Raw genomic sequence first — 72,089 nt, 5'->3', positions numbered from 1 at the left:
GCCGTCCCTGTGCTCTGCAGCGCAACACCAAGAGCACTAAGCAACCACGGCGGGTTAAACGTCGGACGCTATGTTCTGTCCCTTCTGTCATTCCGCTCATTGTATGGTCTAGAAACACGGTGGTGGCCAAAAGCCATTACTGGAGCTGAAATGACGTCATAATATATTTGATAGCTATATTTTGTGCATCGAATGTGAATACTCCACTCATCGACGGCTTCCTCTAACAGCTAAAACACATTTCGAAGGCCATACTTTTTCAGGTTAAATGGGCCAAAAGCGACTGCGGAAGCCCGGAACATGTCATGGCCAGAGTGGTGTTCAAATCCACGCAGCGACGATGACGCCTGCTGTTGTTACAGACACACGTCTTAAAGACCATGCTTTTGCCTATTGCCTGCGGCGAAAGTGATCTTGAGAGCCGCAAATACGTCAAAGGCGGCCAGTTTTATACACCACCTGTTCAAAACGTTATTTATTACATCACTATTGAGTGCCTAAGATGATGAAGTCCGTCGCTTCAGTATAATTCGCCGACATCTATGGCGGTGGCACGTGGTCGTAACATGTTTAGTCTTTCTTTTCGAAAAAAGGATATACGTCGTACCACGACCACCACCGCACCACCACCGAAAGTACCGGTAAGGCGAAAACGGGGAAATAATCGGTACAATCCTGCGATATTCATAATTTCTACAGGAACAATTGGCCCTGAAGGTGCGCATAAACTCTATATATTATCAGTATATGGCCCATCACCGTTTTTCGTTTAAACGCGGAAAGAAACACAACGAAATGCACAACATATTGGGCCATTTTGTAAGCGTTTCAAACGTGCTGCCGGCCAACTCTGGCAAGAAATCCCGATACCGTCCGCAACTGTTCATTGTTGGGGCTTCGCTGAATCCTCCGTCCCATGGATGTCCGCGGGACGTCTTTCATAGGATGTGTAATGTCAGGTTTTTTTCAGACGTGCACGGGATGTTGTGCGTTCCCAGCCTCCTCTTGGGAAACGAAACTGAAATTGGCTGTAGAAAAACGATAAAATTATTTACGGTGCTTAGAGACTTGTCACATTTTTTTTTCTAGAGCTAACGGCGTGGGGCCTTCGTTTCAGAGAAAATAATGAATAGTCGAAAATAAGACGTTAGTGTCCCTTCAACAGCGTTGTCGTGAGTGAGTTGCGAAACACGAAATTTTCCGCAGCTTTATCTTGCCATAAACTTTACAAGTCTCTTTTATGCTTCATTTATATTCGATAATGGGCTCTTTTCCTCTGCGTCCTACTCGCTGCAAAAGTGCTCGCAGCATTTCAAGCAATTCGTCGCGAAAATAAAATAATTGCGCAGCGAAGAACTGCTTGTTCGCGGAACATTATGTATATCTTTGTTTTGTTTGTAGTCTGTAAGAGATTTATTTTTTTTTCTCTTCCTTTATTTCTAAGCGGTGTGTCCATTTCGGTCGCGTTTGACGACGTGAGGCGTCTGCCGCGGACAAGGTGACCCACGCCTTAATTGACGCACACACTTTATGAGCCACGACCGTGACCTCAAAGCTGGCACTTTCTCGTGCTTAGCCGTCGTTCGCGATTTGAGTTACAGCGTGCCCCGAGCATGTGCCGCTCGAAAGGGCCATTGGTCCCCGAGCACAGGTTTTGTAATCTGTAATAATGGGACCTCCCGTAAAAAAGCACGTCGTATTGTCTGGCATTCGACCTGCAGTGGTCCGTCAGAGCTCAAGGTAGACTTTATATTTGGGTTATCTTGTATTATGAAGACGGCATGGTTCACAGAAAGCATCCAACCTCCATTAACCTTGCGCTCATGTATAAATATAGAATTTATTCTTATTATTATTATTATTATTATTATTATTATTATTATTATTATTATTATTATTATTATTATTATTATTATTATTATTATTATTATTATTATTATTCTATGGTTCACCAAATGCTTGGCGCAATATTTACGGATGGTTTTTATGCGTCATAAAAAATTATTTACGTCTTTTCCGTTGAGCTTTCGTCAGATACGTAAGACCATGATCGCAGCGCAAGCGATAACGGCTGCTGGCGTTTGAGAACACTTCAATCATGGCGCGCAATCGGGCATGTAACGTGGTATTTTTTTTTTCGCGGGCAAACTAATACTTAATAGATATGACGTTAGAAGCTGTTTAATCGGACAGTTTACAAGCCGCTCTACAACTTTCTTATTGGAATTTTTTGCCTAACTTAGTTGCTTCAGGAATTGATTAATTAATATTGAGTAATTATGCAATTAAACAAAATACAAAAATTTTATGTGACTTTCCCCACGCAATAGTCAGCAACATATATTTGGTCGCGTCGCCTTATAGTGCATCGGCATATCTTTAAACTTTGGCTAAAGTTAGCTGGGACACCCTGTATATGACTTCGGCCACACGTACATGTTTGACCCATGATATTCTTTCGCATACCCATGTGCCTATTTCGCGCCTCTCTGCTTACGTTCTCCGGCTGTAAGGGCTGATATATGGCTTCCTGTGGTCTGTGTCTGCGGCATCACATGTACGCAGCGTAAAAATCAGGCTAGTGATAATTTGCTGTTAGTCTGACGGACGTTAGATGTCGGGTTTTTAGCGGATCTGTCGAGACACTTTAATTATAATTATGGTAGTTTAGCGCAAAACAATACACGGACACAAAAGAACAAAGTGGTAAGGGACGGGCGCTATACGCTTCTAGCAACTGTTCACTCGCATGCGTCGAGAGTCGCCCACACGCCGGCACACACGCACAATTCGGCGCATTCTAAATAGCGCTGGTACACGCTGTACTATCACGCACAAACTGTTGAAGACGCGCGGGCGGAAGCAGTGGAAAATCGAACGAATGGTTCGAAAATACGACCCTCGAGATACAATGACGAGCAGCTGCGCACCCTGCACCCTATTGTAAAGTGATGCTCACGCGATCGAAACGCTACCCGGCGCTCAGCTGTTCGTCATCGTAGCGTTCGAACGAGTTTGACCGGTCGGAGAAGAAACGCAGCGATGTTTCTCGCTCGAGTGACACCACGTGAGTCATCTGCAGGACTTATAACGTGGTAGATATATCCCGGTCATCCCTTTGGCCACTTGCTTGGCCCGAGCGGTAGCGTTATCCCTAGGTGCTACAAAAAAAACCTGGGACCAAACTTGCAAAGCTTTTCGTTCGTAAGTGTTATTTGCCATTGGCTAGCCACCTTAATTGGCTTACATTGTATCCAGCATTTGCATAGGATGAAATTTTCTCTTATGAGGAATTCCAGCGTGAGCTTTTGGTGAAGTCTGTACTGACGTGCTTGTGGCAAGTGCCTGTAGGCCATAATTTTCAGCGCTGTGGCAGATCCTTACAGGGCGCTGCAGGAACAGGCGCAACAAAAGGCCGCGGTGGCATTCAGCCCTGTTCTTATCGCATGCTTGCCGCCACTGCTCATCAGCTCTCACGTCGTACAACCCCTGCCCGGGCTGCGCCGACAGACTGGGCTCGGATTCACCTGAACAAAAAAAAATAAAAAAAAATACGGGCCCTGGTTGACAAAGATTAATGCGTGAAACAATGTGTCCTGCTGCTGAGCACAAAGTTGAGGGTTCGAGTCCTGGACGCATTCCAATGTAGCGGAATGGAAAGCGTCGAAGCGCAGATTTTCGTGCATGTTAAAGGACCGAGCTGCATCGTCAAAATTATTGCAGAGCCGAGAACAAGAAAGAGATTAAAGGTACCGCCATCTGACTGCACATTATTCGTATTCCCAATTTCTCCAAAAAACCGTACTATATGGTGTGGGCAGAAATGTGTTGCAAGTTTTCTGATGACCATGCATGGAAGGTCATTCCCAATGATAGTGGCTGGTTATCCAAAGCATGTAGCTTTGTCCAAAGCCTCTTACGGTGAGTATAAAGGCGAAAGCCTTAAGAGGAAGCTTTAGCTCGGGTCCAACTCCGACGCGGCCTATTCAAATAGATGTAAAACGCAAAAACTTTTTCTGAGATAACCCCTGGACCGATTTTGATGAAATTTGTTGCATTTGAGAGAGAAAGTTAAATTCTAGTGTCTGTTGGAAGTGTACTATCGATTTAGAGTTTGAATTTTGTTACAAGAATTTTGAAATATTTGAAAGTCTGAAAGACATAGAAGCGCGAAGTTCAAAAATAAATAGCTCGGCACCAAGAACAGACATCACGGTTTTCTAAACGGCATTCATTAGGTCATTAAAAGCGGACAAATTTGATATGTCAGTTTATGCTTTACGTGAATCTGTTACGTCGTGTACCAGGGTTTTGCGAAAGCTGTATTTCAGTATTACTCAATTTTTCTAGATTCATGTGTAACATATCAATTTTGTCCGCTTTAGATGTACTTTTATATGTCATTCGCAGAATTGTGTTATCATTTTTTATTGCTAAGTTAGAGGGTTGTAAACTTGATGGTTTCGTTTCCTGAAAACTTTTCGATTTTTGCCAATTTCTAATAAAAAAAGCCACAACCTAAATGAAAAATTCCAAACCAACAGTCACTAGATTTTATTTTAAGTTTTTCTTTTAAATGCAACAAACCTCGTCAAATGTGGTTCAGTGGTTGGCGAGAAAAACGAATTCTCCTTTTACATGTATTTACATAGGAGCACCCGGGGCTTAAGCTTCCTCTTAAGTGGCTCGTTACAATGGCTCATACCCGAAAAAAAAAAAAAAGAAAAGCGGCGTCTGGTGCAGTGATAAAAAAAAAGTTGAGTTAGGAAGCCGCATGATTTGAGATGTTAAATTAGACAATATAACATCTCAAATCATGCGGCTTCTTAAACGAATAGCCAACAAACATAGTGGAATGAAAGAAGACAATCTGATTCAACTAGTCCAAGCGTTCGCAATAAGCAGAATAGTATACGTGGCACCGTACCTACGATGGTACTCGTCAGAAAAATACAAATTAGACTGCTTAATCAGAAAAATCTACAAGCAAGCAATCGGACTCTCCATCACCACCAGCAACGATAGACTACTGCAGCTAGGTCTCCACAATACACTGGATGAGCTAATCGAGGCACAACGAATAGCACAATACGAACGCCTGTCCAAAACTAAAACAGGTAGGCAAATATTGGATCGCCTAGGTATAAGGTATCATACCCAACATGGCGTCAAAGTAGATATGCCCAGACACATCAGAGACATGATAACCATCCCTCCAATACCCAAGAATATGCATCCTACCCACCATCAGGGTAGACGGGAAAGCAGAGCACGCAATATACAGAAGAAATTCGGTAACAGCAAGGATACCACATTTGTAGACGCAGCTAGATACAGACACAAGCGCGCCTACACAGCAGTGGTGATAAATTACTAGGGAAAATGCACGACGAGCGCTACAGTCAACAGGCTACATGCAGAAACCGCAGAGGAAATAGCTATTGCGCTAGCCATAGCACAAACACGAGCGGGTGTAATCATCAGTGATACCCGGACGGCCATACGAAACTTCGCCAACGGTCGAATCTCCCCAGAGGAACTACGACTCCTAAAATTAGCTAATAACCACGACAAAAGTGTCGATCTCATCTGGACACCCGCTCACACATTACCAGACGGTAGCAATGAGGTGGCGCACCGCATGGCTCAAGAACTTATATATATGGACCGAGCCTCGGTTAACCCCGCCTCTCCGACTACCGATGAGTGGGAGTGGGAAGATCGAATGACCAGATTTCACGAAATTAAACAACACCACAGATTGCAGAGGCGTACATTCCCGCCTCCGCACCCAAAATTAAGCAAAAACCAGTCTGTAGAATGGCGGCAGTTCCAGACCAGATGCTATCCGAGTCCAGCTATTATGCACCTAATGCATCAAGATTTATACCCAACGGACAAGTGCAGACATTGCAACGATAGAGCCTATCGGAGCATATGGAGCATATCCTATGGGAATGTGCGGCTGTAATCCAGGGTAACGGTGATGCAGCCTCAAACAGCGGCAGCCTCCGCGTGCGCTGGGAGTCTGCGTTGCTCAGCTCGGACCTGCAGCACCAACCCTGGGCCGTCCAGCGAGCCGAGGAAGCTGCCAAGGGCCAACAACCCTTGGCTGAAACCTAGGCGGGGTCCAGGCCCACCCCGCCAAATCGCAGGGCACTGAATAAAGTTATTTGAATGAATGAATGAGTGCTACAAAAAATATCATCAGCAGCAATGGCTCATACCAGAAAAAAAAAGACAGAAGAAAGTTTTACCATACTTTAATCTAGAATGGCTCATACGTAAGCAAGCAAATATACAATGGCGGAATATGAAAGAAGATAGGAAAGAAAGAACAAAAGAAAGAATGAAAGAAAGAAGAAAGAAAGAACAGAAGAACAAAGAGAGCACAAAGAAAGAAAAAAAACTAAGGAAAGGAAGAAGAGGAAAAGGAAGAAAGAACGAAAGAACTTTTAGATATTAAATTAGGTGCTCGCATATGTCATAGGGGAGATCGACCTGCAGCGCAATACGTTTACTTCACACTGAAGCTCGTTATGTCTTGCAAGTCTGACATCTCCTGTTGCATAACTTAATGCATTAGCACCTGTACAGCAGGCTTCCGCCTCCACGTGTTAAATGGGTGTAACATGCTACCGATCTTGTGTTTTTTTACATTGTAAAAGAATATGCTTAATGTCTTTCAGCCTCTTCACGGGATCATGCAGTGCTGTCAGTTGTTTTAAAAATATTACTGACATGTCACACTTGCGAGCTAGTCCGAAGATTGGAATTACGATTTCAGCCATGTGGGATAAGAGACTTCTACGGGTGACCAGACAGAAGGTTTACGCACTGTTTTCTAACCTAATCCAGATGTGCCGCGTTTCTATAGGCACGGAGGGCTGGATTATATTATTATTATTATTATTATTATTATTATTATTATTATTATTATTATTAATTTTTTATTTTTGTTATTATTGGCATCCCCTTTGAAACGGAATGGGCAAAAATAGTCACCTAGCCCGCTTTAGTTAATCAAATATGCTAGACATGCTTTCCATTCTAGCATCTTTATTTGCACCTGCTTAATCTTTTTTTCTTTTCCTCAAAACTTCTCTATCTACCTTGTATCACTGCCTATGCCTGTAACGGATCCGGTCGTGTCAATATTTTCCTTGCTTTTCTTTTCTCCAATAGTTCAAACGTCTCTTGCTTATCTCGACTGCTGATCCGCTGATGCTTCCGTCCACTTTAAGTACAAGCGCTTCCGGAAGGAGTTCGTTACCTGCAGGTCTCAGTGGGTGAATCCCCTCGCATTCCATTAGGATGTGCTGAGTGGTCTCCGGATTTTAGCTGCAGCATGCACATGCCTCATGTATTTGCGAATATTTGCTTCGTTATGTTTTGTCCTTAGACAACCAGCTCAAGCCTCAAATAGCAAGGCACTTTCCTTCGTGCAATCAAACAGATTCTCCTTCTAATTTCTTTCTTCTCATTCTTGTAAATCTCCATGGTCTTTTTTGTTTCCATTCTTTGCATCTCTGTTTCTCTGGATTTCTTTCTGTTAGCTCCTGGTTGTCTATTTACCCTTTCAATTACCCTGTACTTGGTTGCCAACTTTCTTGACCTCTTCCTCCATTCTGCGTTGCCGCTTTTCAGGTGGAGATACCTGTACACTTCAGCCGCCTATTTATTTTCGTCCATGTTCCCGAATCTTTCCTCAAAACTAATTCTGCTCTACGCTTGTCTCACTTCTAGCGAGGCCCAACCCATGTCAACCCGCACTGCCTCATTTGTGGTTTTACCGTGGGCCCCCAAAGCCTACCTATCTTTGGTTAACTTCCAACCCCGACAAGATATCGTAATTTAAGCACACAATGGCATTTGCGATCCTAAGCGCTGGTACCATTACTCCTTGCCAGATTCCACGCACCACCTCATATTTATTGCGTCCCCAAAGTTCTCTGTGTTCCATTATTGCTGCATTGCGCTTCCGCTTCCCCATAACATTTTCATGTTATCTTGGTGGGTGCTTGCCTAACTCTTTCCTTCGTTTATGTACACGCTGAAGTATTTACATCGGTTGAGTGCATAGGTTAAACGTTTATGATCGTTACCCAAGCTATCTTTTCCATGTTCATCTATCATCATTTGGTCTAGCCGTTCGTAAATCATTTCTGAGACTAAGGCGTAATCGATATATTACTGCTTATTTCCGTATTGCCACGTTACCTATCCATGACACTTATTCTCTCTGTTAACTACTATAAGGTTCTGTTCATCGCACATTTCCATAACTAGAGAAAAGTTGTAATCAGTATATCCGTCTAAATCCTCCATGTGCGCATTCATAGCTCCCACTGATATCACGTGGCCCGATTTCTTGAACTCTTTAATATCGCTTCTAAAGGAATCAATCAATTCTTTATATTTATCTCTGCTATCACTACCTCTTCATAGGTAAGCTACTCCAAGCCACGTCTTTTTGCCTTCCTATGTGCCGCTAATTCATAAATGCTCCTTACATGTCTCTTTTACCCTTTACCACTTCATACCTCGCCTGATTGGCATGCCTACGCCTCCACCTTTCCTTGACCCAGTCATGCCGTTCAACTGCTCCCATACGAAATTTTCAATAACAGGCGGTTGCTCCAAATCTCGTAGATGCGTTTTGGTCAAGACGCACATGCTTATAGCTTTGACATTCAGCTGCGCTACAATTTTCAGCCATTCTTCCTACTTGCGGCCAACCTGCATGTTTCTGTAACAAAGTTTTCCGTCTCTATTCTTATGCTTTGTGCATATTTTTGTTTCTAATTCTTCCCTTTGCTCGTGTGTCGGTTCATTCAATACTTAATATCCCTTGCCGATTGCCTGGGGCCCGCCTAAAGAAGCTACTGCCCGTGTCGCGAATCGACGTCCAACCGGTGTTGCTACACTATCGCTAAAAATGTATCCCGTCATGCACAAAAGCGCCTTCGCAGCCTGCTCGGTGCACTTCTCGGTTGATGTCAATGGCCGTAAAATTCATTGCCTTAGCTATAGGGTCCGAATTTCTCTGTTTACTACAAGCACGGCCCTTTCAATTGCATATCCCTGCCTTTAAACATCTGGCATCATGCACACTGTGGTTTATACTTCCTTTGAAAGATTCCGACGTCGGTAACACCTTTGGCTAGTTGCTTCGGATTAGTTTGGAATAGTGGCGCCTTCAAGCGGAGGCCGTGCGAATGAAATGGCATGTGACGGCCCGGCTGAGGCATGCAGGCGCAGCCGCCAGCTATACGTTGGTTCATTATATTGCGTCGTTTGTTCTGTCTTGCGTTGCCGAAATGCCACGTGGAACCAAATTCGAACAAACATGTGACGTTTTTGGTTTGCACGAACAGTTACTCAACATGACTGAAGCTGGTGAGGCCATTCAGTTCCATCGGTTTTCATCGCTTCCTCACCGGATGAAATGGCGGAAAGCCTGGGACATGCGCGGTCGGTAAGCAACGCATGTACCTACATTTCTGATGCTGCTTGGCTTTTTGTCTAGTTGTTCTGATATAAATAAAGGAGCTGTTCATTCGCAAAAGCTTCATGTTCTATGTAAACTGCGTGTCTTCGTCTCAGCAGATTGGGACGGCTCCGGAGCTTTGGCACCGCAGGCGAACATGCGGATTTCTAGTCGTCATTGTGCCGCCCTGTCACTAGATCAGTCTCTATTTTAGGGTAAATTTTCCTTCCTCGCGCTCCCCAGCTCTGGTTGCGTCTAGTAAACGACTCTGTACGCTCTGCATTGACGACGAACGCCAACGCAACGGCGCGTTCACACTCGCCGCCAACGCCGGCCTAGGGGCGCACCGGCCGCCGAAGACAGTTCTCGTGGCGTCAAGCTGCTTGAAATATAGGAAGACCGAAAATGGGGCTGGTTTCTAAGACTTTAACATCGGCGAAGCATCACAAAATAAAAATGAAAAGGAAGAAAACGGACAGAGAACTGCCGGGATCGTGCCGACACGTGCAATCGGCGAAGCAACGAAAATAAAAAATAAATAAAGGAAAGGGAAACGTACGTCTCCCTTTGTCCACGACAGTACGGCTCCTTAGCCGATCTACATGATTAAATATGCGACAATTTTAGCGTGCACATCCGAATGACATACAAAATAACTGCTCGAGTTTTGTCTTAGCTTTGTTTGCTGGGTGGACTGGCGTCGCAATTTGCACTCGTGTTCTGCTTTATATACTACCTGGCGCCATGAATGTGGCCCTCCTCGCACAAGCGGCACAAGAGCAGACGCACAAAAATGCGTTTTCGGGTTCATCGGGCCTTAAGAAACGCAGTGCACGATCCCTGGAAGCGGTTTGCGCGCCTGTGCCGCATCAGACGCCAGTGCTCCTGCCGTTCGCGGCGTTGTTCGCTAGCGCGCTGCTGGCGCCTTAATACGGCGGCTCGGTGCGAGATAAAACTGGTGTTGAATAAGAGTTGCGTGAATTATTGAGGGAAACGATTTGCAGTGCAAGAGGAAACTCAGTAATGTTGAAGATTGGACGAGTTGGTATAACTTACTTGGCCTATATAGATAAGGCAATAATCTGCACAACACAACAGTGCTTTGCGAGTGCGTGTGTTTGTGCATGTGTGTTTGTGCGTGTGTTTGTGCGTGTGTGCGTGTGTTTGTGCGTGCGTGCGTGTGTGTGTGTGTGCGTGCGTGTGTGCGTATGTGTGTGTGCGGGTGCGTGTGCGTGTGTGTGTGTGTGTGTGTGTGTGTGTGTGTGTGTGTGTGTGTGTGTGTGTGTGTGTGTGTGTGTGTGTGTGTGTGTGTGTGTGTGTGTGTGTGTGTGTGTGTGTGTGTGTGTGTGTGTGTGTGTGTCAACAATCTTCAGCGCTAGCAAGTTTCGTCACTACCAGCGGCTGACAGGGAAACTAGTCCCCGTGCCAAAATACCGATGACTGGACTCGTGTGTGTTTGTAGCCTTGGCAATGACACCTCGAAACATTGGCGTCGAATAAGGTTTTACGACAATCGCTTTTGGCCATTGTTACCAAGAGCGATAGACACAGAGGGGGGAGGGAGACAGAGAGAGAGGCATTCGAAGGAGGAAGGCAGACAAGTCGACTTCAACCTGCCTGCTGTAGCCTGCTAATCCCCGAAGTTGTTCCGCATATAACCAATTATAATGATTATGTGGAGACGAAGATAGGGCTGATAAGTTATGCTTTTTTTATTACTTTGTGCCATCGACAAATTCTTCGAATTAGCAAATGTGTTTTACCATGTTATTTTTTAAGAGTAGATGAAAACAGAGTAACCTAGATCATATAGAACATACTAATAATATACTATACTAACCCTACTAATAGAATAAAGTAGTTACAGCGTTTTGATGTACGGGCGTGGTACTTTGCCCTATTCGACAAGTAAGCTTCTTTTTTTTTAAAACCAGGACATGCAAAAGGCAAACATAACGTACATGACAATGCACAAAGCTTGACTTATGACTTGCTGCTGCAGAGTTTCCCTTCGCTCCTTTTCCTACTTCGTACATTCATTCCACGACATGGTTTTTCGCACGTTTGGACGGGATGAACAATACGTAAAACTTGCGGCAGCCTATCCGCGTGCTCGTCTCTAGACGCACAAAGACTCCTGCATTGAGCCGCCTGCCGATGACGAAGTAAAGGTGAATGCCTAACAGCGCTGTAAGTTTCTATTTTTGAAGGCTCGCAGGTGTACACTCACATGCCACCATGCATTGCAAAAGTAATACGATAGTCACGCCTCGTCGGTTGCGCGCGCAAATGTCGTAAAATAATCTTGCTCGAGTTTGCCAAACACAAGTTGCTCGTTAAGAATCAGAAGCTATTCAGAGCTCACCCAGTTTCTGCTCGGCCGAGCCAAGCGAGAATGGTGTAAACGGTTTGCTACCTCGTTCTGAAGACGCTGCTCCGTGCCCCCTGCAGACACGAGCTGTTTGTCGCTGCTGCACGGCGAACGCACTCTCGTGAGCTTTGCGTTTATCGGATGCACGCAAATCACAAATTTTCCCAAAGCAGGTAACACGTTTTCCAGTTGAGGTGCCCGCGGGAATGGTTAGGGCAATGGCAGAAACGCGCTAATTGGAATACTAACGTATAATTACAAGCACCTCGTTAATCGCGACAACACGTGGTAACCAATTAGGGGAATGAATAACGCGAAGAGAATATCAGTGCGAAGAACCGCGAAGAACGCGAGCCATCACTCGCACTTCATCACACGAAGCGATGTCGTACCATAGTTTACGAACTTAATCAATCGCCCCCTTTGCCGATTAAAAGAAAAGCTGCTGCAGCTTGGCGGAAGCGGCAGTCAATAAAGCTGCCGGTCGCATGGTGTTGCACATTGTTTTAGGGTGCGAGTGTTAGAACGCTGGCACCGCGTACTAAACTCCCATATACACAGCGCGTCGTATTAAAAGCTTGGAGAGATTCAATTTCTCCGTCCTCCTATGATGCGATCTACATATACAAAGGAGGTGCGTCGCCAAATCCTGCTGGCGTTTGCTTCACCTCTCTGTTGTGATGGTAATCGCTTTGGACACCGCAGAGCATTCTAGAGTGACAGCCCGTATGCCGCCACACAAGCAGCGCTTTCTGAAACAATCCGACGTCCTATCCGCAGGTATACAAAATGTGTAATTTTTACTTCACGGGCATACCGCATTCGCGTAAAGTATACACAACGATGAACTGGGTAATGTGCTTAAAATCCAAGGGCTTCAGTAAGACGCACTTAAAAAAAAAACTATCATGAAAAGACGACGTCGCAGGGGGCGCTCTATAGTTCCCTTTACTACGGTTCATTTGGTTTGCTCGGTAAAAAGCGGGCCTCAATGGCATCATGCGTAAGTGCACCCTTTTACTGTGCCACTACACTCGAAGACTCCTTCGGGAGCACAGCCTGAATGCTACCAATTAACAATCTTATTTCGCTAGGGGAGATTAATACATTATACTACCCCCGAGGTTTATATATACGTTCCTTACACTTGAAACAGTTGTAGTTCTTGTTTTTCTTTTTTTTTTGCAGCGGGACTCTTGAACGAATAAATTGCAACAAAAAATAATCAACAACTTGCCGCTTATACTGTCTGCATGTTGTACACACTCGCAGTGGTGGCAGCTCAGTGGTTGTAGGGCGTTCCGCTGCTGAATACGAGGTCGCCGGTTCGATTACCGCCCACTGAAACCGCGTTTCGATGAGGTGTAGCGCAACATGCCCGTGCACGCAGGTTTGGTTGCACATTAGAAAAACTTGGGAGGTCAAAATTAATCCGGAGCCCGCCACTAGGGCGCCTCTCATAAACCCACCGTTGCCTTGGAAGGCTGACCACATGAATCAGACAACAACCAAAACATCACATACAACAAATGTCAATCAACAAAAGGCAGTCGTCAAGAACAAAAATCTCCTTAAATGAACGGAGTCGGAGACATGGTAGGGAAAAAAAAGGAATTTATGGTCATACATGTTCTGGCCGCGCTTTTGGAGCGCGTTTATACCATTGTGTCCGTGTGAAGACTATAGACCATGGCCTTCTTTGGGCCCATGATATGAGGCAAGGTTACAGTCACCCTCCTCAAGTATCCAAGTACAGTGTTATAGGTTGTCCGACTAGTTATGTTACTCAAAACCTATACAGAAGAGCGTGGACACGCGTAGCGCTTTGCTCACTGCGAGCGCTCGCCGGTCGTCTTATCACTTGAATAGTATATTTTTCACGCATACGCAAAATAGTATTCATGCAACAAATGGCTTGGCCGGGACTTAATAAAGGATGCCTGAAGCCAACAGTGTCGTGTGTTGCCATAATTCTGTTGAGTGGAAGCAGCGTCGTAATGCCCTCTCACCCCTTCGTGGCTGTATAAAAGCGTGTGACCTTGACTATTGCAAGGACATCTGCCTCAGTCGTTCAAAAAGCGTTGAGATTCCTTGTTAAGTAATCCTGAAACGAGGGATATTGTAGACTGTTGTAATGACTATTTGAATTAGTAAACTCTGAAAATTACATTCCTCTTGTTGCACCCGACGGGCGCACGCAGTGGTGGCTCAGCATTCCCTCTCCGAGGTGTGCTATCGCTGCCTCAAAAAGCGCCTCGGCCAGATCAGCTTGTGTTGAAACGAATGTTTATTTCTCCTTCTGACCAACATATACGCCATTTTCAAGAACGCAAGGTGCTCTTGTCGGTACTTTGGGCGTACAGCGCAAGTGTAGTTAATTTACGTGAGTCAAAGGCGAATACATTTTCGTTTGTCAAACCTACACCTGATTTCCATTATGCTAATGTCACCTAGATGATATTTTCTTTCCTTTTCTTTAATGTGTTTCTTCTTGCAAGCTTTTTTTTTTGAAAGGTTTAAAGTCTCTCACACGCAGGAACAGCCTGAGCACCCCTTGCTTCGATGTTCGGTGCCACATTTCCTTTGAATGCTATGCAACACTAATATTGATGGTACGAAGAAGTCTATTTGGTGTCCATGTTGTGCGTCAGTATTGCAGTATTGTCACGGATTTTGCAATATCAAACAAGCGCAGACGGCCGCTCTCGTTACTGGGGCCGTATTTCGAGTACAACCCTAGGTACAGGTCATGATTGCCCCCGGCCCCGTGAGCCTTTCTCCTGGGAGATCGTGGACGGTGCAGCAGTGCAAGCGGCGCTTGCGGGAGACGAATTACGCTGCAGAAGTTCGCGCAGCGGCGAAACACACACATGAACGCACGCACGCGCGCGCGCCCAGGATACGCGCAGTTCCGCGGCGTTCACCAAGACTTAATCGCCGTGGCGGAGGCCGGCTTGTGGCCCACCATGGTGGGGTACAGAAGTGCGTCCGGCGGATGGCTGGACGGCTGCGGCGGAGGCGGCGCCGGCGGCGGCGCCGGGCCCAGGGTAGCGGTGCCGGCAAAGTATGGGTGCATCGGGTACGCCGACGGACCAAACGGCACGGCAGCCGGCTTGCCGTCACGCACCAGCACGGGCACAGCCACGCGGCGCGCGGTGGCAGCCGCCACCATCTCCAGGGACTTGTCCTGCTTCTGCCGTTTGCACTTGTAGCGCCGGTTCTGGAACCAGATCTTCACCTGCGGCACAAGGACAAGGAACGCTAAGGTGTGCGCGGCGATGTTATACCGGAGATCGTCGCTAGCGGTGTTTTCCTTTCTGCAGAACGCGGAAAACCTTACGACTTCATGGGCAAGACCTCGAGTGGCGAGGACTGCTATATAGTGCCTGGGCTAAAACGCCGTCGAGAGATAGCAGGTGGCATCTTATGGATGTTCGCTAACTTTTCAGATGCCCTGATCGAAGCGTTTGTCAGAAGCATTTATTTAGCGCTATACGGTGTTTTATACAAGACACGCCAAATATTTGCCGACGTTCTTTTTTTAAGATCCTAATTATTAATCACCGTCATGATCAGCGCGATGTCAATATTATGATGTATTGTAGATGATTATGACCATGAGCTTTTTTTATGTAGTTGGGTCAATATATGGAGCAAAATTTATAAGCACAAGAATAAATGGAGTAGATGAATCCGCACTTCTGTCTGTTGCGCTCTAGCGGCATGCTGTGGGCGGAAAAGCGTTGTTTGAAAAAAGTAAATATTTCCGTCTGGGAGGACGCCGGTCTTGGCTTCTAGGCCAGGCAATATTTGCAATCGAAGAAACCAATATTGACAGGCGAGCCACATCAACATGAGCACTTTCCTTGCATCAACCAGCTCCGTGCTCTCAAATTCTGCCTTCTTTTCTTTCCAGCGCGCTTCCAGTGCACTCAACGTAGAAGAAGAATCCAAAGACATCGAAAGAGTGTACTCCCGTCTTTGCAGAGATGGCTGGTGATGCTGACTCTCTGGTCTCTGTCCGAAGTAGTGAAAAAGCAAACGTTGGGTTTCCGTGCAAAAAAAAAAAAAAGAAAAAAGAAAACGTTCTTTGCCCCGCTGGTAGAACCAAAAGTATATAAACTAGTCATATGCCTCAATATCTCCTAAGCACTAACAACTTTTAGAAAATCAACAGACGGGTACTTTCCTCGTGCGCAATAAGAGCGGCGAAACGCTGATGCAGAACCATATCATGCTTCGCATGTTCCAGAAAGCTCCCGCTTCGGTGCTCCGAGAATTTATGCAGTGCCCCTTTGCATTTACCTTATATTGCGCTCCGCTGATAGTATTACCTATATGAAGACGAAAGTAAATGCCTGCTCTGCACTTTCTCAAGGAAGAAGGTCGCACAGATCAACGGTGAAATCATCCCAGCATTATAGTTTCGATACAGAACGGAGGATTCGCGAGAAGAATGACGGCCGTATACACTCACTATGCGAGTACCTTTACTGCATAGAACGAAAGCTTCTCCTCTCTGCTTCCTTTTCGTTCCCTCTCTTTTTTCTCTTTTTTTTTTCTTTTCGTAAACGCGCATTGTTCAGCATGTGACGCGCGCTCCGTCAAAACTGCAGTTCCTCCGATCGCTTGAGGCTCCGGCATCTGGTGCCCCTCTGTCGCCATGTTTTTCAAGGACATATCGCTGGCTGTACTATCTGAGGTGCACGGTTCTGATTTAATGCTTCGCGTCACAGCAGCCATGCAAACCTGAACGCAATGTTGGCGATCATGATTGCGCTGTGCTCGCACGCCGAATCTTGTCTGCCGATGCAGTGAAGGGCGGCATCTTTTATTCTTGTAAACGCTTTGGTCGAAACGACCTCGTTAATATATAGCATATCCAACAACTCAGCAGAATTAAACTGTGACTACGAAACATCAATGTATTTTGCTTGTACTTAAGGGGCACAGGGTGTCCTACGCATGGTTCTATAGAATCGTATACAGCGTGCCCACCTTGCTAACCTAATAAAGTCTACCGCTCTCTCTCTCTGTTTCTCCAGACTTGATATATGGTGCATTATGTAAGTCATATGGAATAAACAAAAGCAGAGACGAAAGTTCGAACTCCTCGTTTTAACGCGCGGTTTAGTGTTTATATATAATCATCATCACCAATTTTGTGCAGGGCAGCGACATATATACGAGCCACGCCAGCCAAACAGAAGCGAGAACCAGAAAAAAAGGTTCGTCCACTGTCTGCCGCTATTCCACCCGCGCTCGACACCGTGGAAAGATCGCAAGTAGATAAGCGGTGCCCGTCGACGTTTTCTCGAGACGCGCAACTTGTGCACTTGTTGTTCTTTGGCTGACGAGGTCTGTGGCGTTCGCCAAATTGCGCGGAGTGGACGAGATGGAGCAGAACACTCTTATCTGGGCGTTATTCAGTTACTTTCGCACAATATTTCATTGGAGACATAAGTAATAGACAGTTCTGAATGCTCACACACACACACACACACACACACACACACACACACACACACACACACACACGCGCGCAAGAAGAAAAGAAAGTCTCGCATAATGTATACGAGATATGCACAAACGGAAGTACAGGTGGCACAATAAGCCAAGAAATGTCAATTTTCTCCGAAAGCATGCTGCCTTAACGCGTATAGAGCAAGCAAAAGAACGCAGAGGCTCAAGTGTTTTAACAACCGTCAATGCATTTCGGTGCCCGCTTTCAACCTCTTTTCCTGAAGTTAACAAATTAACTGTGCCGTCGAAACGTTAACACCGCTTCGCGCCAGGAATAGAGTTGATGTATGTATGTATGTATGTATGTATGTATGTATGTATGTATGTATGCATGTATGCATGTATGTATGTATGTATGTATGTATGTATGTATGCATGTATGTATGTATGTATGTATGTATGTATGTATGTATGTATGTATGTATGTATGTATGTATGTATGTATGTATGTATGTACGTACGTACGTACGTACGTATGTATGTATGTATGTATGTATGTATGTATGTATGTATGTATGTATATGTATGTGTGTATGTATGTATGTATACTTGAAGAAAAGAGCGCTACGAAGTAAACAAAAGTATCTAAAGGTACCCGTTAGAACAGCACACACTATTGAAGCAATCCAACTGGTAAAATACTGACCCGCCTTTTGTCATTTCACCATACATGGTGCTCATGTTCCCCTTCTAACGCTTTATTTCATGTGCCCTTCCGTGTTGTTTTGTGCTTAATCTGTTGTTTCGATTTAGTTACGTCCGCCCTGTTTAGGGCCTGTAGTGCACTGTCACTAAGTAGATTTAACAAATGAAATAAACGGAAAGGTGAGGATGGAAATCTATAGCGACGGAAAGGGCTTTCAGGACTAGAATGAGAAAAACAAAAGAAACGTTCATATATATATATATATATATATATATATATATATATATATATAGGGCTCACCACGCGTGTCGCATCAACCGGGCGTCAGCGCGCGTCGGCATTGCCAGCAGTGTCTCATATCCTTCCTACCTGAGTGGAGGTGAGCTTCAAGGCGTTCGCCAAGTGGTCCCTTTCCGGTGCCGAGAGGTATTTTTGCTGCTTGAAGCGCCTCTCCAGCTCGTACACCTGTGACTGGGAGAAGAGCACCCGCGGCTTCTTCCTCTTGCGCGGTCGGGCACTGTTCTCCCGGCAGCCGCCAGACTCTACGCAAAGGATATTGCAGGCCGGCCACGTTAAGAAACGGCACAGCTTGCATCATCACAGAGCTACCAGCACAAAGCTCAGAAAGCGCCCGGGCTTTCGCTCGGCGTACTTTGAGGAGTGTGTAAGACGCAACGATGTTGGAAGTTTTCTTTATTTTTTTTTCAGGTAAGTAGTTGAATAAAACTGCAATTTCAAAATGTGCATAATCAGTAAACTGTCTTTCATGAGAACCTAACGTGAACTTCGCCTGGATATGATTTTTTGTAAAGTAAGTATGGTGCTGAACTTGGTCTAGTTGCAATAGTGAATCTATGGCAGGCAATCGGCACAAAACTATCAAAAATAGGCAGCATGCTACACTCCCATAACAGGTGAAGGCGAAAGCCTGCTGCACTCGTGGTAATCCATTAAGTTATCCAATCGCAGGGGTCAGACCCTGCGATTGGATAACTTAATAACCCTGCAAGGCATAACGAGCTGCAGGGTGAAGTAAACGTATTGCTCTGTAGGTCGATCTGCTCAACGACACATGCGAGCACCTAATGCCCTATGTAAAGATTCTTTCGCTCTTCGTTTCGTTCTCTTTATCTTTGTCTCCTTTCTTTCTTTCTTTGCACGTTGTCTCTTTTCTTGTTCTTTCGTTCATTCTTTCTTTCGTTCTTTCATTCGTCCTTTCTTTCGTTATTTCTTTCTTTTTTCGTTTCTTCATTCATATTCAGCCAGTGTATCTTTGCCTGCTTACGGGGGTATGCGACACGCCACATAATGTTTTTTTTTTCTTTTTTTCGGGTATGAGCCATTGCTGATGTTATTTTTGTAACACTCGTCAACTTTTTTTTTGTATCAGTGGACTAGACGCCATTTTTCTCGGGTATGAGCCATTGCAACGAGCCACTTAAGGCTCTCGCCTTAATAGCGCGCACCACAGGAACAATTAAATAAAGGACATAACGTTGCGTCTGTCTTTCTTTCATCGTTCCTTTCGTTTGCGTCTTTCTGCTCTGCAGCCTGCCAAGAAGTGTACATTCTGAAAAGGAAAATTTCATCGTGTGAGCTTTTTATGCATTTAATTGCTTCATACTACGCCTTCAATCTACTGCTTGAGGAAAATAACCCCATTTTGGCAAAGGTTCTGTCGCTTATGCCGAGTTGAAAGGGATATTTCTTGACATTGTGGGCGACTAAGCACAATAAAATGGTTCGCGACTTTATTTCAGCGGTTGGGAGAGACCCAACTGCGGATCCACCCGCCGTCCATTCTTCTTCCTCTTCCTTCTCTAGCCTATCTTCGCACCAGCTCACGTGGGTGACCAGGGTCGCGCCACAAGAAGACGCGCTACAAACGAAGCGAAACGAAACAGAAAGCCTACTTTCTGGGCCGCGTTGCAAAGAGCTCCTTTCAACCAAACCATGTGGTCAGACTAGTCAGATTAGTTTTGCGCACGTATACTATCAAACATTTTAATGGACTCTTGACGTCGCTTCTTCAGTTGCTCTTGGCAGCTTCGGGCGTGAATTCCCTTGGTGACAGGTCTATACGGCTAGCTGTTTCCTTATTTCACTACCAGGTCATAAAACGAGACTCGTATCTGCAGCGGAAACAACGCAGTAGGTAGCTGAACTGTGCCACATATCTGTTTCACTGCAATACAGTAACTCGAGGCACCACTAAAGCAAGCCACCTGGGCGGCTGTTGTGCAGCTGAAAAGCTTGGCAGTTTGCTACTGTTCTACCCATGCAGTGGCTGCACCCCCCCCCCACCCCCCCCGGATAACTTTCCTCTAAAATTATAAACTTTAAACTTCTAAACTCTGTACTTCTATACACGGAGAACGAGGGTGGGCATGTGGGGGAATATTTTTCGAAGTTTAGGCTGACGTAGGCGGGACCACAGATGAGGGCATTTGCCACTTCAGTTCGCGGGTGTCATTTTTAACTGCGTAATACGTAGTAGTTTCTCCGTAAACCATAAATAGAGTGTTCTGAAGACGGATACGATTTCAATGTTACGGCAGGCACAACTCAGAGATTTCGAAATGAACACAGCCATGGGGAGAAGAAAACTCGTCGTTGTTTTGTTTGCTTAGTTTATTTCGTAATGATGATGACCAGCCCTGAAAGCAAAGGATAAAGCACTTAGTTAGCTTTTTCAATCAATCTGAACGTTTATTATTATTATTATTATTATTATTATTATTATTATTATTATTATTATTATTATTATTCATGTGTATTACTCCTATATATGATAAGGATTGCATGTCCTTACTGTATCATCCACATAAGAATACTAGTATTACCACGGAAGACAAACGGCGTTTTCAGACTGCATATGCTTCTTCAGGTGATAAGAATGTTGATATGTTTAATGGGCGATACTGCAAAATCATTTCTATCTATTGAAGCTGTGTTCTAGAAGCAACAAAATTACGACTTCCTCATTATCGAACGCAGCAGTCGAGTTTTCGGGATGGAGAAGCTTGAATGCTTTTAAAGTGCAGCGATTTGAAAGGAACGAAAAAAGAAATAGTAAAAGCATGTGTTTGTAAACGATTGATCCCTTCTATGTCATGGTTACTAACACTTACCAGTGTTCCTGTTGTGCCAAATGGATAGAAAATGGGGCGCATATTAGCAATAAAATGTCATCGACGCAACAGCTGTTAGGTTCGAGTACTTATGCTCATTACTAAGTCATACTCGTTTGAGTGTCACTGTTTGAATTATTCCTCCATTGTAGCCGTGTAGTTTAGTAGAGCTACAAATTCCCTATGTTTAATTAAAGTTCCAGAAAGCTTGCCTTTTTTTTAACGTTGACGCGATTAACTAAAAAAGGGGCAATATACGACTTTCCGATTATCTTGCATCTTCTGTTCTTTTTATGCAAAGTATATAATGCATGAAATTTATTACGAAAGGTCTTGAATAGAGTATTTACATTGGTTACGCAGCGTATACCGTTACACACGCCTCTTTGCACTTCAATGCGAAATTTGCCGATGTTCTGGGGCGCTATAAAGTAAAGCTACAGCCCTTTAACGTAAAACTATTCCAGTATGTTTTTATTCCAATCTCCTGATGTCACAGTTGCGTAACCTCTGATGCAGGCATCGGGCGCTGACCCTCTGCGTTGCCTGAACAGCCCAATCAAACGCTCTCTTAGTTTAGGAGGTCACTTTTGTTTGCTTTCAAAACGAATAAGATTGCCTACATTGAGCCGTTTTTCTTATCTAAGAGGCGAGGAACATGCTCAAGTGGAGAGCATTTTGATGAGGCCGAGTACGCGCACTGAAAATAGATAACCAGATGAAGAGGGTGGTGCCGGCGTCTGCGATTGGTCCGCTTTTCCTTACTTAGCTTGCGGTGGTTGGTCGAAAATCTAGCTGGCGTGCAACGGAAGGTTAAGATTGCCGCTAAAACTGATCCGCAGTAAAGAAGAGTTGGAAGAGAGAGGTCGTAAATGTGCCGAAAGTGCTCGAAAACGTTACACGGCGACGCAGAAAGTTTTATTACACGCAAATAAACCCATGCTCCCAGGCAGGTGCGAGTAGCCAGTGCCTGAGAGTTCTGCGGCAGCTATGTTTTATTCCTTTCGGAACGGGGCAACTTGCGGCTATTAAAAAAAATTCAGTTTTGTTCGGCATATTAATGCATCTTTAATGTGTTCACGTCACTCTGACGCGTTGAGTTTTCGCAGTTTTGTGACGTCGCGTGACAGGCAGGTGAAGTGGGTGCAGTCATAAAACTTTTGACCAATAGCCAAGGGCTAATGGCGAAAAGGCGTCGAATGAGAAATAACTTTTTTTCCAATCATGCATAATCAGTGGGCCCACGTCATATCAGATGGGGAGCTATCGCGGTTTCCGTGACGTCCCGTGACAGACAGGCGAAGGGAGGGGCGAGCTGCACAAAAAAGTTTTTGACCAATCGCGGAAGACTGATTGCAGAATTGGAATAGAAAAGTTTCGAACAGTTTTATGTTAGAGCGCCACTAGTTTGGTCATAATGACAGTAGAAGGAATTTTCTTTCGTTCATTATAATCATGCATAATCAGTGTGCACATATCATATCAGATGGGGCGTTTTCGCGGTTTTCGTGACGTCGCGTGCGAGACAGGCGAAGTGGAGGTGTCCCGAAAATTTTCTGACCAATCATGCAATGCTGATTGCAGAATTGGAATAGAAAAGTTTAGAATAGCTTTACGTTATAGCGCCCAGTAATGCATATATAGCAGTGAGCGCACATGTTAGTGTGCTTTTCAATAGGCGTAAGAGGGTTTCCCTGTGCTGACTGAAATTATACCTGAAAATGCCCAATTTTGAAAGCACAAATTCAGAATTCGTTATAACGAGTCAAGATGTGTTAAGGATGTAATAGGAGCTGCAGTTTTCGCCACACTGGAGCGCCCATGAGAGGAAATTATCAAATCGAAACCAACGTTAAAACAGTATATTAAATAGTCAGTATATGTTTTTCTTAATTTTCAGTTCATTTACCACCTTTATCCAAGCCCAGGGTAGCCTGCCGGTCCTACGCTGGCTAACCTCTCTGCCTTCTTAACTTACACTTTCCACTGACCTCTCCCCCGGCGTATAGATTCAGCATATCGTTTGGGCATTCAAAGCGGGGGGCGAAAGTCCAGCCATAACAATTATATCGGCTCATTCAGCGCAAAATATTGATAGCAGAAATTTCGGTTATGTGCGTGGATGTGACAGCGAAAGCGGTTGAGGAAGAGTTCCGACACTGCACAAACCATTCGCCCTGAACTAGGGTGGTTGCTTGGGCTAGTTTGTAATTCGTGATTAAAACGATGTACAGCACGAAGGACAAGGACTGCGAGAGCCGACATACACTGCGCTGACTTCCGACAATATTTTATTCTGTTGCACACGATGTGTATATATACAAGAGGGGGCATGTGCAGAAAATGAAGGGCAGTCACAAGGGGTGTTCTAACAGCAAGTCATCGCACTAAGAACATGGTCACTTGAAATAAAACAAACGTTACTATGTCTATCTGTTGAGATCAAGAATTCACTAAGGGTCAGCGCGACAGAGTGGTCACTAACACACGCACTACCCAGTTTTCTGATGAAACCAGCTTCTATAATTTCCCGCGCGAGCTGTGAGCTGTGTCTCGCTAAAACTTCCGTATCTTCAAAGGGCGACACGCAGCCGCAGTCCTGGCGGCTGCGTGCCTGCACGTCGTTTTTATCATTCGCCCTGGTGAGGCGGGCAGAGGAAGTTTATCCATTCTTTTCTGGGTTAATTAACCCACTCTGTGGATCATATATCGAAGGCAGAAAAAACTAAAAGAGAGGCAGGCTTTCAGTTCGTTTCACATGAACTGACAGCATGTTGAAGAAGCCAAAAATAAAATGTAGGCGCCTCAATTCATAGAATAATCTTAACGGCCCAGCCCTTAAGGTTATTCCAGAAGTTAAGGTTAATGTCAGAAGCTCACAGGAGGGCCTTTCGTGCAGCTGAAAAATTCTTGTAACGTAGTCGCTTCGCTCTCGCCAGAAGGGCACCCAAAAGAAAGGCTAAATCAGTTCAGACTGGTAAAGTATCGTTCAAAATTTATTCTGTTTCATCTAGCTGAAAATGTTTCTTTTTTATTCCGGTCTGTGTTCAAGAAGATGTCGGTGCCTGTAGGCGGCGCCGGTTATTCTCAATTTTCAGATGTGCACAAAGCGATGCAAAAGTTTTGAACAAAGAAGACAGAAAGAAACTGTAGTGACAAGAGATCTGAAATTCGCATGCGCGTACACAACATAAATACACAAAAACAAATCTTCCTGGGCCCTTCATAACATAAAAATATTCTCTTGCGGTAGTACGAATGACGTCCCTTGTCATAGTTCAAAACACAAGGCTCTTGTACACGCACACAAAAGCCACAGGAACACGGTAGCAAAAGGGATCCCTCAAACACGAACATTTTCCAATGCTGAAAGCAAATAAAACAGAATTACGCCAACCAATACAGCATTTGGGGCAATCAAAGTTAGAATAACGAGATTTAGTAACTTTAAAATAATCCCGATGCTTCAAGAAACTCTACTAATGCGCGTGTTACTATGTGTTGTGATTTTTCTGACGACCGCGTATTCAAGATGTTGCGATGAGCACCCTAATTTTTGCTATATAATAAGATGCTTTATGCCTTCGTCAGCCTAATCGGCGGTCATACGAAGAGGCTGACCAGCATGTTAATTATTAGGGCAGGGAGTAACGGCTAAATTTTCATCTTTCGAATTCCGCGCCTAAGCCTCGTATCCGGTATGTCAATGTGACGTCACGAATTTAAAAAAAAAATCATTTTTTGTCTCATATTTTAATAATGGTGCCGACCTTTCCTGTCATTTTGTATTAATAAAAAAAAAACTCTTTGGCGCAGGAAAAAAGAAACTTGTTAGGTCGAGTCGTTGATTCCTTCAGAATGAAATGCAGTCTCTTTTCACCCCTTAATAGTTAATTAGACCTGTGTAGACGCTGTCAAAATCCATGATCTTACGGCTCTGGTGCCTGTCTGGTGCGAGAGCTGCAATGCGGCATCGCCACCTACATTTTGTTTTCACATCAGTTCTGGCTTACCAAGCCCCCTGTCCAGCTAACAATGACCTATTTACTGTGAAAAGAAAATGTGCATTTACTAATACACTTTCGCGTAACATTCCTACATAGTGTATTTCTTTCATAGGAGCGCGAGTTACCGAAAAACAACCGCGAAACAGCGGCCGAATTCGCAACGCGCCTCAACGCTCTGCGAGTCAAGGCCTTGAGTTCATTCTTCTGTTGAAAGCAAGTTAGCCAGCCGGAATGACGGTACATATTTTTTCCAGCCGTAGCCTGTATAGTCGGTCTCGCTGACCCAAGCACTACGTGCCACTACTGCGCCCACTGCGGCGTACTCCTGCGATATACTTTGTCGCTCTCAGCACCGAAACGAGCACCCGCCGTGCTTCGTCTTGTGCTTGCGACAGAGGGCGCGGCAGGCTCGAAATAACACCTGTAGCACTGCGATACGTGAATGCTACTACGCAAGCTAATGTCCGCAATCAAAAGAAAACAGAGGCCAGGAAAGGAAAAGAGAGAGAGAGCAAGAACGGAACAAACGTACGTAAGCAGCAACAGTCCTATCAACGCGGTGTTCATACAGCAGTATCGTACCGCGCCATGCTTCGAAAAGAAAGATGCACACCTATGTCGTTTGCTGGGCCACAAGCCGTAAGAACAACTGCTGTTCGTCTCGCCTTGGCATACACGCTGTCACCTACACGGGTAGCAGCGCCACTCCAGATTCTGCAGGCGGGAAGCAGCTCTACCTATACTCTGCTGTTATATTTGGTTATTTTGCGTATTTATTTTCTCATTTCTTTCTAAGTTGGGTACGAACGAAGAACGCATCAGATAATGCACAGGCAGGAACAAAAGCAGTTAATAAATGTGAAAGTATAAGCATAATTCAAAATCAATGGCAAATAGAACCTTGAGTAAGAAGCGGCGTAACATGAAGACGAAGCAGAGCGCCGTCCGATTGTATTATTAATACAACCCAGCAATATGTTTGAGACTCGACAACAACGACAACAGCACGCACAATCGCGCAGGCGTACGCACACAAAGACGTCAAAGCGAACGAAAGTTCACATTGATGCAAAAAGTGCGCAGTTAGATAGTCGGAATAAAACTGTGAGAAATTAGTCCAGGCAGGACATATTCTGGGGCAAGCAATTAAGCAGCTGTCGCAGACAGTAGGTTTTGGTGAGAATAGGCCGGGAAAATAAACTCTCCGATTTTGGGCCACACACGGCTGCTGACGGGAATTCCACGGCATGACACGAAGTCTGTAACAGCAATTACTTTCTAGAGAGTTAGCAGCAAGGCAGAATGGAATCCAACTGTTCGCTTAACACATAAAATAATCACGTTCTTCGTGAAACAGGCTTATATCGAATGCTATTGTGCAAATGCAAATATCTGGTAGAAAAAAAAAGTTTCTTTCTACACCTGCCACCGCCCGATAAATTAAACAGGAACGAGTCCGCCACCTTACGCTTACTGCAAACACACACTTACGCTAGCCCGGCCGTCTTACGCCACTGTTACTCCGGATTATACCCGAACTGATGCGTGTAAAACAGGTGGGCACAGAACAACGCTGCGACACATGCTCTGTGAATGTGCCGGCGACAACGGTACCGAAACCACCGCCGTTCGCGACGTGTCCACAACGGCGGACATTACCGGAATACAGGAAGCCTCGAGCTCGCTCCTTCCCGACGCCGCCCCGGCTGCGGGGGCCGCCGGGTGCCTTCTGCGTCGGCGTCGCCGCCGCTGGGAGGCGGCCCTCGAACGTTCGGAGCTGGAAGACCAGCTCTGGGCCGTCCGGCAAGCCGAAGATGCCACCCGATTCCAGGGACTTCGAGCCGCCACCTGAGTCCACCACAGCCGAAACTGCCGGACCATTCTTTTCAATAAAGTTTATTTTCTTCTTCTTCTACACGCAGTACTTCTGGCACAATTGTTTGTGCTAGTAATGTACGGGTAAGCGCAGAGAGATAGAGAATGACTTTAATGGAAGCTCGATAAGTTAGTCTGGCCTAAGGCATGGCATACTGCCACAACAGAAACAAAAAAGAGCGGAGTTCCTGTCGCCCATTTTTAGAAAAATCTCAGGCTTGAAAAATTTAACATTATTCTGTTAAGGTGTTGAGTGTACTTCAACATAAAAGCAACACCTCACAACCAGAAGCACTACTGATTCTTCGAAGGTTTTCCATTCATGTCGAGACACATGCGATATGACGTATGCTGTCAAATTGATTCATATGCGCAAAATAGTTTACGTAAAGCAGTTAGGCGGATCTTGGCACTAGCTGTAAACGCCAGCATGTGTTCATATATTAAGTTGACTTTTTTTCATGTTTTAGAAGTAATGTTTTACATCAGGCAAATTTCTGAAGAAGCAGGGTGTTTCCAAAGTATGCAACACATGATTTCGTTCCTATATGTGACACTTCTGAGAGTTCAGGCGTGACGTTCACATTTGTGAATACACCAAAATTAGTAAAAAATCACAAATTTCTAACCTGTTTTGATGCTGTGTGCGTTTAATGATGTTGAAGATGCAAGAAATGTGTTGAAATTAAATTTTCTGCAGGCAGAATTAATTGGCACCTCACAGAAAGAAAGAGAGAACATTTCTTTGAGACAAGACAGAGAGGCTGGCCTCGAGGTGGTCACTCATTTACATCGACTGATTTTTTGTCTTCAGGTGATATGTGATGTTTTCCCCACTTCTGCAGTAGGTCTAGGGGGGGCTATAAAACTTAAAAATAAATGAGATCAATAAATGTACTACTACTCTGCTGGTGTTAGGACAGAAGGGGTACAGGAGAAAAGGAGCAATATGAGGGGTGACGATGAAGACAGGCAGCAGGACGTGAATAAAGGGTTATAATAACTCCCGAGCAGTCATTGCACAAGTGGCGAAAACTTCGCGCGACGAAGGTCGGAAGTACACTTCGGGCTCGAACCTCGAAGGCTGCGACAGTTGTTGGCTGATGGTGGATGCAGCAAACGTGATACTTGAATCTGAGGCATTACGAGCACACGTAAGTGTTTGTGAGACGTACAGGAGTCGTCCTAAGCGACACTGTTCAAAGCATAATTATCGCAGATGTACCTGTACAGTGTTATGAACGTTTACAATTGTATGCACCTGGCTCTATCTTGAGATATCGCAAACCCATGGCCAAAACTGCCACAGGTACGCATTGCGAAAACTCGGTGCCCGTCCTGTCGTTTGTGTTCCTTTCGTATTCGTGTCTAGCGCATTTTTATGAAAACTTTCAAGATGAACCAACTCGCCCAAACCAAGGTATTGTTGCTCGAAATTACTTCTGCACAAAATGGTTTGGCCGCATAGACTGTGGTACAACCTTTAAACAGTGGCCCTGCAATCCAACAACTTTTGCAATCTACCGCTGCAAATGCGAATCACATTGACCTTTCAGTGGGCTATTTTCTCCAGCTTGCGTTGAATTGAAAGAGCGAAGACGGATGGTCTTGCGTGCGATGAGCTATCGCTACCCTCTATAATGAGTCGGCACCAAAATGACAACAACCTACACACTCCTTTGTCACTCTGGAAATGTCCCTTCGTTGTAAAAAAAATGGCTCGTTCGAGCAGACGCCGCACCTATTTGTAGAGTTTGCACAGTATACGTATCGCAAATCATATGCGGAACGAGAAGGCCTTTGTAAATGCCGTCCCGAGCCAGAGGCGGCGCAACAATGTCCCCTCCGAACGGAAACCTTTTGATGGCACTTGTATCTTTTGGATATATTAAGCGTATGAAGATGACATTTCTGGTGTTTGGGAGAAGACCAACTAAATCAACTGCCATGTGCGACCCTTATCAAAGAACAGAAACTATCGAACACATTTTGCGTCTCGGTCCGCGATACGACGTCGAGCATGAACCTCTCGCGATAGCATTGAACAAGCTGGCCTCTAGACCACTTTCGGAAATGAAGATCCTTGAAAAATGGCCGTGCGCGTCGATCGCACAGAGGGCCACAAAAAGCTTATAGCAGCATCTCAAGGCGACAGGTCTTGGTTACCGTTTATGAACTAGGTGCGCACCTTCAGATGTGCGCGATACTGTGCTCTCTCTCTTCATCCCCATGCCCCCTTCCCCCAGTGCAGGGTAGCAAACCGGACGTGCGTCTGGTTAGCTACATTGCCTTTTCTATCTTTTTCTCTCTCTCTCTTGAACAGTATAAATGTATGAAGAAGTCACTTTTGCGCAAGTACTCAAGGTGAGGGAAGTTGCGGGAAAATTAATGATTGTTGCTTATCCCAAACTAGCACAAAGCTACAAAGCCAACCCTAATGGATTCGTGAGAATGAAAGCTTCGTTTTAAAAAAAAAATTGTCCCCTTCCTCAATCAATCAAGTGAAGTCCACTTTAGAATGGGAGGGATTCCACTTTGGTGGTACGACATGTGTCGTGTCTTTCCTCAGGTACAATTGCAATTAGTGCAGTTGCCTTCTAGCTCGGTGGCCACCTGCAAGGTGTAAGGATAGACCCGTCCGAGTGGCGTGCACTGTAAACGCCCTGCTAAAGCTACTGTTTGAATATGAGCTTGCACCCGCCGTGGTTTCTCAGTGGCTATGGTGCTGGGCTGCTGAGCACGAGGTCGCGGGATCGAATCCCGGCCACGACGGCCGCACTTCGATGGGGGCGAAATGCGAAAACATCCGTGTACTTAGACTTAGGTGCACGTTAAAGAAACCCAAGTGGTCGAAATTTCCGGAGTCCTCCACTACGGCGAGCCTCACAATTAGAAAGTGGATTTGGCACGTAAAACCTCATAAGCTTTCTTTTTTAATAAGAGCTTGCAGCAGCAAACAAGCAAAACCGAACAAAAAGTTCCGGCACTCTTTCCGCCATTTCAGAGCATGAAGCCTATTAAACGGTTTGTACACCGTGGTAAAAATGACGTAGTACTCATAAACCGTGTTTTCTCCTAAATAAGTCGAGTGACAAAAGGAGAAAAGGCATTTAGAAAAACAAACGGATCCACACACTTGCTGATATACAGCTGTCACTCTCTTTGGGCGACATATTTTCTCGAGTTCTATACTTATTGTACGCCTGATGCGACAACGCTAATTCGCCATATTAAGCCTCTAACGGGTAGCGTAAGGCTCCACTGCAGCAAATCATGCATTTCGGGACCATTGCACTTCGCGGCTACATAACTGAAACGCCACTGTGGTTTGCAGCAGAGTTCGGGGATATATATCTTGATGCTAATGCTAGTCTCGAAATTTCTGCTTAGTGCATGCGTCATTATCACGAGGCTTCATTTCCACAGTTCTATCATGTGCCCTAAAATCACTAATGGAAAAGTTGATTTGTGAAGAATTTTAGTTAGCTAACTGGTCATTGCGATTTACAATGAGTAGGCTTTTCAAGAGAATATGAAAAGCAGGTGTACAGAGCTATTTCTCACAGTCGATATTTAAAACATCTGTTCGAACAACAACAACAACAACAACAACAACAAAAAACCGTTCATACACACAGGGCATTTCTTGACACGACCTGCTGTCGCGATGTTATCCAGTGTGTTTTCACGTATCTCTTTTTTTTTCGCTGTTGCCAACGTGTCTTACTCATCACAACCCAACTCGTCGTCATCTGCAAATCGTTGTTACCTGCAGGCATAATATGATGCACGCACAACACACGCACACCATTGGAACTTTAGTACGAGTTGCTATCATCGATCGACAGGAAGCACGCGGTTCGTTCACCGTGCGCTGCGTCGTAACGCGTTACGCATTAGGCGCCAAGCATATGGAGCGGCATTCCGACGTATTTCGAACATGGTGCCACCCCGCGTCGACAAGCTCATTTTACGCTGCAATATCATTATGCTGTTATCTCGCCATAATTTGCTGTCATAGAATAGCCGCTTTAGTCTGTAGTCGCATGGAACGCCTTCCAGCTGAGGTTACAGTGCCGTCATTGCGGAATGCGAAATAAACCGCAGACGCCAGAAGACACCCAACGACTCCGGGCCGAGAGTATACGACATGAAAGCGTTTCTTATCATTGCCGCTCAACGACCTTCGCAGATAGCTGATCGGTCCGTATGGTGAAGATAGCGTAGGTCCGCATGGTCAAATCAGCTTATCAAAACGGAGAAAGCCCTGGTTCAATCACGGCTGACGGGCATTGATTAATTCGTTCATTGATTTATTCATTAACGTTTAATATAGACAAAATTAACTTTCTAATTTGATAATCCGTGCTTCGATTCAGGATACCACGCAGCATCGAAAGGAACCACCCAAGCCTTCTGCATATGTTAAAAGAATGCCTTGACAATGTAACGGTTCTATCTGAATTATTTCTTTTTCGAGCTTCGCCATGGCGCGAGCGACGCTGCGTCTACAATATCACCAGGATCGGCTGGTCGGGAGCGGTGGATAATAAGAAAGAAATGCAACCAAGCAAGAGGGTTCACCTTATTGTGCTAGCATTGGCATTACCTTTACTTAACACTACCGCTTTTTATTGGCCGTGCGGACGGCCCACACTACGAGAGCTGCACCCGTACTGGAGACTACACGTTATCTGCTTTGTACATACCTGCTCTACTTGCCAGAGGGATAATAAGTGAGCTCATATTTGGCACAAATTGACAAACGGCTATTTTCTGAAAGTCGTCTTTTGGGTCATGGCTATAGTAAACTGCGTGTCATGCCATGAAGGTCATTGCGGCTCTCTTGAAATAAAGTGAACTGGATACGGCGACTGTAATTAGTGTTTGCAGTTGTTGTTTTATTATTTCTGTTTGCATGTCTCTAATTTTTTTTCTTGTGATTGTAACTTTCTCTCACTCTTCCCTTTCCCGCTTAACCTAACCCTGAAGTCGCTGGCTAGAACCCACTGGCCTCAAACCGGCTTTTCAACTTTTGCCTTACACTAAGTTCCACTCTTCTCATATAGTCATAGAACCACCTCTGCCGCAAGTAATGATGGCTGCGATTGTAGCATCCATAACATGTTATCTCCCGCGAATTTTTTTTCTTTTAGCGAACGCAAATATTTAATCTGAGTGTTGCTCAGAAGACTCCTAACATCAGCAAAGTAATCGGACGACATTTGCAAACTTGCTACGACCGGCTTTACAGAAAACCCCTTCACTTGATCACGTGCTCATTTTCCGCATGCGAATGGACGTATATGAACCTTCCAATGTGGTTGTGCACAAAAGCATGAACGTAGAGACGGCGCAGCCTGATCGAACGGGCATGTGAGATGGCCATGGCCCGCGACTACCTGGAATAAGGAGGCCAGCAACCTGGGGCGTACAATACGCTTGCTCAAAATAAAGTGCATTCTCTCTCTCATTCGTCTAGAAACTTGCCATAGCAGTGATGAACAAAGGAATAAACGGCTTGCTTAGCGAGGTTTACGGCAGAGATTGCCAACTGGAAGGTGAAAGGTCGGCCAGTGGGAAATTCCTGTAGATTGAACTATTCTTAAATAGAAACTATGCCACAACTTAGCACCGCGCACTCGATAAGTGTGCGAGAGCATACTTACATTGTGACGTCTCAACAGTTGCATGCGCAAACGTCACAGGCGACTTTGCACATTCTTATTTATCGCAGTGACTTTTCTATACCTCGTGTGTCATAAACAGTAGACTTTGTGCACAATGTTACGTACTTGCGTACGCTCGAAACACCTCAAGTTTTCTGTTAGATACCTCCAAGATAAGTGAAGTCCATCCATAATGCTATAAAGGAATGTGTGACTGATGGCGGGATCGAATCGCTGTCTTCCAGCACTACAACCCAATGCTCTAACCATTAAGCCACCATCGGGAGCATGCTTCTCTCATGTCAAAGTTGCGCTTTGAAACGTCTGGCACGTAAATTACGTGCCAGTTTCTCACATTCTTTCGTCATGACAGCTAGTGTTTTGAGACGCTTTGTTAAGACTACACTGCTTCGGCGATTGGCCCATATTTTGTGTTATCCATCACAGCTCTTGGAAATCTCAGAGAGTGAGATACAAGCTTTAATGCTATGCTGGAGACGTTAGCATGGCTGTTCGACTGGCATGCTATTCCAGCTGCTAGGTGGTGATTATGATACATACAATGATAAACATTTAACAGCACATAGCGTCACACATGCACACCCCCACATATCTAGACTATAGAGATATTTACAAAGTTTCGTTAAGGCTCGTTGCCCGCAAGAACGCCAGCAGCGCCTTCGTGGCGCGTAACGCACAGATGGTGCTTTGCCATGGGCTGAGATTGTGCCGTAGTGCCACGCTCGAGACCCATTGAAGGTTCACTGCCACCTTCAAAGACTCTCTCTCTCTCTCTGCCGCGCCGCGGCAGCAGTCGCACAGAACATGTGGCAGGCCTTCAGGGACGCTACATGCAAATCACATTGGCGAGTCCGTGAGTTGAATCTTATACCTGAAGTAGTTTGTGTAGGCCACGTTGAATCTTATGTGATGAAGCCATGCTTGGTTTTGTTTATTGAGGCCTCACGGCATGTAAAAGTCACACGATGGACTTAATTTGTATAGGGTCCCGTGCTGGTAGCTGTCATCTGCCCAGAGGGATCGCTGGAGACGCTAAGCGTGTGCAGATACCAGTGTTGTCACGTATTTTCTCGAGAAAGGTGCCTGGACCATCTCTCTCGAAGCATCAAGTCCAGCTTTAGCAGCATGGTCAGCCTGGACGTTGTCTCGTATTCCGCAGTGCACTGGTAACCACTGCAGCACAACGCTGTGATACAGTTTGCAGGCTTTATTGCATAGGTGTCTGATGTCCATTACGAGTTGTTCCTGCATGCTTGGCGACTTCAGGGACTGCAGGGCCACTCTTGAGCCAGTGAAAATGGTCCAAGACTCAGTTGTCTGGTCGATGATGTAAATCAAAGATGCCCGCAGTGCAGCTAATTTAGTGGCTGCAGTTGAAGTGCGGCCACTGCGAGTTGCAGAGATGGTAACAGTCGCAAACGGAGTCCACACACCAATCGCGGATGATGTAGGCGTAACGGAGCCATCAGTGTAAATATGATGGTGAGCCCTGTAGATGGTGTTGACATGCTCTAGAGCAAAATATGTCAGTGCAGGGCCAGGAGTATTTCTCTTACTCTTGAACCGAGGCACGAAAGTGAGAATGACCCCGAAGGAATTTTCCATGGTGGTTCTGCCAACATAGAAGGTCTTTGTTAATTCAGCGGGAGCAAGCTCCGCACCACCGGACCACTGTATGAAGCAAGCGGATGACCGGGCACTTTGGCAGCTAAGCGCATGTGTACTCGGAGAAACTCTTGCTGCAGAAGCACTGGAACCGATAGGTGTCTGCTCTCTGCAAGGGTTCCTACACTTGGCGTGTTTTGTAGGCAGAGGCACACCCTCAGGAATTTTGCTTGCACACCAGTGAGTGCTTTTATGTTGGTTTGGGAAATGCCTTGTAGCACAGGAAGGCTGTATAGTAGGCGACCTTTACAGAGAGCCGTATACATGCGTAGCAGAGAATTTAAGGAGCAGCACCCAGTGTTGCTTAATCGCATACGCAAGATGCTCGCGTATGGCCTGATCTTTTCTTTTAGTATTCGAATGGGCAGCGTCCTTGTCATGAGTCTGTCGATTGTCACGCCCAGAAACTTGTGAGTTCACACATACCGAATGGGGAGAGTGCGCAACCTTTAACCTGTTCCGCCATACATCACGCCTATAGCGAAAGCAACATAGGCACACTTTTCTGGTGACATCGTTAGGCCCGTATTATGAAACACTCCTTTCCTTACTAAGGATGTCTCACACGCTCTAAGGCGACCAGGCGTCAATTCTGGAACGTACCTTACTAAGGGGCACTACGTTAGGGTCTCCTTGGTGCTTCCCCGCGCTTAGGGAACCGGAATGCTACCTCCATGCTTCCTAACCATGCTCCTCTAACTGAACGCATGCTTCTCCGCACGACTTTTTACGCGGTACGCTCGGCCAGAATAGGTGCCGTGTGCAGCCAAAGCCGCGGTAGCCAGCCGCCGTGTACTGACGAGTCCAGTTTAGTTCCGCGGACCACGATTTTCGCCATATCTTTTTACTTTTATTTTGTGAAAAGCAAGCCGCGAGAATGATGGCCTTGCGATATTTATCCGAAGACGATAGCTTCGAAAACTACGCACGGTTTCTTCGACGAGAAAATTAACTTCATTAAGGTACTATGTATATGCCTCCGCCTTTGACTTCAGCCCGGAGTCTGATTGACAGGCAGAATCCACTGGAATACTACGACGAAGTGGACTTTCTAGCCCGGTAACGTTTTTCCAAACGAGCTGTTACAGCCATACTGGCAGAGCTGCAACTGTACTGTAACACTGACAACACAGGAGAGCCGCTGCCTGTTCTCTTGAAGGTCCTCATCGCACTGCGTTTTTACGGAACGGCTGCCATGCAAATTGTTCTAGGCGACCTTGTGTGTGTATCCCAACCCTCTGTGTGCCGATGTATTTGGAAGGTGACACAGCTGATACGCCTACGTCTGTATCCCAAGTAAGTTCGGCTGCCAAACGCCAGAGAAGCGAGGGAGTCATGACCGGGTTCTATTCAGTTGGAGGATTCCCTGGGGTAACTGGGTGCATCGATTGTACTAATATACCCATCAAAAGTCCCGATGGAGACGACGCAGAAGTCTTCCGAAACAGGAAAGGGGTATTCTCGGCAAATACACACACACACGAAACAAAACGTGCGCAAAAAAAAAAAGGAAAACGACGCCTGACCAACCGAACTCAGATGCTGCCATAGTCGCTAGACTGAGTTTTCTTTCCTGCCATAAGCATCATTTTTGAACTATTTTTACGTTCGTAACCAAAGAAATGGAATTTATGCCCACGTATAGGATAGAAATGCAATTTTAACAATTCCGGCACTTTACCTTGGCAATTCATTACAAATATTTTGCATTTTTTATAAGTAATCTCAAAACCAGAAGCCTCTAACGTTACACTTCCTTTGGTGAGGCGCTCCTTCCGCAGGAAAGGCGAACGGAAGCTTTTAGAATTCGCGGTGTCCTTCCGAGGGCGCCTAACGTTTAGGTAACATGGACGACTCCTTGAGGAAGGTAGGGAAACGGTCTAAGGTTAGGAGCGTTTCAAAATCCGGCCCTTAGACTTCGTACAAATACAAATTTTTGAGCAGAATTGATAGGTATCTGCAACCTTGCTCGTAGGACACGTCTGTCGTGACCACAGCTCCATATACATATGTCATCTGCGTATAAATATGTTTCAACCGATGTGGGAATGCACTTGTCCAGTCCAATAAAAGAGCTGTTAAATAAAGTCGGACTTAAAGCACCACCCTGGGGAACTCCTCGATGCACTGTGTGCGGAGCTGTGTCACCTTCCTTTGTGGTCATGTAGACTGACCGATCAGTGAGGTAGTCTGAGATCCAGTGGTACATACGACCACCAACTCCCACGGACGTATGAGTGTATGAAACAGCCGGATGAGTCACGTTATCGAACGCTCCCTCGATGTCGAAGAATAAGCCAATAGGGATGCTGCGTGCAGCTTTGTCGAGTTTTACGCAGTTGACAAGGTTGATAACGTTGTATATGCTGCTGCGGCCCTTTGTGAACCATGACATTTGCGGAGGGTAGACATTTACGTTCATGAGCAACCAGTCCAGGCGCGTCAATACCTTCTTCTCCATAAGCTTTCCCACGCAACTAAGAAGGGCAATTGGACGATAGGAGTTTATGTCTGTTGGAGACTTGCCAGGCTCGTGGACAGGGATAACACGAGCTCGTTTCCAGCAAGCTTCAAGGCGGCCACTCTCCCAGCTGGCACTGAATATGGTAAGCAGGCACATCTTTGCCTTGTCGCCTAAGTGTGTCAACTCGGCGTAGCTTACGCAGTCAGGACCAGGAGATGACGCCTTGTTCACCAACGCCAACGCGCCAAGTAGCTCCCTGATCGGAAAAGGTTCATCTTCTTCAAAAGTGGTCACTGTCGCTGAAACCTCCTGTGCTTCTCGGAGCAAAGTTGCGAGTGCCCCTGCAGCAGTGATCTTTCAACAGGAAGTCTCCGCCATGTCAAACTCATTGCTGTTACGAGATAGTGCAATAGAACTAAAAGGTTGCAGCTGAGCCGGCGGGGTTCTCGCACCGTGCACAATGCTCCATATTCTTGACAGCGGTTTTCTGTGATCAAGTTTGGAACAGAAGGTCCGCCATTGCCTCCTGTCTAGCTAAATCTCAGATACAACGAAAGTACAAAGTTTGCAAAGTTAGCAAGATAGAAACTAAAGCTAGAAACGCAAGAAAAATTGTATAAATCGAAGCTCGCAACGTGTGTGTACAGAAGAATTACGGAAAATTGCGAAACTTTTGTGGAGCAGTACCTTTCAACAAATTAAACAGTCAACAATACATTAGAGAATGCCACGGGTTAGAATTAGCTACGAAATTCGAAGTTTATTAAGGCGAATTCTACACCTTCTTAACAGCAAAAAAAATTTATTGAATCATATTGACCAAGTTTCACTGACCATACCTAAAAGGTATTATGAAGAATTTTTTTGATGGATTATACCGGGTGTCCCAGTTAACTTGGACCAAGATATATAAAAAAAAACCAAGAGCTCAGACAAATCGTACCGACTGCATAAAAGCGGCAGTGCTGTGTACTTACAGCCAGTATATTATTCATCACGAAGTATTAATTCATTAATTGCTTTTAATTAGCGAACCTTGTAATTATTGCTTGAGTCGCAAAGATGCCAATTACAAAGTTGTAGGGCACCTTAAATAACCTCTGAATCACGCAGTTATTTCATGCTGAAGAGTGCCTGGTTGTTTTTTCCAAGAAAAAACAAAAGCACGCGAAATACACGAAATAGATACGCGCTCGCGCGCCGCTACTCAAGCGCATCCACGAGAGGGAGAAATGTAAGACAGGAATTTAATTAAATTATGGGATTTTTACAGGCCAAAACCATTTTCTGATTATGAGGCACGCCGTAGTGGAGGACTCCGGAAATTTCGACCACCTGGGGTTGTTTAACGTGCGCCTAAATCTAAGTGCACGGGTGTTTTCGCATTTCACCCCCCTCGAAATGCGGCCGCCGTGGCCGGGATTCGATCCCGCGACCTCGTGCTCAGCAGCCTAACACCATAGCCACTGAGCAATCGCGGCGGGTAGAAGACAGGAAAGGCAGGGAGGTTAACCAGACGCACGTCCGGTTTGCTACCCTGCACTGGGGAAATGGAGTATGGGGATGAAGAGAGAGAGAGGAGAGATAGAGAGAGCACAGTTTCGTGCACAGTTGAAGGTTCGCACCGAGTCTACACACGGTTCCCAAGGCCTGTCTACTTGAGCGCCTCCGAGAAACCCTTGAAAGATATACGGCTGCCTTCGTTTATCGCCGCATCGTATAAGGCTTCGTCATGTAGGATGGCTCGAGAGGAGGAGGAGTAGATTTTAATGAAGAGAAAAGAGGAGAGGTCAGCCTGGACAGCGTGTCTCTAGCCGGCTACCCCTCACTGGGGAAAGACGAAGTGGGAAATACAGGGAAAGGGAAGTGGCTGATGATTATGTTATGGTACAATGAGCTAGTATATACAAGTTGTCCAATACGCGGATGCGCGCTGCAGACACAATACACGCAAGAGTAATATTGTCCTCCTCCTCTCCGCCCCCCCAAAGAAAAAAGTTATCGCGCACTCACATTTCGCACTGTCTGCACGTCTCACGGGTTCTAGAGGCGATCATCTAAACCAGTCTCACGTAAAGAGTTCAAAAGGGACTTTATGGCACTTGGGCATGGTCAACTCTTCCCCACGCACCTAAAATCTTTTCTTCCGAAAAGGGCAGGGAGTCCAAACAGTCAACACTAGACTTAAGTGTTCTTCGCTCGGCCGCATACCGAGGGCACACGAAAAGTACGTGAGCTATTGCCTCGGGAGTGGGACATACCCTACAGTCAGGGTCCCGTGCTTGTCCAGCTTTGTGAAAATATCGGTGAGTGTACGCCACATCCAGTCGTAATCAATGGATTAGTGTTTCCTGACCTCTCCGCAACCGAAGTGGAAGTCGGAATCGCAAACCAGCGTCAAGTCTATGGAGGCGCTCTTGCTGGTGTTCGGGGTTGTCCAATCGTCGCGCGATAGGGGTTTTGATGGAGCTATGGAGCAATGCATTGATGTCATACCGGGAAAAAATTAATTTTTATAATGTTTCCGTCGGTGTGCGCCTTTATTGCTTCCGAGTCAGCCTGTTCATTTCCACCTATTCCACAATGGCTAGGAATCCACTTCAGCACGATGGTATGCCCGGAGTGAGTCGCCTCAGCAAGCAGAGAAATGATATCATAAACCAGAGGACTATGTGCTCGAGAGGTTTCGGGACCTTACTAGCGTGGTGCGATAAGCGTCAGCACCTGCGAACGAAAGAATGTTGTGCTCGATCGTGAGGCACTTGGGATAACTTTCACCTTCGCGTATCATGAACAAAGCTACAAAAGAAATTTAACCAATGTTTAAAAAAACACAGTGCGCAAATTATTATTATTATTATTATTATTATTATTTGTTTTGAACACATATATACAATTAACAGGAAAGTGAAAGCGAGGAGCAGGCTGGCAATTTCCACCGTAAGGGGCACAACGCCTGCCTAGTGCACAAAAGAGCACGAAGACAGAGTAGCTCTCCTCTGTTCCTCCGAGAGCTGCCTTTTTCTGTCTTTTTCCACAAAAGAGCACGAAGACAGAAAAAAGGCAGCTCTCGAAAGAACAGAAAAGAGCTACTCAGGAGTTTAATTCAATAAAAAATAAACCAAACGCACGTAAGGTGTCTTGGCCGCCCACAAAGAAACATCAAAAGGTGCGACTGGTTTAGCCATTTGCCCTTTCTGTCTCTTGAACTGCGGTAAAGAGGCAAAACAAATCAGTTTTTACCTATTTCTATCTTTTTCGCAAGCTTTTTTTCTGTGCGGATAGGATGAAATCATGAATGTGAGTTCAGCAGTCACGTTTTATACCAGTTTTGAGCGGTTATTTTACACTGCCACTTATAGCAGGTGCTCAAACAGGTCACCGTCCGAATCAATACAGTACTTGCTTCTTTCAAACATTCTGTTGCAGCTTAGATCAACGACGTTGGAATCTCGCGGCAGGCTCTGCTTACATTTGCCTTCAGGGCGTCCGCTGGGGTAGTTTCGCTGCTATCCACGCCATTTTTCACGTAGCCCCAAAGAAGTCCAGCAGTGTTGTGTTCGATGACCTTGCAGGCCAGGGTACAGGTACGTACCAGGCCAATCCACTGTCCAGGAAAAAGCTTCTCGAGCCACGCTTGAGGCTGACTACTACTATGCGCAGGAGCACCATCGTGTTGAAACTGGATGCTCCCGAAAGTGCGCAAGTAGAACGCTGCAACAGACGTCGTTCACGGGGCCCTCGAGGATGTCGTTGACATATCGTTGCGTCGTTAGTGTATTGTCAAAAAAGATAAGTCCGATGATGTTGCCATCAAAAATACCGCATGTTGCGTTTCGCCTGCGACACGTGGTTTTGCCGGCGCGACTGCGGCGGGGCGGCAGACATTTTGGCCCGATCGTCGTCGCCGCAACGCTCCCCGCCAGGTGTTTCCAGGCGCGACTGCGGCGATGCGACCGCAAAGGATCACCCTCTCCTTCCAGTCATTGTGCCTGAACCAGGCGATGCGACAGCAGGGGCACCCTCTCCTTCCAGTCATTGTGCCCGACCGGCAGCGCTACGACAGTGTGCTACGACATTGTGCTACGACATTGTGCTACGACATTGTGCTACGACAGCGCTACGACATTGTACGTTCACGTGCTCGTCCATTGAGGGGTTCCTTCTTGCCCTCAACTGCGAGAGTATAAAAACAGCTGCCCCCGGACGCCAAAAAGAGGGCTCCGATTTCTTCTGTTGAGTAAAATGCTCTCCCGTCTCTCTACTTCGGTCCACCTGACCGCCAACTCTTTGCGATGTTAAAATAAACAAGTTGTTTTGTTGTTACCAGTCGACTCATGCTTTGCCGGGACCTTCGGATGCTTCCAGTTGTACCCCAGGCCGCCAGGCCAACGCTACCCTTGGGGCTTGCGACCCAGGTACAACCACGGGCGTCAGCGCCGAGTTCCCAACAACCGATGCCATCGGTGGGATCCAAACATCTGGTGGCAGCGGTGGGATCGCGACAACGGAGGCCAGCAGCAAAGAGATGCAGTTGACGGTATGCTGAGCAGCTCAACAACGATCCGGGAGCAGTGCAACGAGCCCTGTGTGATGACTGGTTGCCTGCAGCGGAACGACTGCGCGGAAGTCCTGCCTGCGAGGTTTGGTGAGTGCGGGACTTTCTTCTTCTGAGCTTTGCCAGGCTTTTGTTAGTGTCAGAAACAGAGCTGGTAATTGTGGTTGTCGTTGCTGCCGGGTTAGTTTGCGGCAAGACAATAGTAAGCAGTAGAGAAAGCAGCATTCAGAGCAGCCATGGATTTGAAGTCGTTGCGCAAACCGAAATTGTTGGAGCTTGCAAGAGAGTTGGGTCTGGATGTCTCAGACAAACTAAGAAAACCTGAACTGCTAAAGGCTATTCTTGAGTTAGAGGCTGAGGATGACGAGCTGTCGGAATGCCTTGAGACCATTGAGGAGAGGGAGACTGCAAAAAGACAGGAGCGCGAACTTAAAGAGCAAAAAGAAAAAGAAGAGCGTGAACGTAAAGAACAGAAAGAAAAAGAAGAGCGTGAACGTAAAGAACAGAAAGAGCGAGAGCAACAAGAGCGTGACCGTCAACACGCTTTGGAAATGAAGCGTCTTGAGGTAGAGATGGAACGCGCTCGTAATGGAAGTCAGGCACACGGTGCAGGAGAACGCGTATTGTTCAAAATGACTGACCTGATGCGGCCGTTTAAGCTTGGAGAGGACATTGGTTTGTTCCTGGTTAACTTTGAGCGAACGTGCGAGAAGCAGGGGTTCTCTCGGGAAACGTGGCCACAGCGCTTGCTCACTTTGTTACCCGGCGAGGCGGCCGACGTAGTCGCTCGCTTGGATAGAGAGGAGGCAGAGGACTTCGACACAGTGAAATCGAGTCTTCTAAAGAAGTACCGGCTGTCTGCGGAGGCGTTCCGTCGGAAGTTTCGGGAAAATGAGAAAGGCAAAAGTGAGTCATATACAGAGTTTGCGTATAGGCTTATGTCAAACATGCAGGAGTGGCTCAAAGAAGAGAAAGCGTTCGGTGACCACGATAAAGTTCTGCAGTGTTTCGGGCTAGAACAGTTTTATAGTCGGTTACCGGAGAACGTGCGATACTGGGTCTTGGATAGGCCAGACGTTTGTACGGTGGCTAAAGCCGCTGAGCTAGCCGAGGAGTTTGTGACGCGTCGGGCTCGCGGAGCTAAGGACGGTCAAAAGGGTGAATTTGGCTCGAAGTTTGAGAGGCCGAAGTTCACACCCATGAGAGTAAAGGGGAACACGCGTAGTGCGGATGCGAGTGGAAGCAGTGCGACCGAACCTAAGGAGACGGCGGCAGCCGAAGCCGAACGCAGAAAGCGGTTCGAGATGAGGCAAGCGCGCGTTTGTTATACGTGCCAGAAGCCGGGTCACTTTTCGGCGCAGTGTCCGGAAACAACACCAAAAGTTGTGTTTTTTTCAATAGGCAGCACTGACGAGAACATGAAGCTTCTCGAGCCTTACATGCGAGACCTCCTCGTGAACGGGAAAGAGTGCCGAGTGCTTCGCGATTCCGCAGCTACGATGGATGTAGTTCACCCGTCTTACGTAGAACCCCATATGTTCACGGGCGAGTGCGCATGGATCAAGCAAGCCGTGGAAGCTCATAGCGTGTGTCTGCCGGTAGCAAAAGTGCTTATTGAAGGACCTTTCGGAGCGCTTGAGACGGAGGCGGCAGTGTCATCTATGCTGCCACCCCAGTACCCGTACCTATTTTCAAACAGGTCCGATCCCCTCCTGCGCGAGAAGGGGCTTTTGTTTGGTGAAGCTAGTGTTCAGGCCTTAACCAGATCGAAGGTTCGGGAGCTCGCTGCAAAGGCGGTAGTTGCGGGGCCGACGTTATCAAACAACGAAAAAGGGTCAGAGGCGCAGCAAGCTGATATTCAGAGCACGCCCGAACTGAATAAACTTGAGTCTGTAACGTTAAAGGCGCCAGATACTGGAGAGGAAACGCCCGACACGGGAAAGTTAGAAGAGCTATCTACTGATTTGCTCATCGCGCCTACGTCAGACGGACTTGATAGGTTGCTAAAAGTCAGCCGGTCGGCTTTGATAGCCGAGCAAAGGAAGGATGGTAGCCTAGAAAACATACGCTGCAATGTCAAGGAAGGTATCGCCAGGAAAAATGCGCGTTTTGTGGAAAGAGGTGGAGTCCTGTACCGGAAGTATCTAGACCGCAGAGGAGTGGAGTTCGATCAGCTGATCGTTCCTCAATGCTATCGTCAGGATCTGTTGCGCTTGACGCACGGGGGTTCGTGGTCCGGACACCTAGGAGTTAAGAAAACTAAGGACCGTCTCTTGCAAGAGTACTATTGGCCAGGGTGTTTTCGGGACGCAGACCACTTCGTGAGGTCATGTGACACCTGTCAGCGGGTGGGCAAACCAGGGGACAAATCGAGGGCGCCGTTGAAATTGGTACCTATCATTACGGAGCCTTTTAGACGGCTCGTTATTGATACAGTGGGACCTCTGCCGGTAACAGCCACGGGGTACAGACACATTTTGACTGTGATCTGCCCAGCGACAAAGTTTCCTGAAGCAGTGCCGCTTAAAGAACTCAGCTCAGTTGAGATAGTCAATGCACTACTGTCCATATTTGCGCGAGTTGGTTTTCCTGCGGAAATCCAATCAGATCAGGGCACAGTGTTTACTAGCGCTTTGACGACAACTTTTCTCGAAAGGTGTGGGATAAAGCTGTTACACAGCTCAGTGTACCACCCACAGTCGAATTCCGTTGAGAAGCTCCACTCCGTCATGAAGCGCGTGTTGAGAGCCTTGTGTTTTGAACATGGAACTGACTGGGAGCTGTGTCTGCCTGGGGTGATGTTTGCATTAAGGACCGCGCCGCATGCAGCTACGGGGTTTTCGCCAGCTGAGCTGGTGTACGGTCCCTCGCTTCGATCTCCGCTTCGCATGCTTCGAGAATCATGGGAAGGCAGGGGCGACGACCCAGTCGTGGTGGAGTACGTGCTTAAGCTCCTCGAACGCTTAAGAAGGGCACAGGAGTTGTCAGGTGAAGCAATGACAAAGGCCCAGCAGAGGGCCAAGGTTTATTATGATCGGACAGCCAGGGCCCGTCGTTTTGAGGTGGGCGATGAGGTCATGATATTGCGCACATCGCTAAACAACAAACTAGACGTGCTGTGGGAGGGCCCAGCACGAATTGTTCAGAAACTGTCGGACGTTAACTACGTGGTAAGTCTGCCAGGAAAGCGGAAAGCACAGCAAGTTTACCACTGTAATCTGCTCAAACCTTATAGACAAAGGGAAGCAGTGGTGTGCATGATGGTAAACGTTCCTGAAGAGCTTCCGGTCGAGCTTCCGGGACTAGGCTCAGTGACGAACAGGGAAGACACCGGTCAAGTCATTAGTGACTTAGTCAGTAAAGCACCGCTGTCGCCTGAGCAGAAAACCGAACTACACCAGCTATTACAAGAGTTTCAAGGTCTGTTCTCTGAGAGGCCTGGTAGGACTTCTGTCCTTACTCATGACATAGAACTTACCTCCCCAGAGCCAGTACGATCCAAGGCGTACCGGGTGTCACCCCGCCAGAGCGATATTATGGAGGCGGAGGTAAAGAAAATGCTACAGCTCGGTGTTATTGAGGCAGGTGAGAGTGATTATACCTCCCCTTTGATTTTAGTTGAGGTACCGGGCAAGGAACCTCGTCCTTGCGTCGACTACCGCAGGCTTAATTCCATCACTAAGGATCAAATTTATCCGATCCCTAACATCGAGGAGCGCCTTGAGAAAGTTAGTAGCGCTCAGTTTATTTCCACCCTAGATCTTGTCAGGGGTTATTGGCAGGTTCCACTTACAGAAGAGGCTAGTAGGTATGCGGCGTTCATTTCACCAATGGGAACATTCCGTCCTACAGTGTTGAGTTTTGGTTTGAAGAACGCGCCATACTGTTTTTCAAGCCTCATGGATAAAGTGTTGCGGGGACAGCAAGAATTCGCTTTACCGTATCTAGACGACGTAGCGATATTCTCCGCATCCTGGTCTGAGCATATGACACACTTGCGGGCAGTGCTAACCCGCCTGCGCGAAGCGGGCTTGACAGTAAAGGCTCCTAAGTGCCAGTTAGCACAGGCCGAGGTTGTCTACCTCGGTCACGTGATTGGTCAGGGTCGTCGCCGCCCCTCTGAAATAAAAGTGGCCGCTGTGCGAGACTTTCCGCAACCGCGCAGAAAGACCGATATTCGGTCGTTCTTAGGTCTCGCCGGCTACTATCAGAGGTACATCCCTAGGTACTCTGATATCGCGGCTCCCCTGACGGATGCTCTAAGAAAGTCAGAGTCTCAAACAGTCGTCTGGGACGAGAGAAAGGAAAGAGCTTTTAGCGCCCTTAAGAGTGCCCTAACAAACCAGCCTGTGCTACGATCGCCAGACTATACAAAAGGGTTCATTGTTCAGTGCGATGCTAGTGAGCGAGGCATGGGCGTTGTACTGTGCCAACGGGAAAAGGGAGAAGTAGAACACCCCGTCCTGTATGCTAGTCGTAAGCTGACCAGTCGTGAGCAGGCGTATAGCGCCACCGAGAAAGAGTGTGCATGTCTCGTGTGGGCCGTTCAGAAATTGTCATGCTATCTAGCCGGCTCGAGGTTTATCATTGAGACGGATCACTGCCCTCTCCAATGGCTGCAGACCATCTCTCCCAAAAATGGCCGCCTCCTGCGCTGGAGCCTCGCTTTACAACAATATTCCTTTGAGGTGCGTTACAAAAAGGGGAGTCTCAACGGTAACGCCGATGGCTTAAGTCGAAGCCCCTAACGTAGGAATCAGCCTCAAAATTGTTGGTTACTGATGTTTTTCTTCCTGAGGCAGGATTTTTTTTAACATATTGCTTTTGTTTAGTGTTTCAAAGTGATGATATGCTTTCTAGTGCAATTTTTCAATTTGTGGACGCGTTCTGAGTGATGCTAGACTACTGTAAGGAACTAGGCAGTGGTATAAAAAGGGGAAAGAGCCTGGCAGGGCTTAGTGAGGGTTGTGCCGTGCTTGCTGACTGAGCGGTTGAGTTTCAGCGTAGTTCCAACGCTTGCCGGGAACGAGAACAAAAATGTGAACTCTCCCGAAGTCACTTTGCAGTGTCCCGTGCGAACCTGAACGAGAGAACGAGGCCTTCTCTGTGCGCTGCGCTCAAGAAACGTCGAGGGACGCCCGACTTCGGTTATGAGCATCATCGAGCGACATCCCTCCGGACAGCGGATGCAGTCCCCTGTCCATCGGGATCTCCTTTCCCCGGCGGGGCGGTCTGTTGCGTTTCGCCTGCGACACGTGGTTTTGCCGGCGCGACTGCGGCGGGGCGGCAGACATTTTGGCCCGATCGTCGTCGCCGCAACGCTCCCCGCCAGGTGTTTCCAGGCGCGACTGCGGCGATGCGACCGCAAAGGATCACCCTCTCCTTCCAGTCATTGTGCCTGAACCAGGCGATGCGACAGCAGGGGCACCCTCTCCTTCCAGTCATTGTGCCCGACCGGCAGCGCTACGACAGTGTGCTACGACATTGTGCTACGACATTGTGCTACGACATTGTGCTACGATAGCGCTACGACATTGTACGTTCACGTGCTCGTCTATTGAGGGGTTCCTTCTTGCCCTCAACTGCGAGAGTATAAAAACAGCTGCCCCCGGACGCCAAAAAGAGGGCTCCGATTTCTTCTGTTGAGTAAAATGCTCTCCCGTCTCTCTACTTCGGTCCACCTGACCGCCAACTCTTTGCGATGTTAAAATAAACAAGTTGTTTTGTTGTTACCAGTCGACTCATGCTTTGCCGGGACCTTCGGATGCTTCCAGTTGTACCCCAGGCCGCCAGGCCAACGCTACCCTTGGGGCTTGCGACCCAGGTACAACCACGGGCGTCAGCGCCGAGTTCCCACCAACCGATCGTACCAGCGGTGCGATCCAAACACGCACCACACATTAAACGACCACTGGTATTGGTGTCGTGTTTGTGCCAGCCAGTGGGAATTCTACGACTCCAGTAATGCGCGTTGTGTAGATTAACTTGTGCCTTTCTGGAGAAATCAGCCTCCTCCGTCCAAAGCACGCGAGTAAGAAAGTCCGGTTCTTCTTCACATTTCGTGAAAATCCATTTGGCAAAGATAAGTCTATGTTCAACATCTCGGTTTTCAAGTTTTTGATGAAGATGTACATGGTACGGGTGCATATGACCTTTTTTTAAATCCTCCACACTGATGACCTTGAGGTTCCCAGCCTCCGCACTGGCGTCGCGCGTACTACCGTGACAGTTAGCAGCAAAGAATGCTAAAACATCCGTTTCCGCTTCTTTAACTACCGTCGCAACCCTGTGCCGCTTTCTTGTGAAGCTACTCGTCTCGCAAAGGACTGCGCATGTTCTAAGTACTAATGACGGACTAGGGCGTCCTCCATAATGCCACATCCGGAATAGCTTGGCTGTCTTCCTCTTGTCGCCGTGCGCCGTCCCCCAGAGCCAGGATCACTTTAGCGTTCCGATCATTCGTGAAGGGCATGGCTGTCTCTTGAACAGGAGGTCAATGTCGTGGTGCCGCTGAGATCTCTCATTATTGGCTACGCACTAACACGCCGAGCAAAAATGATTTACGTAATCGACAACATCATATGCTGGTCGTACAGATCCACCAAAGCGCATTAGAGTGACATAGCCTACGCAAGGTTTGTTTTTATTGCTAAAGGGAACAAAAGGAACATACGTACCGGGTGCGTCTATCTGCAGAAGAAGATGAGTGCGCAAAATTACAGTCCCAAGTTCGCCGTCACAGTTTCCCAGCTTCGAAATTCCCCTCCTCCCCCCCCCCCCCCTGCGTCTCCGCTACGCTTATTGATGCGTCAGCGGCATGTTCTCATGATGCCGCGGCCATCACATAGCGTGAAGCCCTGTATCGAGGTGCCACCGCTAGTAAAGCCCCGTATGCGTGGCTATTCGCTTGGGAGCGCTTGAGTAGCGGCGCGCGAGCGCGTATCTATTTCGTATTTTTGATGTTTCGCGCGCTGTTATTTTTTTTTCTCGGAAAAGCCAACGCCAACGAGGCAAAGCTGAGCACGAAACAAATGCTTGATTCGGAGGTTATTTGAGGTGACCTAGCCTTATGTAATAGATATGTTTGTGATTCAAGCAATAAGTAACAAGTTAACTGATTAAAAGCAATTCCTTAAAGAGTTAATTAATTGGTTAACTGATTAATTAATTATTTTCTTGATGAATAAAGTAGTGGCTGTAAGTACACATGAATGCGGCTACTATCCAGTTGGTATGATTTCTCTAGAGCTCGGTTTTTTTTTTGAACATCATAGTCAAAGTTAAATGGGAGACCCAGTATAGTTCGTACTTTGTTTTAATGTGATTAGTACTCGGCCTACTTCACGCGTTTTCTTGGGCCACTAGGTATTTGCTCGTGGTCGTGATGCCATCTGGGTCATTCCATATCGCCATTCCAGCTGCGTCACCTAACTCTCATGACATCGTCATCAAGCCTTCTACGCCGAACTATTGGACTTAGTCGTTGCATAATCGTCATTACAGCTATGTCATCCGACTCGTGTTATACCGTCGTCGTCATACTATTGTCGGCATACAGTCGTCTGGCATTTGTTGGCATACTGTCGTGATGCCGTCGTGGTCGTTGTACCACCGCCACTCCAGCTTCGTCATTCGACTCTCTTCATGGTTTCCTGGTCACGCAGTCGTCGTCATACACTCGTTGGCATCCCATTGTCCTCATACCGATGTCATGCCATCGTCGTCATTGCGCCGTCGTCATGCAGTCGTGGTCATCTATTCGCTGTCATACCATCATCGGGATGCCATCGTACCTGTACTGAGCAATACCTGCAGAAGCAACATCCGCACTATCGAGAGTGCTCAGGCGCAGACACTGAGGGTTTGTCTTGGATTGCCGCTCTGCACATTAGCATCAGAAACAATTGCGATAGCTGAAGACTACCCAGTCACAACTCATATGGCATTGGAAGTGCTCAGAGCACACATCAGGCCACATTGCTCACGCCCCGTTCCACCAATTTGCCTCACTGGCGAAATACCGGCCCAATGCCTCTTTTTGCCAGAAGATATCGACTTACCGTGGCTACTTCCCTCGAGATTATACACCTACCAAGAGGCTGCTATCACCTCCTTGGTGGTTGGCTCGCCCACAGGTTTGACTCTCGGTACCAGGAATTCGAATCGAACAGAAGCAGTGCCCTTTTCTCGAGCTCTCAAGCAGCTATCTCTCCTCATGCTGTACGAGACATACAAGGACCATCTTCACATTTACACTAAGGGCTAGACGGATCTAGAGGATCTGTGATCTTCCCCGAAAAAGCCGTGACGACTGAGTTTAAAATTTCTCACCGGTCAACGTCGACTGCGGCTGAGTTTACTGTACTTCGTAGCGCACTTCGCATGATTCATAAATACGTACCACGAAGATGGAGCATATTTAGCGATTCGAAGGCAGCCCTGCATTGTCTGCTATCCGCTCTACGTCATGGACCACAAGACCAACTTATGCTGGAAATAAGGCAGCTATTTCAGAAACTAGAATAAAAAGGACATGACATCACTTTTCAGTGGCTCCCAGGCTACTGTGCCATCGTCATACTGCCGACGTCGTTCCAGTGACGTCATTGCTTCTTCCTCATTCTAGCGTAATCGTGCTGTCGTCATTTAATCGTGAATATCCCGGCGTTGTCATGCCGCCAGCGTCATTACGTCGTCGTCAGACAGTTTCTGTCATGCACTCCTTCTTATTCCGCCGTCATCATTCCAGCTACTTCATTTTGTTGTCGTCCTGCACTCGTCGCTATCCCGCTGTCTTCATGCCGACGTTGTCACGCTGTCATCATTAGTTATACTATATCCATTATTTCAGAATCGTCACCTTAGAGTCGTCATGCCACCATCGTCATACCGCCTTTGTCATTCCGTCTTCGCCATTCCTTGGTCGTCATTCTATCTTCGTCACTGCGTCGCCGTCAAACAACCGTCGTCATACTTTTGTCGTCATGCCATCATGCTCATGGGCGACCTTGGCTAACGAGGGCCACACCAATGTGGGCCGGTGCCGGAGGCAGTTTATGTCGTACGTAGCCAAAGTAACGGAAGATTTAGAATGACAACTACAAATTTTAAATAAACCTAACTTCAGCAATGTGGTGTGCCACTAGATTGCTTCGATGTTAATCGCATTGCCGTCGACAGTCATCGTGAGATGGGTTCTGTGTATTTTTACAGAGAAGCTGTATATGGCTAGTTACCAGCGGATCGATGTCCGTAGACAAAAGACCGTGGGCCAATCCCGAAGATTGTGCAATACTGGGCTGACCCGCGACTTAGGTGAAGCAGGCTTCAAGGATTCCGCCAACTTGCAAAAATAAGTTTAATATTTGGAGGAGGAGGAGGAACAAAACTTTTCGGCTGCGGAGCAGAACGAGGAAAAGGAAGGAAGGAAATGTAGGGATGTCAACCAGACGCGCGTCCGATTTGCTACGCTACACAGGAGAAAGGGAAGAAAAGAGAGGGAGGGACGAAGATACTATCGGTGTGAATACGTGTGGACGTCCATAACTTCACGCCTATAATCGTGCACTGAGGCCAGTCGCTTTCATAGAACGTAGCAGTGCCCGCGTCGCTTTGTTAGACGCATGGGCCATGGTCCGAGAATCTTAGTCTCTGAAAATGGTCTGTTATCTAATCGGTTTAACACCCTCCGAAGAACATCGCGTTCGTTGCTATAGAGATTACAAAAACACTACACGTGCTCGATCGTCTATTCACAGTTGCATGAGTCACAGATAGGTGTGTCGGACATTCCAATAAGTAATGGGTTCAAATACAACCCATAGCAGATATTAGGCTAAGAACAGATACACTTTGACCCACGTTGACCCTGTGTACGATCGCAAGCCCTCTCTTTATCGGCGTTCGAAGCGCTTGCGCATCCCCTTTCCTTTCATTCAGCTCTCCCGTGATGGCGGTCCTGTCGAAACGTCACGCGTGTCTAGTTTCCTCCGGCTCGTCCCGTCGTCCACGCGAATATCTATCTATCTATCTATCTATCTATCTATCTATCTATCTATCTATCTATCTATCTATCTATCTATCTATCTATCTATCTATCTATCTATCTATCTATCTATCTATCTATCTATCTATCTATCTATCTATCTATCTATCTATCTATCTATCTATCTATCTATGTAACTAAACGTAGATATGAATACAACTAAAGGAGGCAGTTTGAGGGGAACCAATCTGGCGTGGCTTGTGTTCTGTGTGACCGCTTATGGTTTTCGAGTGACCTCACAACCATTACTTCACTGCGGGACGTCGACCAACGCACGATCGCCTTGGCTGCGGTGAAGCAGTGTGTGTGCCCTCGGAGTGCGGCGAGGTGCGTGTCTGTTCTACGTGCCGGGATTCGTTAGTAAAAGGCGTCGTGCCGCGTTTTGCAACAATACATGGGTATGCATCATCTTCGGAGGCTCAACATCGTGGAGGAGCGACTGGTCATGCCTCGCCTTCCATTATGTGCATATGACACGGCAGTGGACAGTTCGCCATACGTGGCCCGCATACACAGCTTCGCTGGTCATCCGGCTTCACAGAGTGAACTGGCACTGAATTTTTTTAACTTATGTATGAAGTGTTGTATTCTTTGTGTGTGTGTATATATTTATTTTTATTTATTTACATTACCCCTAAGGGCCCTCACATGAGGGTATTACATAGGGGGAGGGGGTACAAACATGAAATATACACAAGAAATAAAACTACATAAAATAAACATACACACAAGGAACATAAAATATATAGATATGAACAAGGGGTAAATGCACTTAGTCATGAAAACACAAGAACATTTTACATATGTTAATATGTGCATATAGGCATAAGTAATATCTAATCTGCTACCACTAACCGTTTTCTTGCAACAAAGTTTGGAAAGATGGTAGGCTAACTTCAGTAGCTATGCGTGATGGTAGGTTATTCCATTCTATTATTGTGCGAGGAATAAATGATTTTGCGTAGAGCGACGACCGGCACATTATGCGTTTTACTTTGTTAGCGTGGTCACGGCGCGGGAAAACTGCAGGGGGTGGTGAAAAGAAGTCTTCGTGAAGCGTGGAATGGTGATAAAGTTTATGAAATAAGGTTAGGCGAGCAAACTGGCGTCGACGTGATAGTGATTCCAACTCGGCACGTTGTTTTAACGATATATCATTTGTGACTGAAGGAAAAGTTTTTCAAGTTTTTCTCTTTTTTTTTTTGCTTTCCGCGTTGGAGTGGTACGTCGTTGAAACTATTGTGTGTTATATTTTCTTCTTGCATTATATCGCGACTGCGGAGCCCAGAACACCATGTAAAGGGGTCAGGACCCCAAACAGGTGCCATCAGAACTTTTAATACTATACCCTTTCGTATTCCTGTGATGCAAGAAACGCAATAATTCTTGTAAATAAATAAATAAAAAAGCAAAAATTTCGAAAAGCTACCTCTAAAGTGGGTGAAGCCTGCTTGCAATGCTATCGCATTAAGAGGAAGCTCTAGCTTGGGGGCTCCTATCTACATACATGGGGAAAGGAGAAATCATTTTTATCGGCAACCACTGCATCAAATTTGATAAGGTTTGTTGAATTTAAAAGAAAAAGGCAAGACCTAGTAACTGTTTATTGCGAATTTTCGATTTAGGTAATCAATATTTTAATAAAAATTGGGAAAAATTGCAAATTTTTAGAAAACTAAATTATCAAGTTGGTAACTTTGCCGTCCTACTTTGTAACTCAGCAATGAAATATGATATCACAATTCTGTAAATTGCACCTAACAGTATATCTAAAGCAGACTAAAGTGATTATAATGCGTGGCTCTCAAATAAAGGACTAATATGTAAGTAAACATTTGCGAAGCCCCTGTAAACAATATAACTAATTCAAGTAAGATAAAATTGACCTATCAAATTCTTGCGCTTTCAATGCTATAACGGTTCCTGTTTACAAAACTGCGATATATGTTCTTGGTGGAGAGCTACCAATTTGTAAAGCTTGTGCTTCTACCTTTTTCAAGCTTATCATTTCTTGAAAATTCCTTTTCGAAAATTCAGGCATTAAATAGAAATTCTGCTTCCAACAGTTACTAGAATTTAGCTTCCTCTGTCAAATGCAGCAAATCTCAGAAAAATTGGCCCAGTGGTTATCGCAGAAAAATGTTTTTGCGTTGTACACGTATTTGAATTGGCCGCGTCGCAGCTGGGCCCGAGCTAAAGCTTCCTCTTAAAAACAAACTTTACACCGAGGAATTGGATCGACGTAAGTTTTAACATGCCTCGAGGTATGTCGTGGCTCCCTGCTCTGTCGAACATTAGTCGGTCTGCCTCCTCCACCTCGCTGGTTTCCGGGCCTGGGCCCATTTTTGCAGATCAAGAAGCGTACGCGACACAGAGAAACCCTATACGCGTCCATTCCTTAGCTTCACAATCCTCATGTGCTCGCTAACGCCAGCGCTAGCCTCACCGCCTTTGAGACGAAGCACATTGCGGTCTATCGCAGAATCTTCGCTCCAGCCTCCGGCTTCCTTCTTCTTTGCCTCGCACGGCGTCCTATATCTTCGAGACCTGTAAGCGAGCATTCCAATCATCGGCGGATGCGCGTGGCGCCGGCGCGTCGGGAATTTCTGCAACTCGCATTTCTCGGAACGCGCTCGCATTTTACGCCTTCGCAACTCTCACGCGCTCTCTTAACGACCTGCCATTTGTTGCGCAGTGTTTCAGCCGTGTGCACTGCTATGGCGAGGAGGGAGGCAGATGGACAGCGTCTGCCTGTCTCTCTCTCTCTCTAGACGAGGAGGACAAGTCGGTGCAGCTTCGCCGCACCACCGTAAGAGCGCGATATACTTAACACAGAACGAGTTATTAAGAATAACGAGAATCTCAGAGCCACACCTTGAAATTTGAGATTAAAGCTGGAATTAGTATTCCCATGCAGAACAGTAAAGTTAGGCTGCCATGTTAAGAGTGACATTTTTGCTACCATTTAAGCTAACTATCTTTTAAACTGAATTCAATTCAATGTTATTGATAAATAAATTATAAGTAAATGATAATTAAATGCTTTACAGCAGTATCTTCTAATGCATGATTACAACGAACACAACAAAATGTAGTAAGCAGGTCCTCTGTATGACGGAATTGTTTCCTTCTATACACTTGCGCTGTATATATGCTGTTGGGTCGGTCGCTATCTCGGCGGATATATATATATATATATATATATATATATATATATATATATATATATATATATATATATATATATATATATATATATATATATATATATTATGAGAAGCCGTCAAACAGTGACACCGAGGACAACATAGGGGAACTTACTTGTTCTTAATAAATGAAAATAAAGAGAAACGATCAATTAATGGAAATTAAAGTGGATGAAAAAACAGCTTGCCACAGGTGGGAACTGAACCCACAACCTTCGCATTTCGCGTGCGATGCTCTACCAATTGAGCTAGTCTAGAGGAATTCGAAATCCCTTGTTTATATATATATATATATATATATATATATATATATATATATATATATATATATATATATATATATATATATATATAGGAAATCAGAATCTTCAGACATGTTAAAGATTGCCTGCCGAGAAGATCTGGATAAACTGCAACGTTAAGGTTGGCGTTGATATAACATTTCTTTTCGTGTATAACCTAACAGAGTCATGGCTGTCATGGCACAATGTAAATACTATGACATTGAAAACTCCACACTGAGGTGTCGTCAACTTACTTCAGTGCATTCCATTTAAACGCTCGCAGCATTAAAAATAACATGAACAGCCTACGCACGTTTTTCGATAGCCTATTGATAAAATTTGGTGTCATATTGTTCACAGAATCCTGGCTTTCTGCAATCGATAACCCACCAAGAATACCAGGATATAATTATCACGGAATTACGCGGTCCACTAACCGTGGTGGAGGTATATCTCTATACGTCAAAAATTGTATTGTTTGTGATGTTGTTGATGAACAAACTTGTATTACAGCCAATGTAGAGTGTCTAGTAGTAAGGCTTACGAATGTTGTTATTGCAGCAGCTTATAGGCCACCATTAGGTCTTTGAGTTCATGGAAACTTTGTTGCCTAGTCTACACTCAATGCGCACATCCTTTTTAGTAATAGGTGATGTGAACATCAATATGCTCAGTGGTGACGCATCCAGTGAACATTTTCAAAACATTCTTTGTACGTTTGCCAGCAGAAATCTGATTACGTTATACGTACGCGTATTACTGGAACTAGCGCCACGCTTCTTGATATCTGTATCGCCAGCGTTCCTTGCGACCAGTACTTACCTGGTGTTTTTTCCCTTGATATCAGTCAGTGATCATCTCCCGATTTTCACGTTTATACTAGTAGCTCCCAAAAAGCACAAAAATAACCAACCCAAGTTATCGCGACATTAACTCCGCTTCGCTCAAGAATGTTTATTCTGATACTGAACTGATAGCATGGGACAATGCTTACGCCGAAAGTGATCCCGAACAGGCCTACCGTATCTTTCTCAAGAAAATCATAGCCTACTATGAAAGACATTTCCCTTTGATGCATAACGCGGAACAAAGCAAAAGAATACGCAAACCTTGGATTACAAACAGCTTGCATAAGGGAATAAAAGCAAAAAACAAAATGCACCATAGATTAGTTCAATCCCGTGATGCTGCCTTGCTCACAGAATTCAAATCATATCGTAATAAATTAAACGCTGATTTAAAGAAGGCAAAGATCTCCTACCATCAGTCCTTGTTTGCTAAAATATACAACAGTCCAAGAAGATTATGGCAGGAAATCAATAATTTGTCTAATAACTCTAAGGTTGAGTGCTCAATTAATATTGCAACTTTTGCTCAAGGCAAGACAGATGAAGACGCCCTAACAGAAATGAACGAATTTTTTTCCAACGTTGGCGACTACGTGTCTCCGAATAGCCATAGTGATTGTACTAAAACGCCACAGTTTGTACGTACAAAACTGGCTAATTCAATTATTCTTTCTCCGGTTACTGCGCAAGAAGTCCCAAATTTCATTTCCAGAATTAGAAACAACATCGCCGCCGGGTTGGATGGCCTGAGCGCTGTCCCTATTAAGCATGTGGCGTCTATTACAGCCTTACCGCTGACATTCATAATAAATCGAATGTTAGAGACTGGTATATTTCCCTCGGACCTTAAACTGGCACGTATAACCCCTGCTCACAAAGGTGGAGCCATCAGTGATATAGCAAACTACCGACCGATATCTGTTCTGCCCATCTTGTCCAAAGTTTTTGAAAACGTCCTTCATACACGGCTCAAAAATTTTCTCACTAAATACCGCGTTGTGAATGATTCACAATACGGCTTCTAGAAAGGGAAATCAACTGAAATGGCGTTTTTACTAATCAAGAATGAAATTCTAAGCAACATTGAAAACAGACTTTTTACTGTGGGATTGTTCATTGAGTTAAGGAAAGCTTTGATTGTGTAAATCATAATATTCTGCAGTCGAAACTGCATGACAATGGCATACGTGGCGTCCCCCATAATCTCATAACGAACTATCTTTACAATAGAAAGCAGTGTGTGAAAGTTGATGGCTTGTCATCTCCGACTACTGTGCTAAAACACGGAGTACCTCGGGGGTCGATTCTAGGGCCCTTATTATTTATACTTTACTTCAGTGACTTATGTATTATGACAATGACATGTATTATGTATTGCAGTGTTTCTCCCAAACTGATCATGTATGCTGATGATACTAATATTTTCTTTTCCGCACCGACTTTAGCCCACCTAAACACAACGATAAACAATTACCTAATTAACCTTGAACAGTGGTTGAACTCAAACAGTTTAACCTTAAATATTAAAAAAAAACTATATATATTATCTTTAAACCTCTCAACAAATAAAGTGACTTCGATCTCACCCTATATGTTCAAGGAATGGCCCTGCAGCGCGTTGCATCTGAAAAACTTTTGGGGGTTTGGTTCGAAGAAACGATGTCTTGGAACATGCACGTTAATAAGCTCACGATTGAATTAGGCAAAGCAGTTGGTTGCCTCTACAGACTGAGGGGATTAATTCCAATTAGACTAAAGAATGCAATATATTAATTATGCTAATTTTTACTCACGTCTTTCATATTGCACTTTAGTTTGGGGCACTACAATGACCACCAACTATAACAAACTGGAGTGGCTCCAAAAGAAGGTATTAAGAATCTTTGAGAACTTTAATGGACACCCGGGCCTATTACCCACTGGTCCCCTATTCATTAAACATAATATGTTTAAAGCGACTACGTTATATGACTGCAAACTATCTCTTTATATGTCTAAAAATAAACTCCGAAAAGATACAGAACATTTCCTGTGTGACTACAGCATACGTAACAGGCTAATACCAGTGCCGCGTACACGTACAAATTACGGTAGATCTAGGCTGGATTACTGCATACCAACACTATACAACCTGTTAAAAGATCACATCAATTTCAGTGTCCCACTCGGCACGTTTAAATACCATGTGCGTGATTACCTGATGAAGCAATGAACTTTTTCTCTTTTCTCCTGGCTGCTACATTTCCTGCACTGTTGATGCATTCTGTGATAGTGTCCACCATGTATGCTGCATCTGTATCAAACAAGCTGATTTCTTCTTCATAATGTCAGCATGTAGTTACAATTGTTCAAATTTGTGAAATCCACTGCCTATTGCTCTCTGTAGGCCCCCAGGTACCGTCAAGCTGTCTGCGACAGCTTGGTGCCTCGGGGCCCCCAACTAGTGCGTTGGAAATAAAGTGGATTCTGATATATATATATATATATATATATATATATATATATATACATTGTATGCGCGCCCAATGAAAGAGCCAGCGAACTGGCTTATAAAACCCTCGTATGCCAAATAACTATGCGCACCTCTCTTCTGCGTAACAAAAAAAAAGAGAAAAACTTCTTACATAGAATATGCGCATATAGTAACGTCGGTTCACAGGCACCTCTAAAGCCCACCGATCTGTTATTGCAATGGTGGATTTAATCTAACGTATTCTTTTGATTCCCTTTACTTTCTTTCATTTGGCCACTAAGTATGTGCCACTCGGGTGTGCGCCCGAGCCTCGCCAATTCTCCAGAATGGGTGCGTCCAACTGCGACACAAGAGGTACAGAATTCATAGATGTTGCTTGACACGTGTCCTACGTTTCTGTGCACACACCTGCCATCCCCATTCTTCCATATACATGCATACATACATACATCCATACATACATACATCCATACATATATACATACATACACACACACACACACACACACACACACACACACACACACACACACACACACACACACATATATATATACGCAGGAAAGAGACGACGAACTTTTTGGAAGACTTCTCTTACTTAACTATTTCGGCTGGTGGGCCAGCCTTCCTCAGAGTCCCTGTACTCTGAGGAAGGCTGGTCCACCAGCCGAAATAGTTAAGTAAAAGAAGTCTTCCAAAAAGTTCGTCGTCTCTTTCCTGCGTATATATATATATATATATATATATATATATATATATATATATATATATATATATATATATATATATATATATATATATATATATGTATATGTATATTATCAGGTGAAAATCTGGGATTTTGTCATCGGCCAGCCCGAAGTTCTGTACTCTTCTGGTAACATTCACAAACGATTAACACAAGCATTGGTCTCTTCTCGCACAGAAACGTTTTATTTAAGAAAGTATTAAAAAAATCGGTCACAGGAACGCGTAATGGCAGCGGGAGTTGGTTCCAAATTATGTCAAGAACTCATCTCTACAACTCCTTGTTGTCAGGCATTGTTAACACATTGAAAAGAAACCACGCGAACAAAAACAGCAAATAGATGCCGATTTGGTGATCCCTTCATTAATTTGTTATCTGCACTTTTTGAGCAAAGATAACAAAAAGAAATACAATAAGTAGTGCAAATTGCCGTGCTTCGCACGAGGTTTGGTTCCCCTCCTTATCTCACAAGGCATTGTGGACGTAGGTTATTTTATGCATTGGAAGCCCCTCCGTGTACACCCTATAGCTGTCGGGTCTCTCCTCCTCAACTGTCTGTTCTCCTCCTGTCTTACATATATTCAATATGCGCTCTTAGAACAAACTATTGAAATACCAATTAGACGAATTGGTGGCCCCTTTTTAAACGTAATCTAGTTGGGTAAACATCCCCTAAACACCGCAGCTACCGTTCGCAATGTAGAGCAACGTCAGCGTGGCATAAATTCGATCCCTAACACATTACCACCGATTACCTGCATGCGATACGAGTGAAATTCAGTGCAATGCGCCATCATCGTATTCATGTAAACACGGCTGCTATAAATACGCAACAAACTTGGGTTCACTAAACGCCGGCAGGCTCTGAATAGATGACACTTTTATATACGGCAATTTTCACTTGAGTGTCTAGCGTCAAATGAGGTACACTCCATATTCATATATAGTAATATTTATAGTAAGATGCACCTTCGCCACCTGCTCACAAGAGGTGAGAAGCGTTCATTAGTTTTGTAACACTTGCATTATCATTCTTAAAAAAAATCGAAAACTTCAGAAATAAATCAGGTTTAACCTTAGCTTCAAAAATTTTGTTCGGTTTGTAAAAATCGGGGATTATCGGTCTTTACCCGAAACAAAAGAAGCGTGTACATCCGCCTGACTTGGAGTTGACATTTCAGCAAAGCTTGTGAACGATGCAGTGCATAAACATAAAAACTGCATGACCATAAAGTTGTGAGCTTTGTGGTGGATAAACATACATATTCCACGAGATTACGCGTTTCACAGCATGACAGTAAACACAGTTGTACGCATTGCCGTTAGTTGTAAAGCATGTAATTAACCACCTTACTAAAGCTTTGATTCCAACATATGCATTGGACCTGCATATATAATTTCCCTTTGCAGTTTCCCAGATATATGTTCTTATCTATTGTATCGGACGTCACCGTCGATCTTAATACAGGACAGTCAGTGCTGAGCACCGGAATTACGGCGCGCGCACACACACACACACACACACACACACACACACACACACACACACACACACACACACACACACACACACACACACACACACACACACACACACACACACACACACACACACACACACACACACACACACACACACACACACACACACACACACACACACACACACACACGCGCGCGCGCGCGCACACACACACACACACACACACACACACACACACACACACACACACACACACACACACACACACACACACACAAGCGCGTGCGCACTGCAAGGCCTTTACTCCATCATCGCACGCGGGGCTCCATTTCGCGTTGGAGCCAACGGAGCAGCAGTGACGCTATACTTGAACTTAGTGCGAAAGAACAGCAAATATTCCCGTTCGAGAGCACGCATAGCGGCCGACGGGAACCGCGACGTCGGCACCGGCTTTGTGCCGGGAGCTGCGACCGCAGAGCACAATGGTGCCTTGGAAGCTCGCTTTCTTGCGGCAGCCGCGGCTTCGTTGCATCGGCGTCGCTTTGTGCGCAAGAGATCGGCCATGCCGGCGGCGAGAGGCGATTATCCGCCTTTTACCCAAACACAGCTGCCACTGTGCTGCCACGTCGGCGTAAGCGTGCAGAAAGGTCTGTACGCCTGCTTCAAGAGATGCCGACACGACGAGTCGCTACGCGCCGCGTGGATTCGGTTGCTGCCCACTTTCCAGGAATGCTTGCACAGTACAACTTGTACCGTTTTATTTGGCTCTGGCACACCTGAATTTATATCGTGAACAAATTTCACGTATCTTTTCATTCGGTTTGGAGAGATGGAAATTCAGACAACAGGTTGTCTTTCAGCAATAACGGAATGGAATTTTCGCTGTCGGAACACCTACATTAGGGGGCAAGGAGATTAGAAAAAAATCGAGATAGGTGCATAAGTTAATTTCTATCCTCAGGAAGTCAATTTAGTTAGCGAATGACGAGCTCTAATTAAATAGTAAAGACGTTGGTGCGAACGCTATTCTGGCTAAGCGAACTATAAGCTTAGCGGTCGCGTATTCTAGCTCCAACAAGTAGGAAAAGAAAAGGCAGTTTCCTGTTAAGGTTTACGATGCTCTGCACCCGCATTAGAGGTTGTTCAAGAGGTTGCTGGTCATCAGAAGCCAACAAAACAACGAGCAGAAAATAACAGAAGTGCATGTTATTCTCTCAAATCACGCCTTCTAAAAATGAGTGTGCTTGATTCCCAATAAAACAAATGATTAGCTACCCTGTAAGCCGTAAGTAATTCCAGTGCTAGTGAGCACTGACTGTGCTGGGCTACGACCGACGGCGACGTCCGGTGCAATAGACAAGGATCTGCCTTTGAGAAACTGCAAAGTGTGCGTTCGTTCGTGCGTGTGTGTGTGTGTGTGTGTGTGTGTGTGTGTGTGTGTATGTGTGTGTGTGTGTGTGTGTGTGTGTGTGTGTGTGTGTGTGTGTGTGTGTGTGTGTGTGTGTGTGTGTGTTTGTGTGTTTGTGTGTGTGTGTGTGTTATGGGAGGGGGGCGTTGTTGCGTTCGTGCGTGCAGTAATAGTTTGTAGGTTGTTCGCAATTGCCGCGTGCAGACAGGTGGGTGGGCAGCTTTGCCTTAGATGGCAATTGAATTTGTACCATAATTGTAGCTATAAAAATACAGCATCACTTGTGCCCTTTGAAGCGACCTTATAGGACCTTATATACACATGTCCTCTTATATGACCAGATTTTAGTCGTGCTCACGGAAGAGAATCGCTCGCATAGTGCCTGATTTTTCTAAAACCGTAGAAAGAGGGCAGAAATTTTGGACCGATCTGACCGACTGGTCCTATGCATGTTCGTAAAAACCATTGAAGCTCAATAAAAGGCCCCTGAAGACAAAGACGACAAGTGCCAGAACATTCAGCACACAGTCAAGGAGTACACCAATACGGAAGTACACCCGTTGGAGACTTGTATCTTCTGACCCTCTGAGCAGAAGCGGGAAGTCGTGAAAGTATACGGCAGAGGCACGAACCAACAGCCAGCATCAAGGTCGTACTTAGCTTCTTAGCCAGGAGAGACAAACTTACGTCGACAACTTTGCCAATAAAAGATGGCTGTAGCTTTTTGATGGCGCGAAAGAGTAGCTGAATATGTAAGAATTCCACGAAGTTTTATGCAATGCATCCTACCGGCCACTCCATTGAGGCACTATTACTTGACCAGACAGCTGCCCTGCAGGGCGTCACTCTACATTTACTGTAACGGAAATCAGATGTGTCCAGCTTCAACTACGCAGCAACACACTCTCAGGGTCATATCATTACACTATACCAACCTACTCGCTCTTATAAATACCAGAAAGCCCTCCCCAGCAGTATTAATCGCTCCTGGAACGTGGCCACCACCAAGCTCCCTCCAAGTCCTACAAGCCACCCACCTACGGGGCAGATCTGCTTCCAATTTGGCTCGCGTCATGCGTGGCCGCGTTAATAATAATAATAATAAAAGGACGACACTAAACATGCATGAGTGACACCTCCAAATCGGCCCGCTTTTTCCTGATATCCTTGGCTTCCAGAGGTGTACGGGCAACATGACGCTTTGCAAGTACACGAGGAAGTTCATGCCACGCCCCGTTGCACTGAACTATGAAAAATTGTCGGCGTCAACGCTAAGGAAAGTCCTAACCGAATTCTCATCAAGCCTTGATGGACGGTCTACGCCTCTGCGCATCCAAGCACGAACATGACCCACTGCGGTAAATATTTCTTAACCGTTCGTGAGGTTTATTTCTCAGGCAGGGACGGACACCTCTAGGTCTGAATCACCGTCCACTGAAGTACGCCACATGGGCTCCTTACTTGCACCAACGATAGTCAACATGGCAATTCGCCGTCTCCTAAATCCTCCGCCAGTTCATTCGTACCCTAAGACTCGTATAGTATTAGGACGGGATACTTGCAAATTGGGGGGGAGGTGACCTGCAAGCAAGAATTTTCCCGGCTTAAGAAGACCGCCGTGAAGCCGGCATACTCCTTCCTTTTTTTTTCTCTCTCTCCCTCATTCTGACGCCTGGACGTAGCACTTCTCCGAGCAGCGCAAACTTTAACATTGCACATGATGTCATTGATCACCACACTGAATCGATCAAGCCAACCCAGGTGTCAGGTCTGCAGGTAGCGCCAAGCTCCTTGCATACTTATTGGCAATGCCTGCGGGCTCTCTCATATCGGCCCCCCCTATATCGCATATGCCTCGTTCCGAGCTCAGTTGTGATGGCTGAGTTACGGCCAGCACTTGCGCCAGGCGCTATGGCCCCTCCCCGCGGCGCAGACATTCGTCACGTGCCCACCGCCTACGCGACGTACAACTTGACGCCTCGTCGACCCCATGTGTCTAGGACTAAGAACTGCTTGTACAAAACGTTTGTGCTCTGTCGACGCACCATGTCACATTTAGGACGCAGAGCGGCGGTCATGCTTAACCCGAACAAGCCCGTAGTGATTCCTGAAGAATGAACAAAAATGTATGCCAAGCTGTAGTAAAGCGGATCCAGAAGCAAAAGCAGACTCCCCGCTCCCTCCCCCTTCCCCCCTCCCCCTCCGCCCCGAACTAAGCTCCTACTCAGAAGAACAGTTCGCCTCAAAAGTGCGCTTTCGTCAGGAATATAAATGAAGAGGCGCTAAATGCCGTGTTCCAGTTAAGTCTGATGGCGGATGTACGTCTTACACATACGACAACAAAAAAGAAATTGAGCCTTAGTGCCACGTTTAGGAAATCAGATGCCTCTCGTGGTAGGGCTGCGAGACCATTCTACGCCTTAGCAATCAATACAGTACAGCAAATTACATTACTTCTTTTTTAATATAATGCATGGATATCGATTACACAAGGAGACCAGGGGAAAAGGCTGATGAGGTTTTTGATTGATTATATACACCTCAAGGCGTCTCCAAAGGTAAAATTTAAAAATGCTGATTTATCAATGTGGCTCCTGCGTTTCCCTTTTCCCTGAGCTCTATTCCATTTTCGAGAGCATAACCTGCATATAGGCTATAAATATATATTTTACTTGGTAAATCAGTTATGCGGAAGTCCGCAAGGTGGAGAGGTGGAGAGACTTGGTGCCAAATTTTACTTATTCCTTCGTTTGTCTCTTCGATTTGAGATCGCCCATAGTAAAGCCTTGCCATTTTTTTTTATTTTTTTCCCCCCGTTTTAACTCTGACCTCAAATCTAGTTTTATTTTAAACTGTCACAATAAACTTTTGTAGCTTTCTCGCTTAGTTCGCTTCCCTTTTTCTTACGTTGCCCAGGCCATCTATTATTTACCTTTCCCTTCAATGACAAAAAGCAGATTCACAAATGCCCGAAAACCATGCTGTAAATTTGATCATCGCGCGCTGTTTATATTTGCGCACATTTCTGCTGCTCTGTGCTGCCACGCACGCAGTTGTGTCGATGACCCGATGGGCTAATTGCATGGCCGTGGCGCCTCGTAATGCAATGATCAATTCAATTTCAGCAAAAACAAGATGTACAAATATTACGTGGTTCGTGGGTTGAATTGGTGGCGGTTCCAGTCCCGAAAGCCTTTGAACAAAAATAGCAATGATTACGTGTCGAATCAACGTTTCAAACGACTGCTGTGAGAAAAACGAAAAGCCGGATAAGAATGGGGTCTTGAAGAAATATAGCGGGCACATACATCGCCAGACGTACTGGAGAAGTTATACAGCTTAGGGTCAGTCGGAAGACTCACAAGTTAGGCAATTAACGCTAATTGGAGCTTCAGATCACGCACAGACTTAAACGTTAGCCGCAGGAGGACTAAACGTGGGGTCGAAAAGAAGCTGTGCAGGAATACGGAAACACTGTACAACGTCTACGTATACCGAGAAAATCTCAAGTGCATGAGTCAATTAGTGGACGCAAAAGAAATTAATGAAGTACTTCGAGGTTCGCTAAGATGCCTTAAAAAATGGCGATGTTATTTTTTTTTACAGCAAGAGAATAAATGTTTCAAGCTGGAACGTTGCGCAGCCATGGTAAGAACCCTCTACGAACCCGTACGGTCATTGAAAATTGCTTTAAATATTATAAGTATGCAATAAAGCTTGTTAATCAGAGGTGTGTGAACTTAGCAGGTGGCGGCGGAGAACGTGAGGAGCGCAAGTCGAGGGTTCATGAAACGCGGTGACGGGCCTTTGATCAATGATTCTGCAGGGTCACGTCTGCTGAGAGGCCTTTATTTTTTCTTTGGCTGATGATAAATCTCACTGCGCTTAGCATAGTGTTTTATATATATATCACCGACGAAAGTGAACTTCCTTTTGTTAAAAAATGGGAGACCGCATAACGAACCCTTATAGTTTCAGGGCGACTGCGGCAAAGATGTCAGCTGCTACCAAAGAACTGAAATGTGACCCGCAAGTCGTGGCGGAGCACGATTTCTTTTTTTTTAAGAGTGTTGGGGGAGGCCACGGTGCAATATTAATGCCTTGATATATGACAACTCTCACGAAGTGGGAAGAAAACTCATTCAGGTGCTCGAGCGTACGACTATAGGCGCATGTTTTAGCGTTTAGTTCTTTTCGATGACACTCGCATTATATAAGCTATACTACGCGTACAAACTCACGGCGATAATTTTGTATACACTGAAATTGCGCATTAAATGTCGAGCGCTTTCCCTCTGTAATTTAGCTTACATCGACGGTTTCACTTGTTCGAATGTTGCCGTGATAACGATCGCCTCATTGCCGCTGGCTGTGTTGATTCACTCCACTGATACTTGGTCTCCGAGATAGCAATCAGAAATACTTTGCCGTTCTGTTATTGGATGGCGATGCGTTTGCGTTCCCGTGCAGTGTCTTGAACCAGCCGTCATCTGCTAGGTCACGGGTCAACGCCCTCCTGTTCTGAATTTTCGGCATGTAAACGAAGGTGGCTACGATGTACGCACTTCACTGATCTTACAAACGTTTTTTGATACTTAATTTGTAGTTCAGCCTTTTTAGGACAACATATGTATTTTTTTACAACACTCTTCAATATTTTGTGCGTGGTGTGCATAAATGAGGTGCTTAGAAACAGTTTGGAACAAATTTATCGTCTCTACACCAAGCCGTTTATTTAAAACAAAATAGTCGGACGTGTTTGACCCACTGACACAGGCTTTTTAGAAAAGTGGAACTCATTTCTCCCAGCGATCTTCGAGGGTCTCAATGAAGAAGTATGTGTAACCACTTCCCCTCTTAACAGGGATCGAAGCACGACGGACAAAGTGGCACAGCGGAGGACATAAACAAAATGGTTTTGCTCAATCTTCGCCAGAACGTCGAACACCAACAAGATCAGCGCCTGTTTGTACGTGCATGGTTTTGCCGGCGCATTCGTAAGGGCAAGTTCTGCGGACTAGCTATATTAAGGTACCGAAACGGGGCCTATTGTGAGCTAAATGTGTAGATTTAAATGAAGGAAAGAGGATTATAACTTATCGGGTATGGTCGAGAACCTTTTTCCCCGCGAGCCAATGTGGGTTAAATTTGGGAAGCTTTCCAATAATGAAAAGAAATTTCCTACATTGTGCACGCTTGTCGCCAATTGGTGCTCATTCCCGAAACTATTCGCGCGTGAAGTGTTCAAACCTTTAGACTGGAGGCAGCACCAAAGAAATTAGCTAAATTCGCCCCTTTGCTGCTGAGAAGCGTTTTCACTCACACAAAAAGGTGGGACGAATATGTCTTATTGTCCTACAAAGGCCTAAATGTGCCGTGATTCAAATACAACAGGCCCGAATGGCTTGGTCTGTGCAGTTATGGTGTGTCCTGTCCTGTTTCATGTAAACAGCGGTTGAAAATCTCTGCGGGGTTGAGCTTAATACTGCCTCGTGGATGAATTTCCGATGAACTTTTTTTGTGATTTAAGCAATATTTGTTGCACCTTCCCGACATATCCGTAACTGAACTTTGATTTAATTTCTATTATCACTAACCTGGGTCTGCATTGGCAGCTATGAGACATGGTTTGACAGCTATGAGACATGGAGACATGAGACACTCCAGACTGCGCTTCAAAATACGCCCCAGATTACGCTCCAGTATGTGCCCCAGTACATTTGCTCCAGCTTGTGCTGTTGCCTGTGCTCCAGACTGCGCTTCAAAGTACGCTCCAGATTACGCTGCAGTATGTGCCTTAGTACATTTGCTCCAGCTTGTGCTCCTGCCTGCGCTCCAGACTACGCTTCAAAGTACGCTCCAGATTACGCTGCAGTATGTGCCCCAGTAGATTTGCTCCAGCTTGTGCTCCTGCCTGCGCTCCAGACTACGTTTCAAAATATGCCCCAGATTACGCTCCAGTATGTGCCCCAGTACATTTGCTCCAGCTTGTGCTGTTGCCTGTGCTCCAGACTGCGCTTCAAAGTACGCTCCAGATTAGGCTGCAGTATGTGCCCCAGTACATTTGCTCCAGATTGTGCTCCTGCCTGCGCTCCAAACTACGCTTCAAAGTACGCTCCAGATTACGCTGCAGTATGTGCCCCAGTAGATTTGCTCCAGCTTGTGCTCCTGCCTGTGCTCCAGACTACGCTTTAAAGTACGCTCCAGATTACGCTGCAGTATGTGCCCCTGTACATTTGCTCCAGCTTGTGCTTCTGTCTGTGCTCCAGACTGCGCTCCCGCTTGCGCTGCATCCTGTGCTCCAGTTCGTGCTCTAGGGTGAGCGCAAGGACACACTGACACGGAGCGGCATGCGGCCTTAGCGACTCCGCTATACATTAAGCCGGATCAGCCAGTCGTGAGCAGTGGATGAAGAGAAAGGAATAGAATCATGAGAAAGTAATCCTTACATTATATCGGCCATCCATGTATTCGCAGGATCGTGCTCCTGTCTAGCTGACGCCGTCTGTATAGCTAACACTTCAATGTCACTTTTTATTATGTAACATTGTATAGTTGCCAACATTAACAACTGGCACGCTCGGCGTCGGCATCACCATTACATGGGAACATTGGCGACGAAAAGCTTTGGGAATTCGGTCCTAGATATACTTTTGCAACAAAACAGTGTATAATGTATATGTCGTCATGTGCGCCGTTTTCATTTATTATTCCAGAGCAGTACCTTTGACAACTGCACGAGAACATTCTCAAACGTCCGTATACCACTCCGAGAATATCTTTTATTTGGTTGGAGCTGTTCGTCGCAAAGGGTTCAAGTAATGAGCCTCCTAACGGATACATTTCATACATGTGTGATAGTACGGCATTATTGCGTGACAGCGCTGGGTCGCTCTTGCAATAAATGCATGCACGCTGATTCATCACATTTGTTCTTGAATGTGTGCTTTATTGAGGGAAATGTTTTTAATTGGGCGACCCCAACGAATTTATCTTTTCTATCCTCGTAAGTCCCTTAAGTTTCCACTCGAATCGGCACGTGCTTCTTAAGAGAGGTGCTTTATTTATTATTTTTTTTCATGCGGTAAGTAGTGTTTTTAGTTTTTCCGGTTTTGTCCTCAAGAAGGATGCTTATGAACCGGTGCGATCGACGAGCTTGCTTACAGCGATTCTTCTCGTTCCTTGCAAAGCGAAAGGTCTCGACTCTGGCCGCTTTAATTCCTCGAGGAAATGTACTTATTGACTGCCGTTGCCTCCTTATAACTTGACGCAGTTCTTAACGTCTTCGGTTAAATGGGTGTTCCACATCCTCCGCCACGGTCGGAGGTGGTGCTGGCTAACACTCCAAACGTTATTGACCTGGTACACATACGAAATTACCTCAGAAAATGGACGGGATGACAGCTGGCTACAGTAGCAAAATTGGAGAGCCTCGCAAGCATCATGCCAACATTTTGGCTTCGGCTCCTCCCGACGGTAAGTTATTTTTTGAACAACTTTAATTTTCTGTTTGCTTCATGAGCAATATGAGCCTTATCCCAAATTTAGCCCCCATTTATGATCAATCCTACATTTCAATGTTAAGACTTCTTTATCTCTTTTGTGCTTCCTTAGGCTTCGTTGTCTGTTGTCTTGATATGGTCGTTACTAAAATTCCAGCCCCTCACTTGCATTGCTTCTGTAAACTGTAAAAAACTAGCCGGCGTTGTCTAAAAATGCAAATCAATTCACAAAGATCACCTAGCGTTAGATTGGCTGCGATTGATCGGTATACCTTGATCATAGTACAGAAAGCTATAGTCATTGGCTAAAGTGGGGACAGCGACCAAAACACACATTAATCATGGCATTGACTGGCTGAAGGCTAGTGTTTCCACACTGCTGCACATCTTTAGTGAGGCGAAAAATAAATTTTCTTCTTTGTGTGGATTTGTCCCTCTCACCAACATAAAAAGTCATGTCAGTGCTGAAAACATAGACGTTGTTTGGATGCATCGTGGAGGCCAGATCAGCAGTCAAAGGTGAAGGGCGCACCAGTATCTTGCTGCTGTTCTGCCCTGTACTGCAAACGTCATGTACATTGTGAAGGTAGCCTACATGAATAGTTCGAACGTATCTTACATGTTCTTTCCAGCGATCTTAGAAACAGCAGTTCGAGAAGTTACTTCTGCCTTTTGAAAAGGTGCCTATTCAAATTATAACGCAAATACAAACTTCACAGCCCATTAGCTGTGAGAGGGCAGATAAAGATTGAATATGGAGAAGGGTGAGAGAAGGAGGGAAGGAATGACCGCAAATTACCCACGAGTTGTCAGCAAGTATCTTAGTTCTGAATTTTGTTACCGCAGAAGCATAGCAACGAACTGCAAAAAGCGATGACGAACGCCAACACCTTCGTGACATATGGCACTAGAAAGCAATGGCATAAACATTGTCCAGAACTAATAAGGTGAGGCACAGTGCTTCTTAACATTCTTAATACCCCTTCTTATCAGCCCGTCAATGAATACGAGCAAGAATGTTCTCTAGTAGCATGGTGGGAGATGCAGTGAACATATCTTGCTTTATTGCAGCAAGTGACACACTCAGCACGCGTAAACAGCGCCTGCACCAAGTGCAAACGAGGTCAATGTTTCCTAACTTAAGCACGAGAAGATGATATTGATATTGGTGATTGCTGAAGTATGCCAATTTCAAGAATCAAGCAATGTTATACTTTTCTCGGTGGACCTGCCTGGCAGAACACTTACGAATGTAAATATTCATGCATAGTGAAGCGCACCACCTAAAGTTACCTGACTTAGAGGCTAGAATTAGCTGACCTATATACAAGGACAAACGGCAACCGCGTATTGCAAACCACGGAACATGCAACGAATAACAGCCGCGTCGCGACGTGTGCGTCAGTCGCGACGCGACTTTCGCAAGGTGCACCAGGCAGCCTCCATTGCCTGGCACTCGGAGCAAGCAGGCTCGCATGCGCACGAACAGACCACGTCTCGTGTAACGCTCTCTTACTTGCGTCGCTCGCAAACTGCTGGCTGAGCATGTCGGCGCGGCCGCTCGCGCAGTGCTGCGCCAGGTGGGCCGGCGGCGCGTCGTCTTGGTGCGCGTAGCCGGGATCGAGCCCGGGACCTCCTTCGAAGCAGTGTGCGTGGTAGGGCAGGCAGAGGTGCGGTGCGCACTGACCGCCGCCAGCCGTCGATGCTGCGCCCGAGTCGGCGGCGGCCGGCAGCAGCAGCGCGTCCGCGTCGAGCAGCCCCTCGTGACAGGCCTCCTCGAAGAAGGCCTTCTCGAGGCTCTGCGCCTGGTACAGCAGCGCCTGCGGGTCGAGCTCGTCCACGCCGCTGTCGCTCAGGTTGAGGATGTCCTTGACGGAGAAGGGCGTCGCCGAGCTGGCCAACATCGCACTTGGCCGCTGTCCGGACACTCGCGGAGGCCCCACTTGTGCGCCACTCGGGGCCGACCAAGTGGCCGCTTCTCCACCGCACACGCGCGGGCGGGGGGAAGGGCGGACGCCTGGCGCCGTGTTTACGCGGCCGCCGCCACGAAGGGAGTGTGCTCCGAGAGGCTCGGACGAATAGCAGCCCCTCCTGGGCCGTTCTTCGCGCTGCTTCCCGCCTATCCTGATGCTGCCCGCACTGGGACCCCCCCGGCTCTGGCCTGGCCTTTATGACTCTCGAATCGGCTTCATCACGCGGCCAAAGCGGGCCCGCCAAGACTGACACCCAGGCCGAGCGCTGTGCTTCCTCGGAAGGCCTGCCGTCGACCCCCCCCCCCCCTCCCCCCGGACGAGCGACTTGCGCGGTCTTTCTCGCCTGCCCAAGTGCAGGAGCCGTTGCGAGTGCCTGTTTTGCACGCAGAGCTTTATTTGTCCGCGGGTGGATCGGTAAAGTGCCAGCAATTTGTCGCAATGGTCAAGTGACAAAATGGCGACACATGGGCGAAGATTTGCATCCTTGTAACTCACTGTTCGATAAACTGCTGTCATTTGCGCGAAACTTCTCGTCTGTGGGCGAAAAATTAATTACCCCTGGGTAAGAAAAGCTTCGTGCAACCTTCATTGCACATAAATTTTTGACTGGCTTATTTATTTATTTATTTATTTATTTATTTATTTATTTATTTATTTATTTATTTATTTATTTATTTATTTAAAGTCTCTAGCAAACAC

At 46.0% G+C, this 72,089-nt stretch overlaps 1 protein-coding gene across 1 annotated transcript; it reads right to left on the bottom strand.

Moving 5' to 3' along the window:
* Positions 1-13,458: 13,458 nt before the first annotated feature.
* LOC142565314 (homeobox protein Nkx-2.5-like) lies at positions 13,459-71,357 on the bottom strand. Its single transcript, XM_075676251.1, has 3 exons — positions 70,934-71,357; positions 18,400-18,572; positions 13,459-15,099 (listed from the first exon to the last, which is right to left on the bottom strand). The coding sequence occupies exons 1-3, from the start codon at positions 71,319-71,321 to the stop codon at positions 14,782-14,784; spliced, it is 879 nt and encodes a 292-aa protein (XP_075532366.1). The 5' UTR covers positions 71,322-71,357; the 3' UTR covers positions 13,459-14,781.
* Positions 71,358-72,089: the final 732 nt, after the last annotated feature.

Source organism: Dermacentor variabilis, chromosome 1, assembly GCF_050947875.1.
Source record: "Dermacentor variabilis isolate Ectoservices chromosome 1, ASM5094787v1, whole genome shotgun sequence".
Classification (NCBI taxonomy): Eukaryota; Metazoa; Arthropoda; class Arachnida; order Ixodida; family Ixodidae; genus Dermacentor; species Dermacentor variabilis.
Note: the sequence above shows the minus strand (reverse complement) of the source record. Positions and strands in the feature narration are given on the sequence as shown.

What these genes read in the sequence shown, in the direction of transcription:
- LOC142565314 (XM_075676251.1), bottom strand. Translation starts at nt 71,321, where the DNA reads ATGTTGGCCAGCTCGGCGACGCCCTTCTCCGTCAAGGACATCCTCAAC. An exon ending in GCAGTTTGCGAGCGACGCAA is followed by an intron (nt 18,573 to 70,933) that starts GTAAGAGAGCGT and finishes TCCTTTGCGTAG; the next exon opens with AGTCTGGCGGCTGCCGGGAG. An exon ending in TGAAGCTCACCTCCACTCAG is followed by an intron (nt 15,100 to 18,399) that starts GTAGGAAGGATA and finishes CTTGTGCCGCAG; the next exon opens with GTGAAGATCTGGTTCCAGAA.